This window comes from Odontesthes bonariensis, chromosome 11 (genome assembly GCF_027942865.1).
Source record: "Odontesthes bonariensis isolate fOdoBon6 chromosome 11, fOdoBon6.hap1, whole genome shotgun sequence".
NCBI classification, from domain to species: domain Eukaryota; kingdom Metazoa; phylum Chordata; class Actinopteri; order Atheriniformes; family Atherinopsidae; genus Odontesthes; species Odontesthes bonariensis.
In genome coordinates, this window is record NC_134516.1 from 30675381 (window position 1) to 30747469 (window position 72089).

The window sequence follows — 72089 nt, forward strand, 5'->3', positions numbered from 1 at the left end:
AACTTTATAAACAGCATGTCACTCACCGGCTGGTTGTAGGCTCGCGCATGTGAAAGCCCAGAAGAGTCGATGGAGGATAATCCCATATACAAAACAATTATATTCTCTAGAAAAACTGCGTTCAAGTATTTAAAACATTACAACAATACATGACCAGTAATATTGTTGTAATGTTTTAAATACTTGAACACAGTTTTTCTAGAGAATATAATTGTTTTGTATATGGGATTATCGTCCATCGACTCTTTTGGGCTTTCACATGCGCGAGCCTACAGCCAGCCGGTGAGTGACATGCTGTTTATAAAGTTGTTTTGTAACGTCCCCATGCCAGTAATGTGAGAACCATGCATATGGTTTTGATGGTAAGGCTTGTGACTTTATTGTCGGATGGGTTATAAAGTGGTGTGACGTTTCTGCAGTGTGCAAGTTGTTGTTTTACGTGGAAGGGTTAGCGCTTGCCCCTTAGCCACCACGTATTAGCCTCGCATGACATGCTGTGCGGACAGAGCAATCTCCACACAGGGAGCGCAGAAACGCACCTCTCTGTGTCCTACTATCAGTATTTGACAACCCCTAGCAATGGAAACACGCTTCAAATGCCCCGGAGTTCCCCTTTAACAGGACTTTCCACCATGTTCTCAAAAAAGTGGATAACGGTGAGCTTGCCGTTCAGCTCACACGAGGAAGATCTGCAGGTCATGAAACTACCCCAACAAGAAGAACTTACTATAATGAGGAACAGCTCAGTGTTTCTATTAGGGCACTTATCATGACAAAGTCTCGCTTCTGATAGAAAATAAGTGTCATTCTAATCGTGACCACAATATTGATCTTCTATTTGACTTGGAAAATCACATGTCATCCCTGGAAGTAATCCACAGTTTGTTTCAAAGGTTCAGATCTTGTACATTTTCACTACCAAGACAACCCCAAAGAGAAGCACTTTTGAGCACAAGAATCAGGAGTGACTCCTTTGAGGTGATCTGAGAGTGATTTGCCCTCAAAAATGAGGCTTCACATTTACGCAGTGAATGTGGTCTGTCCCAGAGCGTCGCACTCTTTCACTTCAAAGCCATGTAAATGCTCAAATTAGGTGGAAATTAAATAGAAATTCCTTGCAAATACATTTTTTATCTATTGTTAGATTCGGTTCTTTAATTGGAAGTTCAAGAATGGACCGGACTGACATTCCGTTGTCCGGTAATTACCGGACATTGGCCGGAGAAAAAAATAAATGTCCGAGAAAATGAAATCTCACCGGTCAAAGTGTCCGTTTGAAATTGACTAAATAGGGTTGCCACCCGTCCCTTGAAATACGGAATCGTCCCTTATTTGACAACAAAATGTTGCATTTGTTCCGTATTTTCACACTTGTCTGTCCCACACACATCCACACAAAGCCCCGCCTCCCCGGCTGCGCTCCTCTGTGAGTCTGCCTGGCTCCCTGCGCGCGGTGCTGTCACTCACAGTTGCTTAGAGACACACACACCAGCGCGGCACAAAACCCGCGAATTTTTAATAATGTCCTACTAATAATCCCTCTATCTAACTCAATTTGATTTTCAGAATAATACTACCATTTAGGCTAAGTCTAATGTAGTAACACAGTAGCCTATTAGAATAAAATAATTTACCCTAATACAAACACATCGAAAGGTGTATGGCGTGTGATTGGCCGAGCGTTTGCGCGTGCAGCAAAGATTCTACCGCGAAAAGTGTAAAAAGACCCCTTTGTTTATTGAATGCGGCTTCGTTTTCTGCTAACAAACAAATAGGTTACGTCGGCTATTGTTAAAATATGGCCGGTCCCAGGCAGAGTAGCCTTAAAAGTTTTTTTCTGAAAGATGTGACGACTCCAGATGCGACTCACAAGAGAGGTCCTGCTGCTGCTGCTGCTGATGACCGGTCTGTACCTGTGCCAGATGTGCCGCCTCCGCCTCCAGAGAAAAGGCAAAAGTCTCGGGTGTTTCGTTCCGATTGGGGTGAAAAGTTCACATGGCTGAGGTGTGAGGTTGTTAGCTGTAGCGTTACCGGGTATTTATATACCTATTAAATATAAGGATTTATGAGATGTTCTTACAGTCTCAAATAAACCTTACCTCGAATTCAGGGCACCACCCACCTAGGTTTTAACTTAATTTAAGTCACAGTCAGGTAGGAAAACTGTTCGAAATCTTACGATCCTGGTGTTGAATTAATCTTTCGATTAATATTCAGTCTCATATCTCGCTACTTTCGTGAAGTTCTCGTTTGGTTGGACAGACATTACGTAAAGAAAGCATACGACACAATCTGTGATTATAACATATATATAGATATATGAGCTGTTTATTACAATGATATGATCTTAGACATGAACCTTTAAACAAACAGGAGATGCATGGAATATGGGTGATTATATAAAACACTTAGTGAATATAAAATAAAATATGGGAATGGAGAGATACTGGATTTATTCAAATAGTTTGGGTTGGCTGACTATTTGAAGCTAAATACTGACATTTTGGATTAATTTATCATTCTGTGAAAGCCTCGAGACATCCATCAAACCCACTTTAAGGTGAAAACGGGTCGGTCTTACTGTGCTGAAGTTATGTTCAGTCGGTTTGGACCACGGTAGCGGCCACGCGGGGTCCGAGGGGATTTCTCTTCCGCTCTCTGGGCCTTCCTGGCTGTGGTGGCTGACTTTAGCGGACTTCTCAGTTGCTTCTTTCACCGGGAAACCGAAACGATGGTGCCGAGGACTGGGGTTAGATGGTCGAATATTCTTAGTGTCAGTGGGTCCGTTGCTTCTCTGATGAAGTGAACTTAAGTTCACAGAAGATTAATAAAAGGTTGCTTGGAGTTGGCTTCTTGGTAGGAAAAGGTGATGATGGCGTGAAACAGCGGAGGTTAGGACGTGCGACGTAGAAGGACGTGGATGGCGAGGGACGAACAAAAACACGTAAAACGTGCATCTTCAGAGCATTTCAATCTGTTTCTTTGTTCGGGTCTTTCTTTCTCGTCTCCGGGGTCTCACTGGGTTCTGGAGGGTCTCCTCCGGTCGTCCGCTGCATCGTTATCCACACGTCCTTCCGTTCTCTCCTGAGATTATGGGAAAACTCCCAAACTCTGGTGAGCTCTTCTCTTCTGCTTAAACCATCTCTAAAACTCTCTGAGCAGCTGTTCTCTGCTCAAATCTCCTTCTGAAACTCTGGGTTGGAACCCTTCTGGAACAAGAGGCAAGAAGCAAGAGAGCAGACGCCTCAAGCGAGCCAGCAAACGAGAGAACTAGAAAGAGCACTAGAGAGAGACAGAGAGCGTGTTTTCCGCGGGTTCCGGGTTTTGACTCTCGGAGGCGGGGCTTACACTACTTTTTCAGCCAATGACATGCTTGAACTGTCTGCATGTTTAACTGGGTGTCTGTGTAAGGTGATCTGTGCTAAAGGGGATTTCTGGATGAGACAAAGAAAACTCTTATTTCTCCATTACTCCCATCTCATAGAACATTTGTCTCAGTGATTGTGAAAACACCACATCTTGTTAAGATATGCAGATTAAAGATATAACATAGACTTGTAATATAAAGACATCAAAATAACACACATGATAAAGACAATTATGACTTTCAAAATTCAGATGAATATCTATGAAATCGTGACATATGAATAGTGAATTACACAATGCTAATTTCTGTGTTAACAATGGGGACACCAAACAAATACCAAATAGATACCGAAGGGACATCGTTAGAAGTTACTAGTTGCATATATTGTCCATTTTACTGAGTCCTCTGGGATTTAAATGTTCAACTAATCAACACTGCAGACCACTAGGGGGCAATGTGGTTACATCAGGCAGGTTGGGCGTTTTCCACCAAAATCAGTTCTTTGTCAATATTTAAGCCAGAATCGTACAAATTGTCTCTATATGCGTCTTGTGATCAAGCTGGAAACCTGAAAGAAATTGTACACGGTTATCAAACACATTTAATATAGTTTTAAGATTTGACTAAAAGTGAGTCTTCTCAGTTCATGTGTAGCCATCTGGTCGGTCTGATCTGTTAAAGTGTCAACTTTTGAGTTATGGTCTAGATAAGATAGTAAGTGTCCCACTTTTCCAAGAGTGAGTTCGACTCCCCAAAAGCTCTTAAGGGTGTTGTAAATTAGGCAGTTTCTGTCTCTTTTTCCTTTGTGGAAAGAAAATGAAGATCTGGTTTATATCCACATACGTAAACATCCCCCACAGGAATGTTGGTTTTGTCAAAGTTTGAAAAACTCTTAATCCACACGGCACTGTGACTGCTACATAGCAGTAAAGAAATAATGTTCTGTTCGCATTGCGAAATGGCCGGACGACGCAATGGTTTTACAAAAGGATCGACTAATTTGAGAATGTCCGCTCTAATTGAACACAGCCAAAGCAATGACCATGTCTCCGCGCTCCATTTAAAGCCACAGCAGGTTGTCATGAAAAGCCACTGCGAGAAGGCCATGGAAAGTTCAAAGAAAAAGTTGTCATCGCAGCTCAAAATTGTCTTCCATATGGCCAAACATGTCATTCCTTCAAACCAGTTTGTTGCGCAGACAGAGCTTCTGCGAGCTCTCGAGGCTCCAGACTTCGTCACTACCGATGGTATTTATCACCACAATGACTCTGTTGATGACATGGAGAAGGCATTAGAAGATGTGGTGATGAATCAGATACAGGAAAAAATAAAAAGGAGTGACTTTGTTGGACTGATCATCGACGAAACAGTAAACATCACAGTTAACAAAAAGTTGATCGTTTATCTAAAGCTGGAAATGGAAGGAAAGGTGGAGACGTGCTTTCTTGGAAATTACGATGTGGACTGCGGGACCGCAAGATGCATTTATGATCGCCTAGTCGCTGTGCTTCGGGAAATGGATGTTGAACTGTCTCGTGTCATTGGCCTGGGTTCAGATGGTGCAAGCGTAATGATGGGGAGGCATGGTGGGGTTGGTGCTTTGCTTAAGCAGGCGAATCCCTTCTCCATACAAGTGCACTGCGTGGCCCACAGAGCGGCTCTTGCTGCCCTGGACGCAGAAAAGTCCGTCAACAACATCACATCTTACAAAAACACAATCTCATCAGTGTACTCCTTCTACAAGCACTCAGCAACAAGAACAAACCGGCTGCGCCAACTTACAGCTGAACTCCACGACGAGGACATGGTCAGCCTCAAGCAGCCTTGCGCAGTGCGCTGGCTATCCCTACACAGGGCGGTGAAGGCCATGAAACACAACTGGCCAGCTGTGGTCATGGAGCTAACTGAAGAGGCCTTGAGAGGAAATGCAAAAGCGCAAGGACTGCTAGGTCAAATCCAGAGCTACAGCTTCATAGCCCTGACTCACGCATTGGCCGATATGCTACCTGTGATAACCAAGCTGAATTTAGTGTTTCAGAAAGACGACGTCAATCTCTCCAGTATCCGACCAGTAGTGCAAGCATCTGTCGCGGCATTCACACAGTTCCGAGATGCCCCGGGTCCAGAAGAGGAAAATTTCCTGGCAGGCTATGAAGACGGCAAGTACATGGATATAAAAGTGACCAACGCAAGCGAGCGCTCAATCCAGGCTTTCAGAAAAGTCAGAGAACGGTTTGTTCAACATCTGATAGATGCCTTACAAGACAGATTCCCCGAAGACTGCTTGGATCTACTTCACTGCTTCGACACACTCCTCAATCCTCGTAGATATCCTCCATCACAGAATGGTAAGAAGGAGCTATTCTATATTATATTATATTATATTATATTATATTATATTATATTATATTTATTATATTATATTATATATTATTATTTTATTTTATTATATATTTTATTACATATTATTATTATTATAATATTATCATTATTTATGTCTGTGGCATGCGCTCACTTAACATAGGCCTACCCAGTCCTACAATAACAAGATATTTACAGTTGGTTTATTAAAAATACTTTTCAGTAAAAGTTAACAACAATAACTCTCATAACAAATGATAATTTTATTAAAAATGTATTCATTCAAAATGCTTAAGTTAACAATTCCTGTAATGAATGAATAGCACAATGAAAGAAATAATGTCTCATCTTAACATTCCTCACTTAACAACAAAAGTTGTAATAACTCATCATTGTCTCCTATTTGCTTCTTATTCTTTCTTTTTTCTTTCTTTTTTTTAGCTCTTCAAGAATATGCAGAACCAGCGATCAGAACGGTTGTTTCCCATTTTACAACTGTTGAGTCTGCAGACACCACTCCTCTTATTAATACCATTGCCCTGCGACGAGATGCCCTCGCTGTGATGACAGCGCTCCGTGGCTATGGGGGATTGCAATTCGCCACAGCCTGTGAAGTCCTCATTCGGGACTTCATCGAAATCTATCCAGAGTGGGCCAAGCTCGCCAAAATAGCTTGTGTGATCCCAGTTTCCAGTGTTCCCGCAGAGAGGGGGTTTTCGCTGCAGAACCGAATCAATACCAAGCAGCGAAGTCGCCTCTCAGAGCACAAAGTTACGCGCCTTATGCGCATCGCCAGCTGCGGAGAGACATTACAAACTTTCAATTTCTTGTCGGCAGCTGATAATTTCAACATGGCCAAAAAACGTAAAAGGTAGTGATGTAAACCAATGAATAATTTGATGGCCTCATGCCTATTCATTTTAAATTTAGGCTACCTTAAACCGCACCATATCAGGTGCACGTCAAGACCGTTACTATAACTGTTATAAGTCTTAATTGTATGTGGGTAAGGGGGGTTAGTTCATTAAACCACAAAAAAGTTTATTTTTTATTTTTTTGATATATGGAAGAATGATTGGTTCATCAGATACGTCTCTTAATATTAACTGCACGGGGTCGTTTGCGCAACAGGGGTCGTAAGGCCAATAAATGTGTTGACGGAAACCCTGGGACCGGAGTAATTCAAGTGAAAATGAAGTGTTCATAGGAGGGTTTCACTTGACTTCACTTCTGTATTTTCTAAGCGCGCGAACCTAAGTGGTGGGCAACTGAAGCTGGATCCCATTGAAAACACTGTGTTTTGTCTGCCACTTTTTGCCCAAAATGCCTCAGTTTTGTGCCGTTTTTGGATGTAGCAATCGGTCTAACCGAGAGAAGGGAAAGGGTTACTATCGAGGACCTAAGGTTATCGCCCATAGAGGTGAGAAATGGAAAAAACTAATAAAACAACGCTGCAAAAAGTGGATAGCTAACCTACGTTTACAGACTGGAGGGGCTGAATCTGCAAATGCTCGTGTCTGCTAAGAAATTCTGCTTAAGTGCTAACAGGGCACATTAGCTCCCAAGTTCTTTACAACAGAATCACTCTCTCTCTCTCTCTCTGCCTTGTGCATTAGGCTAACAAAGACACATTGGCCCTCATTTATCAAGCCGTCGTAGAAAGCATCGTTGATATGAGCGGAGAACTCGTCGTACGCAGAGGCTCAAGTGAGATTTACAGAACATGCGTACCACACCAATCCCATCGTAAGACCGAGCGGCTGTTGATAAATCCGGTGGCTGAAATCCATCGTAATGATCCTAACCACGCCTTCTACAATAGGCCGCACCTCTAGAATTTGCGACATGGATAGACGAAAGGCGGCAAAGAAACGCTGTCAACGCTGTTTCTTTGCCGCCTTTGCCGCCTTTGCCGCCGGTCTGCGATGTAAATCGCAGACCGGACGAGTTATGTATTTTCCCCTACCGTGATGGTCAATAAAATGTGATAAGCTCCAGATTAAATGAAATCTAGAATTGAACAATGTTTTACTTTTTCTCCAATAAGATCAGGAAGAAGTGGTCCGATACGAAATTTGCCACCAAAGAAGGTCGCAGCTCTCCAGTGCCTTGGAGGAGAGGGTGGCTGGCCTGATCGGAGCTACGTCTTTTTTCCTTGAATAACAGAATGCTTACCAAAAGTCAGAATCGCTGAATAAGTTCCTCTCTCCTCCTGAGCGCTCTTGGCTGTGCAGGCTGGTGGGATCTCTGGGTACGGGGCTCTGGATGTACATCTGGAAATGGCACTCTGCATGCAATAATAATATTGCATACCTTTTCGGGCGTATATAGAAGGGTTCCCCCCGCAGCCGAGAGACAGATCCACCTGCCCTTTAGGAGCCCTGTACACCTCTCCACAGTGGCACGCGTACTATGCGCAGTGTTAAAGCGCCTCTCCTGTACGGCTCATGAGCCACTCATCATTTTCCCGAAAGAAATCCTGCCGGTCCCGGAACACTCTCTCGCGCCTGATCCGCGCGTTCAGGTCCTCTAACAAAGCCAGATCTGCCATCATTTCGCCATTACCGCACCGCTAGAATCACCTCTTTAATAGGCGGTTGAATAATGAGCCATCACTCTTACAATTACGGAGTTGTACTTGTTTAATTTTTTTATTTATTTAATTTGCGTTTATGTTTATATTAATGTTGAAGTAATAAAGAAATAAAACATGGGCCTTCTTTGAAGTGATAAGTCTGTAATTTTAACCTAGGGATTTGTTGTGACTCATGAGGCACGCACTAGTGACGCTGCTGTTTATGTATGCTATTGCAGTCACCGCAAGTCAAAATGGAAAAGTGCGTACACTGCCTCAGACCTGTCGTGGCGATTTCATCTTTCCTGCGCTCACGATGTATTTGATAAATGCCAACCTTTGCGCAGAAAAAAACGTACACACGACCTACGCACGTTTTTCGTCTTACGCAAGTTTGATAAATGAGGGCCAATGTCAGCATTTGGATATTTGGATCTCGGCATTTTATTAAAACATAAACATTTTTGATTGTTATTTGAGTACCAACATTCACAGCTCGGCATTCAACATGTTAAGTTCTGCTTTACTGCCCAGCCCTGCACTACACACTGCATTTTCCATTGGGATAATGCACCATAAACAACACAGAAAACAAGCTTACCCTGGCCAACACCAAAACACAATCATTCTGTAGACGTTTTACTCCGAGTTTGCTGATCCATCCGCTGTGGTAATAGTTGTATGCCTCCAAACTTTTGTAGGCCTTCATCTGTTGCTTGGTGTAGTAAGAAGTCTGAAGAACCAGGTAGCTCGTTATGTCTACAGCCTCTATATTCGGCAAATCGTTCCGGTCTTGCGAAAATTCGGACATTTTCATTAAGTATGGGTCACGCCCAATGTATTTCTCAACTAACGCCAAATACCTTTCCCAATATGCCGGCTCCAAACCACTACAATATTCATTCATCTCCATGTTGGTGCTGCTGTAGCAATTACATCAGCAAGCAAGTCTTCATTGCACAGGCATGTGGAAATAATAGAAAACAATTCTAATGCGTTAGCAAAAAACCTTCTATGTCAGGAGTATTGATCAAGATTTTAGAAATAGAGACTCTTTTCTAGTAAGTTTAAAACCTTCCTCACTCAACTGATAATAACTCCGCAAATAAGCACATTTCTTAATAGATTATATGTAGAAAATAATATTTTGCTATATGTATTGTGTGTATGTGGCCCCGAACCCATCCTCTGTGTGGACTCTTTGTTCATAATGGCCTAAAACTCTATGTGGTTCACAAGGCCTTGCTCCCCCATAAGTACCATCACAACACACAACACTGATTTATCAAAAATTATCACATAATTTCTAACCTAATCACACTCAAACATTGCATAAGGCAATTACATTACCAGCAGGCTCATCCATCGTTTGCAGCGAATAGGATCGAGAACCCGTTGGCTGAACCGGGAAAAATTCTCCTATGGCCCCAGTTCCACTTGGCGACCGACCAACTCATTACCTTTCAAAGTCTAAGGTCCCGCTCCAAACAGCCGAGTCACCTCACTGGCAATGGTCATACTAATGATTGGTTGATTTATACCCACAAAATGATTAATCAGCTTAATGATTACATGAAATACAACAGATGAACAAATACAATTTTTTATGATGTCGTGTAGTCTCTTCTGGTCCAATCCTGTCACTGCTTGGTGCTCGGTTCTCCTCTTGGCTGAACGTCTGTTCAGCATTCTGATCCGGAACTAATCTTGGAAGGAGAGGTCACCAGTACGTCAAAGCATGTCATATCCCGCAGGATGTCCGTCAGACTGCACCTCGACCTCCGGTTATCATTTGTATTTATAGCCTCATAGGTTGGACTCACACTCGACCGATGATGATTGGACATGAGTGGGTCCAACATGCTTCGTCATATTCTCTGGATCAGCCCAAAACAATGTGTACGTGTGAATCTGCCCTTGCTTTCCCAATTGTTTTGTCTCCCTACTCCTGGATCACTTTAGGTCATCATGGAAAAGTACTGAGACTATTTCACTCATAATGTCTAAGAACAAAGCCAATTTTTACACTGGACAGGCACTTTGACCAACTAAGCCACAGGGCCACATGGTTTATAAAACTGATGAAAGAGTAAAGAGCAGGAACTGGATCCATTTCAGGAAACAAGGTCCTGAGACTCTCCCAAAACTAACTGTGACTTCAAAATAATTGTTTTATCAAGTCTGACCAAAGAACAGACTCAAAATAACCATGATGCTCAATTAAAGGTCCATCATTTGATCAAGACCAACAATGCAAAGCATTCAGTAGAACCCTGATAACAACCAGTTTCTCATGCTAAGTCATAGCTAGCTCTGAAGGCCCACAGGCACTGCTGAGATTTGAACCCAGGATCTCCTGTTTACGAGACAGGCACTTTGACCAACTAAGCCACAGCACCACATGGCTCATAAAACTGATGAAAGAATAAAGAGCAGGAAATGGATCCACCTCAGGAAGTGGTTTTTGTGATTCTGTACCTCAAGAATAGTTAAAGCCATGAGTAGAAGTGCCTCCAATTGGTTCAAAACTTCATCATATTTTGCAGATATTGTTGGGTTTTCAACTCAGATCCTGCTGTTCATGAGGAAGTCACTTTCACCAGTTACAGCCAGATCTCATGAAGCGGTGTACTTATTACACGCCAAGTCATTTACTGTGTTTTTCCAAGGCTTTTTTATGCTTTTGCGTATTATTTTCCGCTACATATTTCAAGGAAATGGCGTCCTGCCCTCAGCTTTTACTCTAACTCTGACTATTTCACGGTTTGTACATTTATTTTGATGTTATGCAGTGTGACAGGAGGAGAACCTCCACCGTACTGTACCCTAACCATTTGACATGTTAAGTGAACGGAGGAAAATTACACTCTGAAAGTATAAAAAAGGCATAAATGAGACTTTAAAAGGTGTGTGCTATTTGTACACACTTTCATTAAAGCTGCCGTTGGCAGGTTTTCAAAATTCCGAGTCTAAAGTCGGAAAATTCGAACTGATACAACTTTCAGGTCCCTCCCCCAACCTCTAAAAAGCTCCGAATCGCCCCCCAAACCCCTCCCCCTCTGTGTACAAGGTTGTGCACGTGAGTTCACACCAGTGTGCGCGCACACAAGCTGGGGCAGACTCATGCTCAGCATGGAAGACGTGGTTGGTGACTGTTCTGCTCACATAATAGATAAATGATAAACCTAACGTTGGTTAAAAACAGCCGGGAGCGCTCAATTTTTGCAAGCATGATTACAGGCTTCAGAGGGAGCTACAGAATTCGGGATTTTTCCTAAACAGCCTATTTAATATTCTAAAAAAAGTTGCCGACGACAGCTTTAAAGCGGCAGTCGGCAACTTTTTTTTAGTCATATTAGCTTGAACTGTCATGGGATTCTGGAAGTAAAATATTAAATAGGCTGTTTAGGAAAAATAACGAAATCTGTAGCTCCCTCTGAAGCCTGTAATCATGCTTGCAAAAACCGAGCGCTCCCGGCTGTTTTTAACCAATCAAATTAGGGTGGAGGAATCCTACCTGTCATGCACACGCTGCTGAAGCGTGAGTCTGCCCCAGCTTGTGTGCGCTCACATTGGTGCAGGGCTCTCAAGTCTCACGCAATGAGCGTGAGACACACGCATTTCAACAAGTTCACACGCTCACACGCCACACATGCCATTTCTCACGCTGAGAAATGATCAACTTCGTCGCACAGAAATTCTAATGGCCGATACTATAAACGAGTCAATGGCAGGTTACTGTGCGCTCTACAGCTCAAGCCTGATTTATGCTTCAGGCGCAAAGCCTCTGACGCTCGGACGCAGAGCCTCTGCGAGCGTCAAAATCTTGACCACTCCCCCACGCAGAGGCTCTGCGCGCGTCAACGTGCACCTCAGAAAAATCCTGACTACACGTCGGACGGACGCAGACCACCAACGGAAGTGCGCAGACAAAACCGGCTGTGATTGGTCCTCGGTGTGCCTTTCCGGTTGTCTGTGTGGCTTCCACCTTTGCATTTTCGCCAACTCCAAAAAAAAAGCTGTTCTTCTTTGATGTCGAGCAACTCCAAATCCATATCTTGCATACACTTTTTCTTTTTTGTAAAAACAAACACTTCCGCCAGCGCCGCCGAAGTTCTCGTCACCGCCCACCAAAATTCTCGCGAGGGGAAACTGCTGTGCGTCCCGAGAAATTCCAGACCGAGGTTGCAGAACCATAACATGAAAAGTTGTTCGCGACCAGAGCAAAGCAACATGTCAAGACGATAGACGCAGAAGTATAATCCGCCCTTCAGAACTATAGCTCTGGTACAGCTGTCTTGATTTAGCAACCCATCGGCAAATCACAAAATAGAATTTCTCAGCCAATCAGAAAACAGAATTTCTTGTTGCCGGGTGTGAAATAGCTTTCAGCTGCAAGCACGCGTCCCATGAATGCACAGCGGACATAGCCTATTATGCTCTGAATGCGTGCAGAAGTTGTAGACGAGCTGGAGGTGGAAGAGAACCGTCAGGATCATCAGCAGGTCATATCTTCATTTATTTCAATCTTTTGTTAGTTACTATAGTTTTCCTACTCCTTGTAAAAGACCAATACCTGCCGGTTAAAGTGTTCGTTGGCGTGGTAGACCTAAATATTCAGCACACACCCTTTGACATGAGCAACTTAATGAAAAATGAAAAATATGTAGGAGTGTAATTAGGCTTCCGTGGTTAATTCTTTTCAAAGGTGACTGGTATGAACAGATTCCCAAAGCTATCTACAATTGCCAAACTGGTAATAGTTCTGCTACACTGAAATGCTGATGCAGAGAAGGTTTTTTCCATGGTGGGGCTCAATAAAACCAAGACCAGGAACACGTTGTCTCTGAATGGAACTCTGTCATCCATCATGACTGGGGAAATGGCTGACATTGAGCCACAGTGCTTTAAATGGGAGCCCCCAATATCAGTCATCCAGCATCAAAATCTGCCACAAACACTTACAACAACACTCATAAACAAACACATACAGAGAGGGACTGCTCAAGGGGCCCATTTGGGGTTATGTTTGTTTTTCTTAATTTAATTTGTCTGTTTTTTTTGTTTGTTAAGACTTTGCATACCTAAAACAATTTATTTTCAAATATAGCAGAATTTAGTGTAAAAGTGAAGATTTGTGATTTTGGTATAAATAAAACAATTTCTTTGTTCTTTAAGTAGCTAGTTTATGGCGATGGGATACTGCAAGGGACCCCCCCCCCAAAAAAAAAAAACCGAAAGAAACCCCCCCACGCACACGGCCCGGCCCCTGCCCCGCCCGAATCTCACTCCAAGCAAACTTGAAAACTTGAGAGCCCTGCACTGGTGTGAACTCACGTGCACAACCTCGTCCACAGAGGGGGAGGGGTTAGGGGGGCGATTCGGAGCTTGTTAGAGGTTGGGGGAGGGACCTGAAAGTTGTGTCAGTTCAAATTTTCCGACTTTATACTCGTAATTTTGAAAACTTGCCGACTGCAGCTTTAAGTGGACCAGTGAAAAGTCATAGCTTGCTCTGAAGGCCCACAGGCACTGCTGGGATATGAACCCAGGATCTCCTGTTTACTAGACAGGCACTTTGACCAACTAAGCCACAGCGCCACATGGTTCATAAAACTGATGAAGGAATAAAGAGATGGAGCTGGATAAATTTCAGGAAATGAGTTCCAGAGACTCTCCCAAAACTAACTGTGACTTCTAAAAAACATTTTTATGAAGTCTGACCAAAGAACAGACTCATAATAACAATGATGCTCATTGAAAGTCCCATCATTGGATGAAGACCAACAATGCAAAGAATTCAGTAGAACTCTGCTAACAACAGATTCTCACACTAAGGCTACGGCTACACGAAAACGAAACGAGGTTTTTTTTGAAAACGGGTACGAAAATTCTTGCGACCACACGGAAACGCGCTGCTGTCCAGACGAAAACGATGAAACGATGCAGTACACACGCCACTGTGTCACGCCACGCTGTGAGACAATAGAGAAGTGTTAAAATTGGCTCACAGCGTCAACGTGTGACTGACGCAAAAACGTTTTAGCTGTAACAATGGAAACAAAACGAGGCCGTTTTCAAACTTTCCCACTCTGGAACCCGTTTTCAAAAACTATCGTTTTGGGGTAGTGGGAACGCCGGCTCCGTGTGGCCGCGACAGCGAAACGATAAGAAAAAGTATCGTTTACAGTGAAAAACGTTTTCGTGTAGCCGCAGCCTTAGTCATAGTCAGCTCTGAAGGCCCACAGGCACTGCTGGGATTTGAACCCAGGATCTCCTGTTTACTAGACAGGCTCTTTGACCAACTAAGCCACAGCACCACATGGTTCATAAAACTGATGAAAGAATAAAGAGCAGGAACTGAAACCCAGTTCGGAAGTCTAAAAGTTTTGGAAGTCCTGAGGGGTGTTCCACGAAGCTGGATTCGCAGAAAGCCTGGCTTTTCTCGATAGTTCTGGCTAATCTAAGAGAGAGTTCCGCTCCACCAACGTGGCTCTTTTCTTTCAGTTGCTCTTTCCAGCTCTCTGCCTCTTTCAGAACTGACTGATATTCACTTTCTGCTGCTGCTGCTTTCAGAGTTTCACATAATCCTGCAGGGACTCGGTTGCACTGCTTGAGCTCCTGCTCACACTTTTGACGGAGTTGACGCTCACTCGTCAAACAGTTTTCCACCTTCTTTAGTTTTTCCTCAGTCATGGAGCAGCCGCTCTCTGCTGCCACTCTTCTGTCTTTTTCTCCTGTCAGAAAGAAATGTTTCTTCAGCAGCTTTGTCCTGAGAACATCCATCCCATGCTATAAATAGCTGATCTTGTCATTCTTCTGTCGGTAAGAGTTCTGTCATTTCTCTGATCCATAATCTCGGTCGGCAGCAGAGGCGTTAGAGGGAATCCCCTCGGTTTGTCAAACTGGAAACTTCCACTTGACTGGAGGAACTACGGAGGCCTGGAGATGATCCTGCAGGAGCTGGACATCCTCTGAGTGAGGAGTCCCAGCTGCAGCAGAGACCTGGGATTGTTCTTTTTCCAACAATTGCTGGGTTCCTCATAACTTTCCTTACTGCCAAAAGTAATGGGACACATGTAGAAACCCTCGGGCAAATCGTCGTCTGCCATGTCACACCACTGAAGTGGAGGAGAGGATTTCTTGGTTTGACTCATTTTGCTTGTTGTTTTTAAGTACTTTAAAAAAAAAAGACTTTTTAAGATAGCAAGTAAGCGTTGTTTCTAAGTGCTTGTTAAAATGATTATTTAAGATAGTATTTAAGTGTTTTTTAGGCGATGTGAAAACCGTTTGCTGTGACTTTCAAATATGCTTCAAAAACTGGACGTGTTTCTTCAGATAAACTCCTGACCAGCTGTGAAAAAGCAGTGAAAATGTCTGGCCTGTAGAAACTTTGTGATGTCATACAAGATCAGAGATGACATGGATTGTGATGTCACTACAGTGATGACATCACAGCTTTGTGAAGGCTTCTGTTCTGTCTCTTCTGGTCTGTGGTTCCAACCACAGATTCTGGATGGAAGTGAAGTCCGGATTCCAGAATGTTGATTTGTGTTCTCTGTTAATCTCTGGACGACTTCAGCTGATTACTTCCTGTCACTGTCACGTTGGAAGGTCCACTTCTGCCAGTTTTTCAGCAGCCACTATCATGTTTTCCACCAGCAGTGTTTCCCAAGACAGAATAATGTCAGTTTGTTTAAAATGTTGCCAAAATAAACTATTACAATTACAACAAATGTCATCTCAGGGCACTTCAGTAATAAAGTCCAATTCAGGCCAATTGGAGTTCAATTCATTGTAATTATAATCCAGTTCATTAAATTCAGAATGAATCCAATTCATTCATACAGAGCAATTCAAAACCATTTCCTCGCTAAGGAAACCAACAGATGGCACCGAACTTGCACTATTTCTAATTAGATAGAACTTTTTAATAGTTCTAAGATCATATCTTTCTGGTTTTATTTGCATTTTACAAAGAGTCCCGAGTAATTATGAAAGTGGGGTTTTAATTTGAAGAAAAAGCCTCAAAATAAAGTGATTTTTAGGAGTAGGCAGGGATTCATTTCCATCTAATGAACAGGTCAGTTATATTAAACAGTGGGCTGTGTGAGCAGCAATCAGGGGAGTAAGGAGTTCACAGATCATAGACAGAGGCAACCGTCCAACTATTCAAAGCTTTTAAAATGAGTAATAAAATCTGACAGGTAACCAGGGAAGGAAGTCCTTTAATCCTGGAAATATTCTCCAGGTGATAGTCGGCTGACTTCCTAACTGAGCTGATCTGGCTGCTGAAGCTCAGCTCTGAGTCCATAATAGCCGCTTTCGGACTGTAGGAACCTTTGGCAGTTCTAATAACCTTTTAATCCGCGGGGCCGTTTTCTCCCGTGTTCGGACATACAGGAACTCGGGGCTTTCTCCCTTAGTTCCTATAACTATTTAGCTCCTTCTCCGAGGTCGGGTCTTTTCATAGTTCTATAGAACTAATCTAACGAAGGTGTGTGGTGGTCGGTAGCTACGCCCCATGTCATGCTATCACAGCTGAGGTTACATGCTGCCATTCCGACATACCGACATTCCGACATTGACGTTCAATTGTCGGAATGGTGACATTTTTTTAAGAAATGAAACGTCCCGTCATTCCGAATTTCATTTTTTCTTTTGTCGGAATGGCGGTATGATTTTTTCTTTTCAACATACCACCACTCCGACATGCGATTTCAGCACCACACGCGTGGACAGCTCGCCATGCAATAATAGGGCTGCACATGCCCGAGAGAGAGACATTCCAACACGCAAGTCAAGCAAGACTGATCGCACCCACTCAGAAATTTACTGATGATGAGGGCTGACGAGGGGCTCGTTGTGTAGGCAATATTTCATTTGGCAGTGTAAAACGGATGCTATTTGTTTTTGTGACAATTGCCTCAATTTATTTTACCTTAAACCACTGAGAATGCTGTCAAAGTGAAGCGGAGATGCGCATCGCAAAGACAGCACAGCACCAGAAAACCAGCAAATGCAATGTTTAGCCTATGTTACCGTGGGAGTTAAGATGCAAAAAAAGATCAAATCTTGTGCAAGTTTTTCGATATTAGGCCTATAAAAATCAAATGTAGGCCTAATTCAACGAAAAGCTTCATGACGTATTTCAGTCATTAACAAGATCGCGGCCCACACAGAATCGAAGATGACTTCAATTAATTCATGCATGCCTTGTGCTTGTGGAGGGGACAGCAGGTTAGATAAATGCACGTGGCTGCAAAAGGAATACCAAATTTAAATGTTGGTTTCAGTTTTCAATTGGGGTGCGCAGAGTTACAATCTTCATCGCGCATTCAAGGCTGTGACAACTGTCGGAAGACACGCAACCTGTTGTTGTTAAAAATATTGCCCGTCGACATCTCCACAAAGGAAGGTGATTCCCGATCTTAAGGGATAAACTCACACAGAACTTCGTAAAAAGAGCGTAAAAAGAGCAACGGTTAAAGAAACCAGTGGGCACCTTAAAGTAGCCTGGCGACGCCATCCTATGTACTTCCGCCCAAAGATTTTGGCTCCGCACATAGTCTGGCCAAATTTCTAAACATTATGATTGGTTAAGGGAACTCTGTTACTCCAATGAATTTAAGTTGCTGGGTAAGGTCCCGCCCTCCATGGAAACGGATTCCTCTTGGGTTTTCCCAGACTGTTTGACAAAGTCAACAGTCGGCTTTCGCCCAGGCTAACCTTAAAGTGCAATCCTCATACAATCACTATGCAAACAAACAACACAACAACAAGATCCACATCAACAACAGCATTTTATTAACTTTTCATTCAAAATTAGGTGAATACAACTAAAGTTAGCAACAAAAAAACAATAATAATAATTAATTTCGCCTAAATTGTAGGCTTTCTTTTGTCCCTATATAAACACCTATTAACATCTACAAACATCAGGGACACAAAACCCAACGATTTTAAAACCAGGCCTACTATTCCAAATTTACGATGCAGCGGCAGCGCTCCAGTACTGCTCCAGCGTCCTGCCTCCCCGCCTGTACTGTCTGCGCAGCCGCTGAAGGCACTCCTCCAGCTGCCTCCACTTGCGCCGCTGTGGTGGAGGTGGGTCCCCACCGGCCGCCCTGTGGCACCGGGACTCCACCAGCCGCTGTTCGTCTTTAAGGCGGCGGATGAATACCCATAGCCGTTTTTTATTTTTATTTAATTAATTAATTAATTAATTTAATTAGATTGGAGATACTAATTATTACTGGGGAGGGGGGGGGGGAGCGATTTTTTTTTTCCCAGTCCGACCCTGATAGCTCCCAACAAGTGTCGGAATGGTGGTATCAAAGTGTCGGAATGGTGGTATCAAAGTGTCGGAATGGCGGGATGTCGGAATGCCGGTTGCATACCCACGGCTGAAATGTTTCCTCATATGACACAGACACAACCGGTGGGTGTTTAATAAGTTAACTTACACTGGTTTCATTTGTCTGCGGCGCTCTGCTCTCCTTTCTTCCTTCATGAAATGAAAAAGTATCTCCTGACTCTCTCTGTGAGCTCTTCCAGCCTCGATATTAGACGCCTGATGTGATTGTCCATGATTAATATCACCATCATGCAGACCATAAACACGGTGGCCTCCCCACTCTCCATATTAGCTTCTTGGTGGTGTTTTTTCTACTCTCCTTACTTTTACCGTTTTGTTTTGTGTTTGAATGTAGCGCTAAACGGCTAACGGCTAACACGTCACTGAAGCAGACGGCTGCGCGCGGCGCATCAGTCCCTATCAGGTCCCGACTCATGTGCGAATGCAGACTGAAACAGTTCCGCTGGGGAAGGATAGTTATCAGAACGAAATTCGAGGAGGGTAGTTCTGATAACTACTTTCTTAGAACTGTCTGTCCGAAAGCGACTAATAACACCCAGATTCCTGCTTGGTTTGTGCTTTTTAACATCACAGCCTGAAGCTGAGCTCAGATTTTTTAACAGCTGACAATGACCTCTGTTTTCTCTTTGTTTAGCTGCAGGAAGTTCTGGATCATCCGGTTGGTTATTTGTTGGAGGCTCTTTGCTGGGCCAGTTATTCCTCTGTGCCAGCAGCTGAGCACCAGTTCTGCCAAAACTAACAGGAAACATCATCCTGCACCGCTGGATTATCAACAAGGAACACTGACCAAGTCAGGAGATTAAAAAGGATGCAGAGGACAGTCAACCATCTCCTAAACACGGGACTTGTGTTTGACACCAGTCTTTGAACTGCTGTGAGACCGTTGTTTCCTTCATTCGTTTTTCACCTTTTTTTCCAAAACTACTTGGTCGAAAGGTGTAAAACATTAAAAGTACTGGGTTAAAGTTAGAAAAGCATCATGTTTAGGAAATAAAATACATTTTTGGGGGAAAAACTTGGCCAATAAGACCAGGAGCTCCTGACCTGTCTCATACATTTCAGTAAGACTTCGGGAAATTGTACCAAAAAGGGCAAAACATGTCTCCTTTAAAGCTGCAGTCTGCAACTCTTTTTCAAGCATAATGCCTGGAACTGTCCGGGGATTCTGAAAGTAGTACATTAAATACCCCAATACAAAAAAAAATGAGTTCTCTAGGTCCCCTATATTTTTCGGTTAAAAAATAAGCATTTCTTGCATTTTGCGACTACGGAGGTCACCGTTTTCAACTTCAAGCGTTCTGATAGATCATGTAAACTCTTAAAATGCCAAAAAGTAGGACTTTACGTATGACAACAACAAATCTTGCAGACTGCAGCTTTAACTAGAACTTCCAGAATTTTTCTGCCTACCTAGAAGTGCCAGAGAGGGGTCATTTGACCCGGCGCCTTTTACCGAATACACCAATCACTCATTTTGTTATGGTAATGAGGCTGTTAGGGGCCGTGTGTGGGGTGAGGGGTGAGGGGGTCACACCTTACAGTGGTAACAGCCAAGACAAACAGGGACAGACAGCTTCTTCCCAAGGGCTGTCAGCCTCCAAAATAACCACAGGTAAATAGCAACTTGCATGAAGATATCAGCAGCAAAGACAGATAGCACAGTTTGGCGGACAGTGTGTTACAGTTTTTCTCCATTGGTTTGGCTCATTTCTTGAAACTGAGATGTCATTCTCAAAACATGGACAAATCCCAAAACTAATTTGCAGTTCCTCACAACAGAATGGCATTTATCATTGCTTTCATCAAATTTCAAATGCTTTTGTACATGTCTCAATCATTTAGTACATCCTTGCAAATGGCTATGTACAAGTATCCTACAGTTAACACAATCAGCTTACATTTAGTACAATTTTCAAATGAATGTACCTGATCTATCCCAATTGGTTATCTATTGCAATTGTTAGATGGATAAATACCAGTGCATGTGGACTATTGCTTCATTTCCCTCAAGAATTTTGTGGTGAAAGAAGCTCCTCTCCAAGGAACGAAGATGCAGAGATATAGCACTCAACCCACATTTCCACAACAAAAGGAGTGTCCGCAGGGGGTCCAAAGGGTCAAATGACCCTCTTGTGGGTCTTTTGGGTAAAAAGGTCAATTGACAAGAATATTACTGGGCATGTATTGTTGTAATGTTTTAAATACTTGAACGCAGTTTTTCTAGAGAAGATAATTGTTTTGTATATGGGATTATTCTCCATCGACTCTTCTGGGCTTTCACATGCGCGAGCCTACAACCAGCCGGTGAGTGACATGCTGTTTATAAAGTTGTTTTGTAACGTCCCCATGCCAGTAATGTGAGAACCATGCATATGGTTTTGATGGTAAGGCTTGTGACTTTATTGTCGGATGGGTTATAAACTGGTGTGACGTTTCTGCAGTGTGCAAGTTGTTGTTTTACGTGGAAGGGTTAGCGCTTGCCCCTTAGCCACCACGTATTAGCCTCGCATGACATGCTGTGCGGACAGAGCGATCTTCACACAGGGAGCGCAGATTTGCACCTCTCTGTGTCCTACTATCATTATTTGACAACCTCTAGCAATGGAAACACGCTTCAAATGCCCCGGAGTTCCCCTTTAACACTAGACCAACAAGAGCTACATCTCAGACTCTACAGGCCTCAGTTAACTTGTTAAATGTGTGAGTGGGTCAGTGTGAAAACTCAACATCTAGGATGTTATTTCCAGCTTCTACGTTTAACTGAAATAGAAAATCTGAGAATTACGACAATTTGGGTAGAGCTATTTTACGACAGTAAAATATTTGGCAGTGACTAAGTGCCTTTAGCACAGACAGGAGGGTGGAGGCGAGAGGAGACAATGAGGCTGATACCAGACCAACCAGATGAGCCTCCAGCGTCCACCTGTCCTGATAGTCCCTCACAAGCAGCTGTCTGTTGTTAGCACGTTAAGCTTTGATTGGTCTGGGCTGGTCTGTGGCATTATTTATAAACCTTCACCCTTGCTGTTTCCTCTCATAGCTTGTTTTCACCATGACAGCTGCTGGGTTCTTCCTGAGGTATAAGCACAAGCTGTCTTTTACAGTTTTTGTTTGTTTGTTTGATTGGAAACATTAGTTAATATTACATTCTTACTCTTTGTTGTACATGATTTCAGGGTTTCCCTCTTTGCCTTGTTGACTGCTGCTACATGGGGTTTTCCCACTAAAGGTGTGCTATCATCTGTTGTGGTAAAACATTACATGCTTGCTTGAATCAGCTTCTGCTAAACTTGTTCTCATGCACCCAGGTTCAAAATCAGCAGGCCAGAGCAGCAGCGGCACAAGAGCTGCAGGTAATTTTGGCTCTTACCAGGGAGCAGCCGCTGGCCGCCCGGTGACCGTGCCCTACACTGCTTCCAGTGACGTTTATATGGCGACACCTGTGCTATCCTCTGGTCTAAGTCAACCTGTTCTTCAGGCAGACCCAAGACTCAGTGGCTATGGCTCATTTGTGCCAACGCAACTGGTTGTCCAAGCTCCCGGCCTTGTCCAAGCTCCCGGCCTTGTCCAAGCTCCCGGCCTTGTCCAAGCTCCCGGCCTTGTCCAAGCTCCCGGCTTTGTCCAAGGTGCTCTTCAGGGAGACCCAAGATTCAGCAGCTCTGGCTCCGTTGTGCCCGTGCAAATGGCTGTGCAAGCTTCTGGTGTCCCACAGGCTGTTCAGACGGGTCCAGCATTGAGCAGCTTGAGCTCTGGCCTGCCTGCAACAGGATACTCTACTGTCACTTATGTGCCTGTTGACGTAGGATCTGACGCTGGCGCTCTGCAACCTGGAGCTGCCCAATCTGGACCACAAGGTAAATCTTCTGCTTGGAGTGTAGATAGCCCAAAATATGTTTGGAAGCCTAAAGGTGTCTGTATGTTTTCATGTAGTCACTAGCAAATTTTGCCGAACTCTATTCTGAAGCTGAAACCTGCTGTGTTTGAATTGTAAAAAATTCAGAACATGTGTATTAAAACAAAATGATGCTCAGTGGTGTAATGGCTCCCTTCTGCTTGGAGGAAAGGCCCTTCACTATAAGCAGCCTTACTGGGGCACCAAAGAGAACCCGAGCATTGCACCTGTACTTTTCATTTGGCCTGCTCAAAATCTCTGGAGAGGGGGTTGAGCTTTTAACTTTACATCCTAGGAAACTGATGTTAACACTCTGTGCTATCAGAACTTCTGCTGTGAAAAGGACTAATTGTGAAATGTCTCCAAACAGAAACCCAGTGGGCTATTGCTCCCTCAGTCTTTGAGGATGCGTCAGCCCAAGCCCTCAGCCTCACTGACGTTCTCCCTGCAGCCCCTCTGTCACCACCTGGCCCTGTCCTCCAGTCAGGGGAGACCTCCAGTGTCACCAAGGAAGCTGAACTCGGGAATTACCAGCAGCAGACGGAGGAATTCGGCTACCCGGATGATCGCCAAGGGTCTGGACCGGGATCTGCAACCGTACTGGTACCACACTTTGGTGTGGGTGGATCTCCTGACTTTGACTACAGGCTTTTGTATGGCTTGTACCCCTCTGGAACCTACAGCACCTTCAGCCAGCAGCATGAGAAGGGCAAAGACTACTTTCAGGATGTCCACTACTTGAAGGAGCATATTACTGACAGCCATGGTTCTGGGCAGCAGAAAAAGTTCTTCCCAAGTGCCCGCTAGAGCTGAACATGATGTGCAGAGGGTATGTTGAGTGGTGCCTGCAAATGTCTTTATCTCAATGCTCTAACTAATCTGGTTCTGTTTCAGATTGGAAAGCTGAATCCCAACGGCACAAGATTCTTTTTAGTCTTTGAATAAAATCTTGTCAAATGATCTTGCTTCAGAATGATTGACTAAGGGAAACAATGGCCTGTGTACACTATCTGGGTTCAAGGCGAATGGCAGGCCTCGCCTGTCATATTTGACTCGGACATTCTGCTTTCGGTTTCAAACATGGCTTCTCAAAGCTCTGCATCTTGAGAGGAATTGCTATGGAAGTGTTAAATAGTTGCTCAATTGAATATAGCGATCAGCTACAGCATCCTTTACAGCCATTTCTCTACACCTGTACATGGCAGCCAGACACAACCCCTTCTATAGGTTGCTGAGTGCACGGTAGCCAACCGGAAGGCTTGCCAACCCAACGTTGTGCTTGAAATACTTGGCTGGATACTCCTTAAATATTCTTCTGCAGTTGAGCCACAGCCAGTGCTGTCTTCAGCAGTCTTGTCAAATGATGACCTTGCCTAGGGTTTTTTTTTTTTTTCTAAAGTTAACAGACTTAACTACTTGTATAGGTGGTTTATTCAAGTTGAAACATTTAACAATTTTTGTTTCATGTTACGCAAAGTCTATTTTCTTGAATATTTTCAAGATGTAACCTCATGTTGCTGGTGGTCGACTGATACGCTAACTGTAGCTCGTATACAACTGTCAAGGCTTCTAAATTTTTCCATCGACTGACCAAAATCTGAAGTATTTCCAGGCGGGCCTTTATATATTATTGGGGGTTAAAATCACTTTCTTTGTGTCTGCAGTCAAGTTGGGCCCTGAACTTTCTGCCATCAACTTTCAGCAGTGACGCTTTACCAGACAGTGTGACTCCTGTGACCTGACCCTGTCATGCAGTGTAACGACTCAAGGCAGATGGCGGCTGCGCAGATGTTTTTCAACATTCGAATATTATTTTTCTCTTTTTTTTTTTTTTTTTTTTATAAAAACCTATTCCAATTTAAAATATTCTTTGACCACTCTACTATTGTGCTTTAATAGGCAACTTGTTGCCTTTCCACTCTGTAATGGCAGGTTCTGCAGTTGTGCCAGAACATGCCTATTGATGTTGCATCCTCTGAATATAATAAAGAATTACAGTAGTCAAATCCTGAAGTAACAAATGTATGGAGCAGTTTTACGTGCATCATGAGACAGGACATTCCTGATTTTAACAATATTACAAAGGTGAAAGAAGGCAGTCCTAGAAACCTGTTTCATGTGCATTGAATGATAATTCTGGTAAAAAACTCCAAGGTTCCTCACTGGAACTATCTTACCATCCATTTACTTTACTCAATGTATCCAGTTTAGGGTAGTGGAAGCCTTTTGCCCAGTGATACTATTTTTTTCCACAAGAGCCACATTGGCAGAGCAAAATCACGGGAAGAGCCACTTATGACAACATACCAAGTCCCCTTTTGCAAATATGCATTTCTACATATAAAACATCCCACAAAAGAAGCAACACAGCCAATACATTTTCAATTAAGACCGCATTTACCTGAATACTGGAATCCTTAATACTCAATACTGGAAGCTGGCATGCATGTCCTTGACTTTCTTCATGTTGTATTTGTAGTTTGTTGCAATCATAGTGAGACATTCAAGATGAGCATGGTTTAGTCCTTTTTTTTAATTAAAAACCGACCCATTGTGCCTGCATCTCACTAATGGAGCTAGCGTGCACTGCGGTCAAGTGTGACGGTGGTTTAAGCGGGCTGCGTTGCCAGGTTTAACAGAGCCCCCTTTAGGAAACACCATTAAGCCTTAATAAAAATACTTCACACTGTGCAGTATTCGCTGTATGTTATTAAAAAAAAATTTGTTACCATATTGTTATAAGCTACTATGCGAGTGCGAGCCACCAATTAAAGCTTGAGGAGCCGCATAATGAGTAGCTCTGCTTTAGCCTATCCCTGCTGCCAATTGAAAGAGTCAGGGTACACCCTGGACAGCTCTCCAGTCCACTCTGCAAAAGGTCTAATAATTTCCACACTTCCATTCACTGAGACTCTGCTAGAACTGTTTGGAGACCTTTTCTAGAGGGCCGTATCGGAGAGCCTACTGTGGGAGAGTACTTTGAAAGTTTGATTGTGCCAACTATTGCTAATTTAATAGCAAGTGATCTGAATTGAAGGAGTTAAAAAATATTTTGCAAATTGATTATTGAAAAGGCATCTTCCACATGTGGTAGAATCAGGAAAATAGCAGGAGATATTTAAGTCTTGTGTAGGATGAAAACCAACATGGGAAGATGTGATGCCATGTGAAGGACTGAGTCTGTATGAAGCACAGTGTCATAGCCCTCCAGCTGGTGTCCCAGGTGAGATGAACAAAGGCCACACACAGAAGGCAAGTCGAGACAGTTGGTTAAGAGGGATGTATGGCTCTGATGAGGCACACAGAAGACACCAAGTGGTGCCAAGCAGAGGAGGGGCAAGGCTACGTAGCATAGGCTAAAGAGTCACATGCAATTAAAGCTTGGAAAAGGCCAGCGAGTGCAGATTTAACTGAAACACCTTCATGGTGCAAGGTCAAGCACGGCCACTGTACTGAGCTTCAAGTTATTTTAGTCTGGGTTTGTGTAATGCAAGTCAACCATGAGGAGAAGGAAACATGTAGTGGTGGAATTTAAAGCAGCAGTATTCAGTTTGCCCTTCAAAAGCAGAGTCAGCCTCAGTGGGTGTGGTGAAGACTCAAAGCTATGAAGTGAAAACAAACCTTGAGATCAAGTATTCAATACACAGACCTCATTTTATTGGTCAAGTTTATTTTGCCAGAGTTCAGCCACAATCTCCATGGAAGTGTTCATGAGAGTCACCTGCAGAAAACAGAAGGGGTCAGTATTGAACAGGAGTCTCAATACTTCAGACACTAGTCCAGCTTTACCTTAGTACAACTTCTGCCCTTTAGACCCAGTCTTGGCATCAGCGTGGTCAAAAGCATCCTGGGAGTATTTGGCGTACAAACTGGAGTCGCGGGCTCGTTGGTAGCCATTGCTGGACTGGACGATGTGGGATGAAGGGTATACAGTGCGCATCTCAGACGTGTCCTTAGGGACCTGGTCGGAGGTCCAGGCAGACTGTGGGAAAGAACGGTCGATCTTCAAGTTCATTAGGGCAGCAAGGAAACGAGCAAAGTCTGCGTCCTGCGCAGTAAAGCCAGCATTAGACCCAGAGGAGCCGCTGCCGTAGCCAGAGCCAGAGGAGCCGCTGCCGTAGCCAGACCCAGAGGAGGAGACGCTGCCGTAGCCAGACCCAGAGGAGGAGACGCTGCCGTAGCCAGACCCAGAGGAGGAGACGCTGCCGTAGCCAGACCCAGAGGAGGAGACGCTGCCGTAGCCAGACCCAGAGGAGACGCTGCCGTAGCCAGACCCAGAGGAGCCGCTGCCGTAGCCAGACCCAGAGGAGCCGCTGCCGTAGCCAGACGTGTTACCACCAGAGCCAGAGGATCCACTGTTTTGACCTGAGCCCAGAAATTAGTTGAAGCAAAGTATGACAGCATGGTTAGTCATGCTGTCAGTAGCCTCTGTATCACTGCCAATATGTTTAGTAACAATAAACAAAGCTAAAGGACTATTTGCAGCTCAAGTGGGTCATTAAACCTGAAGTCTAATATGTTGTAGGATTTGGTGCTGCATGATTAATATAGTTGCAGACCCTCTTCCCTCTCATTCCTGCCAACATCATGGGTTGAGCATGTCCAGACTAAACAACTTCCCATGTTGGCTGCCTTTATATAAACTGCACCTAAATGTTGATATACTTGCTTTTCTGGGGGGGATAACATGTTCCAATGCTGAAGAGCAGGACACAAAGCCAGGAAATCCTGTTTGGATTTCAAAAGAAAAGAAAGAAACTTTAGTATATAGGAGAACAAAAACCTAAACCATTAAACATGAAGACTCACCTGAAGAAAACCTTAAACAACATGTTGAACAAGACAAAACAGAAGCAACACAATTCAGATAAAACTGGTCAAAAACAGCAATCTAGTGACTGCTGTTGAGAGAAGATTTGTGCTGTAACTCATCTGAGGCTGCAGCTGACTTTATATTGGTGCTCTACCTGCTCTAATTACACTCATAAACCTCACCTGGGACCCAGTCAGATCGTGCTGCATTCAATTCAGCTCTGAAAATGAACACTTCTGACATTTAAAAAGGTTTGTTGCAACATGTGAGGAATGAACATGGGATGTTTTACAGAAGGTGAATTACGCTTGGTCAGATACGGTGTTAAACATCTGGACCAAAGTCCTGCAGATCACTGTGGGCCCCTAATCTCTGGCTGGGGAGTGTGAGGGGAGTGACAGAGATTTGGTCTGAAGGACTCCAGCTTATAACCTCGGTTCTAATACGTCACAAAGTCGTCACAGCCATGAAATTTGGGTCCAACACATGACTTGTCCACTTCACTAGTGGGAGCTGCTAGTTGGGTTTCAAGGGGAAAAAACTGAGCTCAGCGTGACATAAGACTGGAGTCTTAGTAAGTTAACCTGCTGAGTTCTGGAAATAACTCTAAAATAATGTTGACTCCTTGGCAGGAATAAGGAGCTCTGCAGCTCTCTCATCCAGAGGATCTAGAAGCATGGATGTGTTTGGAACATAGCAGAGGGTGTATTCTTCCTAAAGTCACGCTAACTGCCTTCTGCGCACTCTGAGATGTTTAAAGCTCAGATTAATATCTGAGCTGAGATGTAGAAACGTGAGACAACATGATGCAGAGCTGCTCTTTTATTAAGTGATATGGAGGAGATCTTAGATTTATTTCAGATGAACTTGATTAAACAGGACATAACGGAGGTTAAATGTTTAAAGCACCTTGTGCCATCATTTTGTTCATATCTGGAAGTGTTTCTCAAATTTGTCTTGATGATTTCTGTGGATTTCCATCATTCCTCCTGAAAACTTGTTGCCTTGTGAGAACAACCAAAGACTCCCACAGACTCCCTGTGACACAGCAAACTTCCAACATGGGAAATGTGACATTTGAGCACTTTATAGTCTGTAGGCGACTGTTTTCTGTTCTTTGTACTGTGGAGGCTTTAGCAGCCATCAGTGAGGTGGAACTGTACTGAAAATACACTGAAGTTAAAGTTACATTTTTAACTCATTTAAAAGGGAAAATGTGTCTATTTGAATAATGCTCTTTTTTAATATGGGTCTAAGTTTCTGAGAAAGTATTTTTTTTACTGTAAAATGTTGACTGTCACACCTGAACTTCATATTTATTTATGAAAATGAGAATATTTATATCCCCAGGTTGTTTTAATTCTGAAAACTAACATTTGTTACAGTAGTTCACATCATCTGTCCTCATAATTACTTTCATAAAATCCAACAAAGACCAGACTTTATCATGTTCATATTTAAACTGCAACCTGCAGGTTAGCAATGTGAGTGACTTAATGTGTGGAAACAAGTCCACAGAAGTTTTTCTTTTAATTATCTGTCAGTATATATCGACTATGTGCAAGTAGTCCCCACAGGCAGTGTCCTTGCTGTAGGGACGACCAGGTAAGACATCTGATTCTCACATATAGATGGAACATTTGATGTTGCATTATGCCCAGTATTAATCAGACATGTTTGTTCATGTTCCAGACAGGATAGTGAATGCTTTTGTGCACAGTCCACTGTGTGGTTGTACAGCTCACGACTTAACTGAATATATTCCAACACCTGGCTCGTCTTCTTGCATCCAAATGTAGAACAAAATAGATGTTTGATCTGTAAAATCTGATGTAATGAACAGAATCCACGAGAGTTGTTTGATTTATTCATTTATTTAATAAATTTATTCCAACCCTCCCCGGGCTCTGGGGAGGGTTCATCCCTCCAGACCTGCTGCCACTGATTTTCAGTCCACTTCTTGTGTCCTTTGGCACAGCTCAGCCTTTTCTCCCCGTTTCCCTCCTTAAGAACAGTTTGACAGCCACCCTTCCATGGAGACCATTTCTGATGAGGCTTCATTGCACAGCTGAAGGTCCAGATGCATCTCAGGGAATTTCTGCAGAAATACTATTTAATGCATGTTAAACTGTTATTTTATAGATGCAACCAAAGAAATGGGAACAGATGACAAATTCTTCCCATCCCTGAATTTTAGCTTGAGCAGCTACTGATGATGCAGCCCTTTTGGCCACCTGGTACCTGCTTCAGGTCAACCTCCTGAACCCAACACAAAAGGCCTTTTTCTTCAGCTTTAATGTTTCCCAACATGCTAATATTCACAAGCAGGTCCTATGCTACTGTCCTGATAGGCAATGATGACCTTCTGGCCACACCTCTGCTAGTGAGGCTCCATGACCCAACCTCAATGTATACATTTAATCAAAAAAAAAAAAACAAAAACAAAAAAACTCAGCTTTGTATTTAAGATGTCATGAACAGGGTCCTCCACTCGATGTTTGGCCCACCACCTGATCCAACTTCCTTCCAGGTAGTGAGTAAGTGACAACATTGAGCCAATAAATTTTGTTCCCAAGCCACGTCACTGAAAGTAGCTGCCACAGCTTTTCATTTGTGTCGCACAAGCGTCATTACAAGTATTCAAAGGACAAGACCTTTGCAACCCGAGAAGATAGTTATGAAGCCATCCTCGGACATGGACTTGCAGAAACTACTGTCCAGGTTTCACATGGCCCCAGCATCTGATGGGTCTGCCCTTACCCAGAGCTGTAGGGTGAGAATTGCTACAGAGTGGAAAGGTTTCCCCCTCAGCACAATATGCAGCAGTGGAATCTTCTGATAGAGCTCAAGGCCACACCTTTACCCACTGCTGCCAGAGAGCTGCAGTTGGCTTTTCAGCCAGTTTTAGTTGGGAATGCATTCCAAGCTGAAGCCGTCACAAGCTCACCTTTGAGCAGAAACTGTCCTTAAGTTAATGCCAACACCTTATTTATAGGATTAAGTCATATCAACCCATCAGGCCCTCAACTATCCCCTCCAACCCACAACTGGGTGACCCAGAGACAGCTAGGAGCCATTTGATGGAGCAACAAGGTATTCAAGTTAAAGCCATTTATTCAAGCGGCAGCAGCAGCGATGCCTCTAGAATATGCAGATCTGCAAGACAAAGAAAGTCAGTCACCTACCAGCAGCTACAGAGAGCACACATGCAGAGTAAAATGAGCCTCACCAGAAAGATCCTCAGAAGCCGCTCTGAACTGGAACCTTGTGCTGAGATGTTTTGCCGTGGTCTGGCTCAGATTCTGTTGGGCTGTAGCGGAACTGGCTGAACAGCACACGCTTCTTGTTGTAGCGGGACCGAGATTTGTAAGCGTAGACTTGATCCTCGTCGGTCACAGGAGTGAAGACTAGCTCGTCCTCGCCGCTGGTGTCAGATGAAAGGCTCCAGCTCCCATCTTCAAACTGGTAATTGCTGCCAGGAGCTCCAGACTGACCTCCCTGAGCGCCATGCTGCTGTGCTGGAGAACCACTGGTTCCAGCTGCTTTCTGATACGTTGGCTTAGATAGAGCTTGTCCATAAACTGAATACATGGGTGAAGAAACGGAGAATTAAGACCAGCCTTCCATTTACACCCAGAGTCAATTTAAACTGCTTTTAGTTGCTGAGCTTTGATTGGGATCAGCTTACCGCTTTGTGCAGGAATGCAGGTGATGCTTCCAATCAGCACACAAGAAATCCACAAAACCCTGCAGAAACAGGGACATCTCATATGAAGTTCTGAGTACATTTAGAGACCAGTGGGGTCCAACCACCACCTCCCCTTAACATGCCCAGTCCTGTTGAGCTTAACTGCATATTCATAGTGTAATGCTGAGACCAAATGAGGTTCTGCTTGCCTCAGACATTTAAGGCAGCAGAGGTTCAGTGCCACCACTTAGAAGCACTGGGATAGACTAGAAGTTACTCACCTCATTCTGGTGCAATATAATTAAAGCTTGCCTGGGACCTGCTCCTGCCAAACTGCACTAACACAAAGTTCAGAGCCCTGTGACACTAACCTGAAGCTGCAGGAGCTGCTTTCATATGATCCTCAGTGCAGAGGGAACTGATTGCTCAGCGGTAACAGCTGCTGCTGAAAGGTGCAAGGCTGCAGTTAACTGGCAACAATGGACTAACATATGCAGCATCTCAGTGTTATGTCAATAAATAGATAATAATCAGGAACTCTTGTGAGTATTATGTATTTTATTTACATGTATAAATATTATATTATAAATATAAATGATCAAATATTCTGATCTGCTGATATACGTGATAATAATAACAATAACAATGGAAGCTGCTCTCAACACGTGAAATCTCTCTCATAGTTCATTATTAGTCGGCTAATTGATGAATAAACATCCTGCTGCTGAATAAGTGTTTAAAAGATAAATAAATCAGAAGGAAACCTGCAGAAGAAAGTCTTCTAACAGCTGTCTCTCTGTGTTTATTGGCATACAGCACGGTTAGTGAGATCCAGATCCATGTGGGCACTCAGGACGGATTTAAATAGCGACTCTGAATGGACGGTAAACCCGCACTGAAGGCCCAGTGAGCCAAAGCACGGCCGCCACTGAAAAATATATTTGAAACCCGTCAATATGCTAACTTTGCGTGTTTACCTCTGTAACTGATGTTATATGTAAAACAGAGCACATGGTCAATTAGCTTTTTAAAAATCTTTATTTTAAAGAAAACGATCAAAACAAGAGTTTTTCTGGAAGATTTAAATAAGTTCTGAATATGCACTGAAGAGAGGTTACATTTGAGTCTATTTTCTTTGTACAAAACTTAAAACAAAAACCTGAAGTCTACACACTGAGGAAAACTGGTTTTGAGGATATTTATGAAATTTCCTCCTAATAACCAACTTGGGTGGGTCACCCCAGTGGAACATTTTATGTGTAGTCTGCAGGTTTCATGTTTTCAGCTGGAGATGGATGCTTTTTGTTCTGTATGTTACATATTTTTATCTTGATCAGGACATTCAGAACGCTTGCATGCACAGGTAAGTCCAGCTTCAGTTCCAGGTGGGCTCGTCCATTTAACTGGACCACCATGTTGTCCCAGCGTACATGCACGGGATAGACTGTGTAGGAAACCTTCATGACATTCTGCTGCCTCTAACTTTCTCTGTGGGACATCACGCTGCATGTAAGTGCAGCTGAAATCGCTGCCAACATGTTGTCTTTAAGTCACCTGAAGGGGGATTTTCTCACATGAGGCTGCGGTTACAAAATCAGGATTTTATTAGAGCAGAGCGACAGTCTGGACATGCTTTAAGTGACCACGAGTTGACACGTAGTCTTAATGGGCTGATTTTCAGTTTAGCCGTCTGACAAAAGAAACAGAAAAATATGTGGATGAGAGCAGCTTTATTGGGAATTTGGCTGGAAATATACACTCATTCTTTCCTGTTTTTACTAAAAGATGCAGAAATATTAAACTCTGTAACATGTGTTTAGTGCACCAACCCATGCCAACTCAGTTAGCATACATACAGTTATAGGAATAGTTTACTGAATGTCCCATCTTGTAGACGGCCTCAGTGTTGCATTTCCAGTCCAGTCTGCTGTCCAGGTGAACCCTCAGGTATCTGTAATCCTCAACCACCTCTTCACCGAGGATGGAGACGGTGTTCAGCTGACTGCTGCTCCTCCTAAAATCCACAATCATCTCTTTTGTTTGTATTCAGATGAGGTCACAGCTTTTGGACTCAGGAAGTGTTTCAGATGTCAGCTGTCACTCAGACACACTCTCATAGGGCCTGGATAGCTCAGTTGGTAGAGCATCAGACTTTTAATCTGAGGGTCCAGGGTTCAAGTCCCTGTTCAGGTGTAGAAATGTAATCTCCCACTTAACCTGTACTTCCCTCTATGCCTGCACTCTGTTTCTACACTGTCACCTCTGACAGAGCCTGGCTGATGCTTTCCTCCTATGTAGCTTATTGTTAGCTTTGCTGTTAGCTGCATCGTGATATCCTCATTTGTAACTTATATAAACTATAGAATAATTCTATATAAACTATAGAAATCACCTTAAATACACCAGCTGCAGAGTGTTGATCACATTCACTGAAACTACAACAGGTTAAGAGCATTTATCATGAATAGTTCTGCTTTATATCAGGGCTTCTTTTCACTTAGATTTCACTATTTGGACAATCTGTAATGAATGGAACAGAACACAAGACATTACAGAGATAAATCAACGCTGGTGCAGTTTAAACAACAAGGGCATTGTTTGCTTCATTTAAGTGGCAATAAAACAAAGCACTTCATCAGAAAAATCAGTGGCAGAAGTATATTTTGTAAAGGCCTCAAGAGACATAGATGTTGGAGGAAGCTGCGTAAACTGTGATGATGTCACAAGTTCAGTCGCAGTGGTGCTTCCAGCTTCTCTGGAGTTTGGTGTGTTCCACATAAGGAGCAGTATTCTTTAGTATTTCAGCTTTAGACTGACAACATTTGCTGCTCAGTTTTCCTCTGAGCCACAGAGATGCTCAGCTTTCATTGTGTCCAATAACTGCAGCTTCTAAAGTGGATTTCATAGCACTGCTGCATCTCTGACAGTTATCAGATCATTTGGGTGGAAACACATACATCACAACCCTCTGAATCTGCTTTCAGTCCCACTTGAACAGTCTCTCACAGTTTCAGACACAAAATGTGTCTTTTAGTTTGAATCTCAGCTGATATCTCCAACAACTGTAGAGGGACTCATATCATTTCACCAGCTGGTGTGATAAACTTACAGAAACACCTGTTATGGTAAATTCGATGTCTGCTAACCTTTTGTCTCTTAGATGACACCTTGTTGTAAATCCAATATCTGCAGACCATTCGTCTCTTGATTAACACATAGACAATAATCATTTAAATTACCATTGTCTCCGGATTCTGCATCTCCCCAAAGTGCGAGACTTTCCCCCAGGGGGTGTGGCAAGGAGACAGTTTGAATAATACACACCTGAAAGAACAAAGCCCCTTCCTCCTGTATAAATGCTTTTGATTCCCCTTGTTCTGGTTCTTTTCTCACCATGAACGCTGACTGGTGAGGACTGATCTCTTTTGCAGAAGAAAATAAACACGTGGCCGGCCGGCAGAAACATTGAAAGTCTCTATTTCACTTCTCATCAGATGCAATAGGAAGATAAGCAAAATCTTAATAGGGAGTTAAGACAAAATTTCCACGACAGTTTTGGCGTTGTCTCGGCAGGACTCACGCGCAATCGTTCGGGGCAAGACACGGGAAGCGATTGGCCGTCCTGGATTATATAATTCAGCCTCCGAACGTCTGTTTAGTTTTTAAAACGGGAGGGCTAACCGTGTAGTGTCCTAAATCCTTGCCGCTGAGATTGCATGAATATAGTTCAGCGAAAAACCATCTGGTGAGTACTGAAATATGGACTTCTAAATTATTATTTCAAATTTGGGTTTTAGCATTTCCATTTCTCATGATCTTAGCAGGTGGCAAAGTTTTTTGCTGCTTGTGAACTTAAGACAAACGAAGCAGAAGGGTGAATGTGTTTGTAAGCAGAAGGGTGAATGTGTTTGTAAGCAGAAGGGTGCATGTGTTTGTAAGCAGAAGGGTGAATTTGTTTGTTTGTAGTTTTTTGCTGCTTGTAAACTTTAAGAAAAACGAAGCAGGCGGGTCAGTCGTACGACGCTTCCTATTTGGAATGGGGGGCAGGGTCCCCGTTGAGGGAGCGCGGCCTCCGGGGAGGGCCACTTGTTGACGTTATGAGAAAGAAATGTGGGGGAAAAAGGTTAAAATATCTAAATGTTTGGGTTCCCAATAGGAGGTCCCTTAGTTTAAAAGACATATCAAAGTTAGAAGAAAAACTGAAGAAAAGTGAACGGGAAATAATAAGACAGAACAAAATTCAAAGAGATTGTTTACAAAGGTGGAGGGCAGAGACACGAGGTGAGAGATATACACAGATACCGATTCCATTTACAGAAGGAGTTGAAACCAATGGCGGCTGGATTCTAATCTCAACGCACCAACTCCTTCACACACCTCGTCTACCACACCCTGAACATGACTTTTGCTAACCAATGGAAATTGCAAACTTTAACATGCTTCTGAGTTTTGTTTCAGCCAAGAAAAGCAAACGACTTTAGGACACCAGAGGACCGGGAATGCATTCTTTATGTGCCACCTGATGAATCATATGAGGAAGGCTGGTTAAAGGAGAGGTTTGACAAACTCACATTGAAACACATTTATTGGACACAACAAAAATGTGCAGCACTAGTCTCATTCAGGCCCACACATCCCACTAGAAGAACACACATCAGATAGTTGGGAAGATTTAAGCCCCGTTATGAAATCATGTAAGCGTGCAGCCGATTAGCAAGCAAATCTGATCAATCTGGTTTATTTTTCTCACCTACACTGCAGTGGTACAAGACAAAAAAAAAAAAAAAAAGAAAAAGTGATATCTATGTGCATACCCAAAGGAAAATCCAGCTGGTAACTAAAAGCACTTCTAAAAAACTTTTGTCGTTTGTCCAAAGAAAACACTGTACTCAAACAGCCTTACAGGAGGTCTCCAAGTCACTGTGGACTGTCGGTAAGTATGATGTTTTTCAGAGTTTGTGAAAATGTTGTCATCACTCCAAAATCAGACTTTAAACTTTGTAATTCAGTTAAACAAGAAGTCATGGATTCTTTGAGTCTCTTACGACAGCAGGAGGCGTGTTGTTCAGGGTCTGCAAACAGCACACGAGTGCAAATGATTCATTTAATCACAAGAGGGGAGTGTTATGGTAAATTCCATGTTCATTTTTTTTTTATTCTTTTTTTTTTTCCTTTAAGGTTGTTTTGTTTTCTATTAGTGATTAGGTCTACTCAATTGAAAGAAAGTGGTTGATTTCTAATTTTTATCTTTTTAAAATTCTATTTCAATATTGTTTTACATTATTTCATTTTATTCTTTTTTTTATGGTTGTCTCCTATTAGTGATTAATTAATAATCAAAAGGGACAAGTGTTATGGTAAATTCGATGTCTGCTAACCCTTTTGTGTCTTAGATGACACCTTGTTGTAAATCCAATATCTGCAGACCATTCGTCTCTTGATTAACACATAGACAATAATCATTTAAATGACCATTGTCTCCGGATTCTGCATCTCCCCAAAGTGCGAGACTTTCCCCCTGGGGGTGTGGCAAGGAGACAGTTGAAGAAATACACACCTGAAAGAACAAAGCCCCTTCCTCCTGTATAAATGCTTTTGATTCCCTTTGTGCTGGGTCTTTCTTCACCATGAACGCTGACTGGTGAGGACTGATCTCTTTTGCAGAAGAAAATAAACACGTGGCCGGCCGGCAGAAACATTGAAAGTCTCTATTTCACTTCTCATCAGATGCAATAGGAAGGTAAGCAAAATCTTAATAGGGAGTTAAGACAAAATTTCCACGACAATGGCAACAAGTGAAGTATCTCAGCGCTGGTCTCGGTATGACAGAACTCTCGCAGGAATACGTCAGACAGAGCCCTGATTTCCGGTTGTAATTTGTATTTATAGCCTCATAGGTTGGACTCACACTCGACATGAGAATGTTCAACATGCTTCGTCATATTCTCTGGATCAGCCCAAAACAATGTGTGTGTGTTAAATCTGTCCTTGCTTTCCCAGGCATTCCCAATTGTTTTGTCTTTCTACTCCTTGATCACTTTAGGTCATCATGGAAAAGTACTAAGACTTACTTTATTCATAATGTCTAAGAACAAAGCCAATTTTTACAATTTGATGAAACAAAACAGAGGGCAGACGTCTTGTTGATCACATGAACTTCTGCACAGATTGATCTCTGAAGATACAGCTCCTTCCTCTGACCCATTTTGAAAGATTGACCATTTCTAACAAACAAACAAAAAAGCTTTTTCTTGATCGCCATGACTTAGGTCAGTCTCAGGAGTTGAAGTACTTCATGAAAATGATGATTTGTAACCGTTGAATGTCAAAGATGAACATACATGTATGTCGTTGTCGTGGCCGAGAGGGTAAGGCGATGGATTAGAAATCCAATGGGGTCTCCCCGCGCAGGTTGAAATCCTGCCGACAACGATAACATTATTGACTCAGGGTTGCTGAAAGTTAACCTGGAAAGAAGCACAAGTTCCTTGGACCATTTGATTAAACAAAACAAAGGCCAGATAACATGTTGATCACATGAACTTCTGCACAGATTGATCTCTGAAGACACAGCTTCTTCCTCTGACCCATTTTGAAAGATTGACCATTTCTAACAAACAAACAAAAAAGATTTTTATTGATCGCCATAACTTAGGTTTGTCTCAGGAGTTGAAGTCCTTCATGAAAATAATGATTTGTAACCGATGAATGTCAAAGGTGAACACTAGTGTATGTCGTTGTCGTGGCCGAGAGGTTAAGGCGATGGATTAGAAATCCATTGGGGTCTCCCCGTGCAGGTTCAAATTCTGCCGACAACGATAACATTATTGACTCAGGTTGCGAAAAGTTAACCTGGAAAGAAGCACAAGTTCATTAGACCATTTGATGAAACAAAACAGAGGGCAGACGTGTCGTTGATCACATGAACTCTTGCACAGATTGATCTCTGAAGACACAACTCCTTCCTCTCACATATTTCGAAGACTGACCATTTCTAACAAACAAAAAATAATCTTTTTCTTGATCGCCATAACTTAGGTCTATCTCAGGAGTTGAATTCCTTCATGAAAATGATGATTTGTAACCGTTGCATGTCAAAGGTGAACACGAGTGTATGTCGTTGTCGTGGCCGAGAGGTTAAGGCGATGGATTAGAAATCCATTGGGGTCTCCCCGCGCAGGTTCGAGTCCTGCGGACAAAGATAACATTATTGACTCAGGGTTGCTTAAAGTTAACCTGGAAAGAAGCACAAGTTCGTTAGACCATTTGATGAAACAAAACAAAGGGCAGACGTGTCGTTGATCACATGAACTCCTGGGGCCCGTTGCACAAAAGTAGGATAAGGGATTAAGCGGGGATATGTTGGCTATCCCGGATCAACTTATCCGCGATCCGGTTGCACAAAAGTGGGATAAGGGAAGTGGGATATGTTCAGACCTAAGTTACCATGGAGATTTATTCTGTGAAGCTAGCCTGCTCCAGACCAGGCTAAGTTCCAGGATATATATAATCTCATTCCTTATCTCAGTCAGCGGTCGCCACAATTGGAAACCAATATTTATTCCACTGCCTAGAACATATTGTTAAAACATTTAACTATACCTACTATCATTATTGAAACATTTGTGATCATTAATTGAAATCATTTTAGATAACTGATGAGTTTAGATGAACCACTAGATAATTTAGTTTGCCACAGACTACACATAAAGTACATCACCATATAAATATAAATACACAGAGAGTACCATGATGTTCCTTTATTGAACAAGGATGAATCAAAGCAAGTAAACCATCAGCTCCTTTCAAAACTGAAGTCACACAGTGCTCTACAAGACAAAAAGCACAGAATCAAAGCATGCAGTTTGAGACAAACTGTTTGTAAAAATGGTAATACAAATAAAATTGCCTTGCCTATACAGCACAAAAACCTAACAAAAATTCCTCTGCCATTGCAGGCCCAACTTAAATCAACATGCATATTAATTAAAATAATTTAACACATACTGGTCTCTGACCAGCCGACCACAGTCGCCATCCGGGAAGATGGCAGGAATGTCCCGGTCTATGAGAGCTGGCACTCTGGGGTCCCTCTCCTTTCTCAGGCAGGCCACATTGTGGAGGACAGCACAGGCCACAATGATATCACATGCCCTGTCTGGGCTGACTCTCAGGTGGTTCAGACACTGAAAGCGTGCCTTCAGTAGGCCAAATGTCATTTCTATCCGGCCCTTGTTCTGGCATGGGCATGGTTGTGTGCCAGTTGTGCCTCCAAGTGACACCATTAAAAACCTTGAAACTTATAGTTTTCAAATATATATATTTTAAAAATAAATTATATAGCTGGCCCTTTTTAAAGAGAGTGAACAGAAATCTTTGGATTTTCTGTAGTCGCAGACTGCAGCAGCTTCCTCTGCCACACCTATCGCTATTCACATGTAAAGTACCAGGTGATTGAGTGGCTACTCACAGGTGAGAACACGCCCCATTCAGCCAGCATGTGGGGGAAGGCAGCAATGTCCTGCCAGTGACAGACAATTATCACATGGAGAGTGACAGGGGGGTGGGGGGAATCAGGGGTGTTACATACCCATCTAATTAGTATTCAACTCTCAGAGACACTGCCTGGAGTTACAAAAACTTTTTTAGAGTTTGTGTGAAAACAACAAAACATTTCTGACTGCACTTTTTACTTTTATGCAGCCAACACTTTTGTTTACAAGGTTCAACCTTCAAAAGTCTTGGCTAGATTTATTTATAGTGCGTTTTCTTGCACTGTTTGAAGACCTCTAAAACTTGTTTTTTGTACAGTTGTGTTTCCCCTCAATTTAAATAAAACTTGTTTGTATTACATTCACTTCACTCTCATACTGTTTTTTGTTAGGCTTTTCAGAATACAACCATATGTGTCACTTTTGCATAGATGTTTACAGTTAGTTGAAATACTTGAAAATGTCAAGGTGGTGACAACTGCCTCAAAGTCTCTGAAAAGGCCTTAGACACAAGGGGGTTAAGGATCAAAAAACAAAAGTAGATTTAAATTTGTTGATAATAGTATTATTTATTTAAAAAAAAACAAAAACTTCTCAACCACTGATGTAACCGGGCCGGTTGTGATGTCCATTCGGGCCGGTTCCAGCCCGCGGGCCGTTACCATGGCATCAGTGCCATAGACCAATTCTAACTTGTTTAAAGAGGTAAAATATGTCTCCTTTAATACTCATAAAAGCTGCCATTTTCGCTCAGCAGCTAGGGATTCGCCAAAGTCCGTTTCACACCATAGCATCAGAAAATCTTTTCAAAACCTGCAAAAATTGACTTTACATGTCAAGAATAGCAGATGAGGCTCCCCTCCTATCCATAATTATGAATATGTTGATGTTGCTATCATTAACGTGCATTCATACATCTTCACACAAGGATGAAATAAATAAAGGAGGAGCAAGTAATGTTTCCGCCCAGTTTCAAACTGAGGACCTTTTGCGTGTTAGGCGAACGTGATAACCACTACACTACGGAAACTGATGCCATGCCTGTTCACTAGTGTTCCAGAAGCCAAAGAATGAGGTAAGTTTTCCCAAATTTTGTTGCTAGCGGAAAGAGATTGTGGAGTCGCAACAAATTGAGTCAGAAGTGGGATTGTAACACACTCCTCTGGGAGAGCATGGATAAATAGAAGCATCGTAAATGAACATGCAAGAGGAAACCAAAAAAGATTCAACTAGCAACACAGAGGTGTGATGTCACATACCACAGATCCTCTCAGCTGGAATTGATCAAGCGTTCAATCTGGTGTCCTTTCACAACTGACTAGCCTACTCAACTCATCTTCTTTCCAGAACACAACCATGACAGCACACACCTGAAGGTTCCACCGAGATTTGATCTCGGATCACTGGATTCAGAGTCCAGAGTGCTGACCTTTACACCATGGAACCCCTTCCACAGTCAATTTACGCTCTCAGTCATGCAAATGCTTGACAATTTGCTGGTCAAAGGTTAGAATCCGCCTGTCAAGCGGAGGAACAGGGTTCGATTCCTTGTTGGAAGGTTGCCATGTGATTGCTGCTGCTTGTGCTTTTTTGTTTGTGTGTTTGTTCTCTGCTTGTCTGCTTACAGGTGCTCCTGGTGCCTCTAAGGCTGGATTCCCCACAAAAGCCTTGGATTGTCTTCAGTTTTGTTTTTACAGGTGTAGCAGCTGGTTGTCTGATTTTTCATTGTTTTCTATGTTTGTTTCTTCATATTTCTGTTCCTTTTTTTCCCTTCTTCGCTCTCCCTCTCTCTCTGTCCCCCGGTCCGGTTCGGCACTATCACACTATCACATCATGTTAAGTATTGTAACAAAAATAAATAAATAAGGAGCTGATGGGCATCAAGGGGAGCTTTACATTCATAAAGCTTCCCTTGGTATAGCAAATGTGTTTGGCATAAACGGTATACAGATTACAATTCTGCTGCCATAATGCTGGACAGGACAAGGGGTTTAAAAAAAAAAAAAGAAGTGAGTGCTCATCAAACACAGCTCCAAAGCAGTCCCCAGGTCAGAGCCAGCCTTCTTTAGCAGTTTGCTCAGTTTCTTTGAGTCGCTGGCTCTGATGCTGCTGCCACAGCAGATGGTGCTGAAGAAAGATGCACTCTGCACCACAGACTTATAAGAGATATGCAACAGGTAACCTCCCAGGTGTTCCTCAGCCACCTCTTCTCCTGGGATGGAGACGCTGTTTGGCTTATTGGTGCTCCTCCTAAAATCAGCAGCTGAGGTGATTATTCCCACACCAGGCCACACAGTGGCTGCCCACCTCCCTGCCTCTTGTCCTTCCTTCCCTGGTTACCTGTCAGATTTTAAAAAATAACTGACATTATTCTGTCTTGGGAAACACTGCTGGTGGAAAACATGATACTGGCTGCTGAAAAACTGGCAGAAGTGGACCTTCCAACGTGACAGTGACAGGAAGTAATCAGCTGAAGTCGTCCAGAGATTAACAGAGAACACAAATCAACATTCTGGAATCCGGACTTCACTTCCATCCAGAATCTGTGGTTGGAACCACAGACCAGAAGAGACAGAACAGAAGCCTTCACAAAGCTGTGATGTCATCACTGTAGTGACATCACAATCGATGTCATCTCTGATCTTGTATGACATCACAAAGTTTCTACAGGCCAGACATTTTCACTGCTTTTTCACAGTTGGTCAGGAGTTTATCTGAAGAAACACGTCCAGTTTTTGAAGGATATTTGAAAGTCACAGCAAACGGTTTTCACATCGCCTAAAAAACAATAATTACTATCTTAAATAATCATTTTAACAAGCACTTAGAAACAACGCTTACCTGCTATCTTAAAAAAATGTGATTTGAAGTACTCATAAACAACAAGCAAAATGAGTCAAAGCAAGAAACCATCTCCTCCACTTCAGTCGTGTGACATGGCAGACGACAATTTGCCCGAGGGTTTCTACACGTGTCCCATTACTTTTGGCAGTAAGGAAAGTTATGAGGAACCCAGCAACTGTTGGAAAAAGAACAATCCCAGGTCTCTGCTGCAGCTGGGACTCCTCACTCAGAGGATGTCCAGCTCCTGCAGGATCATCTCCAGGCCTCCGTAGTTCCTCCAGTCAAGTGGAAGTTTCCAGTTTGACAAATCGAGGGGATTCCCTCTAACGCCTCTGCTGCCGACCGAGATTATGGATCAGAGAAATGACAGAACTCTTACCGACAGAAGAATGACAAGATCAGCTATTTATAGCATGGGATGGATATTCTGAGGACAAAGCTGCTGAAGAAACATTTCTTTCTGACAGGAGAAAAAGACAGAAGAGTGGCAGCAGAGAGCGGCTGCTCCATGACTGAGGAAAAACTAAAGAAGGTGGAAAACTGTTTGACGTGTGAGCGGCATCTCCGTCAAAAGTGTGAGCAGGAGCTCAAGCAGTGCAACCGAGTCACTGCAGGATTGTGTGAAACTCTGAAAGCATTAGCAGCAGTAACTGAATATCAGTCAGTTCTGAAAGAGGTAGAGAGCTGGAAAGAGCAACTGAAAGAAAAGAGCCACGTTGGTGGAGCGGAACTCTCTCTTAGATTAGCCAGAACTATCGAGAAAAGCCAGGCTTTCTGCGAATACAGCTTTGTGGAGCACCCCTAAGGACTTCCAAAACTTCCAGACTTCCGAACAGGGTTCCAGTTCCTGCTCTTTATTCTTTCATCAGTTTTATGAACCATGTGGCGCTGTGGCTTAGTTGGTCACAGTGCCTGTCTTGTAAACAGGAGATCCTGGGTTCAAATCCCAGCAGTGCCTTTGGGCCTTCAGAGCAAGCCATGACTTAGCATATAAAACAGCTTATTATCAGCTTTCTACTAAATCCTTTTCACTGGTCCACTTAATGAAAGTGCGTATAAACAGCACACAGCTTTTAAAGTCTCATTTATGCCATTTTTATACTTTCAGAGTGTAATTTTCCTCCGTTCACATAACACGTCAAATGGTTAGGGTACAGTACGGTGGAGGTTCTCCTCCTGTCACACTGCATAACATCAAAATGAACGTACAAACCGTGAAATAGTCAGAGTTAGAGTAAAAGCTGAGGGCAGGACGTCATTTCCTTGAAATATGTAGCGGAAAATAATACGCAAAAGCATAAAAAAGCCTTGTAAAAACACAGTAAATGACTTGGCGTGTAATAAGTACACCGCTTCATGAGATCTGGCTGTAACTGTTGAAAGTGACTTTCACATGCTTTGCATTGTTGGTCTTGATCAAATGATGGACCTTTAAATGAGCATCATGGTTATTTTGAGTCTGTTCTTTGGTCAGACTTAATAAAAAAAAAATTTGAAGTCACAGTTAGTTTTGGGAGAGTCTCAGGACCTTGTTTCCTGAAATGGATCCAGTTCCTGCTCTTTATTCTTTCATCAGTTTTATGAACCATGTGGCGCTGTGGCTTAGTTGGTCAAAGTGCTGTCTAGTGTAAAAATTGGCTTTGTTCTTAGACATTATGAATGAAATAGTCTCAGTACTTTTCCATGATGACCTAAAGTGATCCAGGAGTACGGAGACAAAACAATTGGGAAAGCAAGGGCAGATTCACACGTACACATTGTTTTGGGCTGATCCAGAGAATATGACGAAGCATATTGGACCTACTCATGTCCAATCATACTCGGTCGAGTGTGAGTCCAACCCATGAGGCTATAAATACAAATGATAACCGGAAGTCGAGGTGCAGTCTGACGGACATCCTGGGGGATATGATATGCTTTGACGTACTGGTGACCTCTCCTTCCAAGATTAGTTCCGGATCAGAATGCTGAACAGACGTTCGGCCAAGAGGAGAACCGAGCACCAAGCAGTGACAGGATTGGTCCAGAAGAGACTACACAACCTCATAAAAATTTGTATTTGTTCATCTGTTGTATTTCATGTAATCATTAAGCTGATTAATCATTTTGTGGGTATAAATCAACCAATCATTAGTATGACCATTGCCAGTGGGGTGACTCGGCTGTTTGGAGCGGGACCTTAGACTTTGAAAGGTAATGAGTTGGTCGGTCGCCAAGTGGAACTGGGGCCATAGGAGAATTTTTCCCGGTTCAGCCATCGGGTTCTCGCTCCTATTCGCTGCAAACGGTGGACGAGCCTGCTGGTAATGTAATTGCCTTATGCAATGTTTGAGTGTCATTAGGTTAGAAATTATGTGATAATTTTTGATAAATCAGTGTTGTGTGTTGTGATGGTACTTATGGGGGAGCAAGGCCTTGTGAACCACATAGAGTTTTAGGCCATTATGAACAAAGAGTCCACACAGAGGATGGGTTCGGGGCCACATACACACAATACATATAGCAAAATATTATTTTCTACATATAATCTATTAAGAAATGTGCTCATTTGCGGAGTTAGTATCAGTTGAGTGAGGAAGGTTTTAAACTTACTAGAAAAGAGTCTATTTCTAGAATCTTGATCAATACTCCTGATATAGATGGTTTTTTGCTAACGCATTAGAATTGTTTTCTATTATTTCCACATGCCTGTGCAATGAAGACTTGCTTGCTGCTGTAATTGCTACAGCAGCACCAACATGGAGATGAATGAATATTGTAGTGGTTTGGAGCCGGCATATTGGGAAAGGTATTTGGCGTTAGTTGAGAAATACATTGGGCGTGACCCATACTTAATGAAAATGTCAAAATTTTCACAAGACCGGAACGATTTGCCGAATATACAGGCTGTGGATATAACGAGCTACCTGGTTCTTCAGACTTCTTACTACACCAAGCAACAGATGAAGGCCCACAAAAGTTTGGAGGCATACAACTATTACCACAGCGGATGGATCAGCAAACTCGGAGTAAAACGTCTACAGAATGATTGTGTTTTGGTGTTCGCCAGGGTCAGCTTGTTTTCTGTGTTGTTTATGGTGCATTATCCCAATGGAAAATGTAGTGTATAGTGCAGGGCTGGACAGTAAAGCAGAACTTAACATGTTGAATGCCGAGCTGTGAATGTTGGCACTCAAATAACAATCAAAAATGTTTATGTTTTAATAAAATGCCGAGATCCAAATATCCAAATGCTGACATTGGCCCTCATTTATCAAACTTGCGTAAGACGAAAAACGTGCGTAGGTCGTGTGTACGTTCTTTTCTGCGGAAAGGTTGGCATTTATCAAATACATCGTGAGCGCAGGAAAGATGAAATCGCCACGACAGGTCTGAGGGCGTGTACGCACTTTTCCATTTTGACTTGCGGTGACTGCAATAGCATACATAAACAGCAGCGTCACTAGTGCGTGCCTCATGAGTCACAACAAATCCCTAGGTTAAAATTACAGACTTATCACTTCAAAGAAGGCCCATGTTTTATTTCTTTATTACTTCAACATTAATATAAACATAAACGCAAATGAAATAAATAAAAAAATTAAACAAGTACAACTCCGTAATTGGAAGAGTGATGGCTCATGATTCAACCGCCTATTTATGAGGTGATTCTAGCGGCGCGGTAATGGCGAAACGGTGGCAGATCTGGCTTTGTTAGAGGACCTGAACGCGCGCATCAGGCACGAGAGAGTGTTCCGGGACTGGCAGGATTTCTTTCGGGAAAATGATGAGTGGCTTATGAGCCGTACAGGAGAGGCGCTTTAACACTGCGCATAGTACGCTTGACACTGTGGAGAGGCGTACAGGGCTCCTAAAGGGCAGGTGGATCTGTCTCTCGGCTGCGGGGGGAACCCTTCTATATACGCCCGAAAAGGTATGCAATATTATTATTGCATTTGGAGTGCCATTTCCAGATGTACATCCAGAGGACCCCGTACCCAGAGATCCCACCAGCCTGCACAGCCAAGAGCACTCAGGAGGAGAGAGGAACTTATTCAGCGATTCTGACTTTTGGTAAGCATTCTGTTATTCAAGGAAAAAAGACGTAGCTACGATCAGGCCAGCCACTTCTCCTCCAAGGCACTGGAGACCTGCGACCTTCTTTGGTGGCAAGTTTCATATCGGACCACTTCTTCCTGATCTTATTGGAGAAAAAGTAAAACATTGTTCAATTCTAGATTTCATTTAATCTGGAGCTTATCACATTTTATTGACCATCACAGTAGGGGAAAATACATAACTCGTCCGGTCTGCGATGTAAATCGCAGACCGGCGGCAAAGGCGGCAAAGGCGGCAAAGAAACAGCGTTGACAGCGTTTCTTTGCCGCCTTTCGTCTATCCATGTCGCAAATTCTAGAGGTGCAGCCTATTGTAGAAGGCGTGGTTAGGATTATTACGATGGATTTCAGCCACCGGATTTATCAACAGCCGCTCGGTCTTACGATGGGATTGGTGTGGTACGCATGTTCTGTAAATCTCACTTGAGCCTTTGCGTACGACGAGTTCTCCGCTCATATCAACGATGCTTTCTACGACGGCTTGATAAATGAGGGCCAATGTGTCTTTGTTAGCCTAATGCACAAGGCAGAGAGAGAGAGAGAGTGATTCTGTTGTAAAGAACTTGGGAGCTAATGTGCCCTGTTAGCACTTAAGCACTTTGTGGATACTACTGAAGCGTGAAGATTGTGACGACATGACAAATTTGTTTTGTTTAGATCAATCACTCTCAGAGATCGCATGAAACACCGATGGCTGTGTCTTGGCTCTGTGTTTTGGTAACCCAGCTTGACCGTCGGAGCCCAGTCCACTGACTCAGTAGCTAACAACGCGCTGGGGCAGCCTTCAAAACAAAGCCCAAACGTAGCCCGTATTACATTAGTGTTGATTGGCATTTAACAACATAATACTTTACTGCACTACTACTAAACAGTTAGATTTCGCACATACCTTTGACAAAGTGGTCACCGCAGACACGAGCATTTGCAGATTCAGCCCTTCCAGTCTGTAAATGTAGGTTAGCTATCCACTTTTTGCGGCGTTGTTTTATTAGTTTTTTACATTTCTCACCTCTATGGGCGATAACCTTAGTCCTCGATAGTAACCCTTTCCCTTCTCTCGGTTAGACCGATTGCTACATCCAAAAACGGCACAAAACTGAGGTATTTTGGGCAAAAAAGTGGCAGACAAAACACAGTGTTTTCAATGGGATCCAGCTTCAGTTGCCCACCACTTAGGTTCGCGCGCTTAGAAAATACAGAAGTGAAGTCAAGTGAAACCCTCCCATGAACACTTCATTTTCACTTGAATTACTCCGGTCCATTCTTGAGCTTCCAATAAAAGAACCAAATCTAACAATAGATAAAAAATATATTTGCAAGGAATTTCTATTTAATTTCTACCTAATTTGAGCATTTACATGGCTTTGGAGTGAAAGGGTGCGACACTCTGGGACAGACCACATTCACTGGGTAAAAGTGAAGCCTCATTTTTGAGGGCAAATCACTCTCAGATCACCTCAAAGGAGTCACTCCTGATTCTTGTGCTCAAAAGTGCTTCTCTTTGGGGTTGTCTTGGTAGTGAAAATGTACAAGATCTGAACCTTTGAGACAAACTGGATTACTTCTGGGGATGACATGTGATTTTCCAAGTCAAATAGAAGATCAATATTGTGGCCACGATTAGAATGACACTTATTTTCTATCAGAAGCAAGACTTTGGCAAGATAAGTGCCCTGATAAAAACACTGAGCTGTTCCTCATTATAGTAAGTGCTTCTTGTTGGGGTAGTTTCATGACCTGCAGATCTTCCTCGTGAGCTGAACGGCAAGCTCACCGCTATCCACTTTTTTTTTGAGAACATGGTGGAAAGTCGTGTTAAGTTTGGGTGTTATTCTGAACAGACTCCTTCAGCGATTGAAGACATTTCCTGGACTGTCTTCCAAAGAATAAGAAATGATCTCAAATAGTCGTGTGGATACCTCAGTAGGACATGCACTTCAACTTTATGCACATTCTTTGGCGAAAATGGTGGAAAGTGCTTTGAAGTTGGGGTGTGATTCTTAACTGACTGCTTCAATTATTGGACAAGTTTCCAGGACTGTAAACCAAATAGTAGGAAACTCTTGAAAATGCATGTGGATTCCTCAGTGGGACATGCACTTCAACTTTATGCACATTCTTTGGAGAAAATGGTGGAAAGTGCATGAGGTTGGGGTGGGATTCTTGCCTCACTGTATGATGAATCCAGACTCTTAAATCTTTCCACAGTGTGGGGAGCCAATTTACAATCCACCCACTTTTTCTGTCTCTTACACTTGATTCCAGACTGTACATTTGGTTTTGTCTTGTTTTGAAGTACATGTGATTGAACTCCAACTGGAAGATTCCTTTGTCAAACAAGTTTCATGGAGCAAACCTGCAGAAAGCTGATTGAGCACTCATCAACACCTAACTGCCCTCGTGTCTGCATTCATTCCAAAACGATTCTTCTTTGAATGGTTGTTTAATGGCCCATTGCCTGGACCATAGAAACCTTGTGGAAAAGGAAGGTGGAGTTTGTTGGAACCACAAACACTGAGCATATAAACTGGGCAACTCTGTTCAACACACTCACCCAGTTGGAAACGCAATGTGGAGGACACAAGAAAGCATCAACTGGAGTGAGGAGAAATTCATGTAAGAAATAAATCTGATTCATTGTCTGTGCTGACTTGTGTTTGAGTTCAGGAAGTGCTTCTGGTTGGGGCGATTGTACACGACAAATGCTATTGACTGTAACTGAAGTAGCAGATGAGTGTATCACATGGAGACCACCTCAAACAGACACACTGATGGTTCTTGATTTCATAAGTGCTTCTCTTTTGGGGTTGTTTGGCTTGTGAGATTTTCTTCAATAAGACATGACTGTTCTTTCCTGAATTTGTCCCCAACATTACCTTAACACAGGCACTGACTACATTTCTTCAAAAAGTAAGTGCTACTTGTTGGGGTATTCTTGTAGACGGCTCTCAATCAAAGATCCTCCTACAAAATATGAACTATAGATAAAAATGTATTTGCAAGGAATTTCTATTTAATTTCTACCTAATTTGAGCATTTACATGGCTTTGAAGTGAAAGAGTGCGACACTCTGGGACAGACCACATCCACTGGGTAAAAGTGAAGCCTCATTTTTGAGGGCAAATCACTCTCAGATCACCTCAAAGGAGTCACTCCTGATTCTTGTGCTCAAAAGTGCTTCTCTTTGGGGTTGTCTTGGTAGTGAAAATGTACAAGATCTGAACCTTTGATACAAACTGTGGATTACTTCCAGGGATGACATGTGATTTTCCAAGTCAAATAGAAGACCAATATTGTGGTCATGATTAGAATGACACTTATTTTCTATCAGAAGCGAGACTTTGTCATGATAAGTGCCCTAACAGAAACACTGAGCTGTTCCTCATTATAGTAAGTGCTTCTTGTTGGGGTAGTTTCATGACCTGCAGATCTTCCTCTTGTGAGCTGAACGGCAAGCTCACCGTTATCCACTTTTTTTGAAAACATTGTGGATAGTCGTGTTAAGTTTGGGTGTGATTCTGAACAGACTCCTTCAGCGATTGAAGACATTTCCTGGACTGTCTTCCAAAGAATAAGAAATGATCTCAAATAGTGGTGTGGATACCTCAGTAGGACATGCACTTCAACTTTATGCACATTCTTTGGCGAAAATGGTGGAAAGTGCTTTGAAGTTGGGGTGTGATTCTTAACTGACTGCTTCAGCGATTGAAGAAATTTCCTGGACTGTCTTCTTAATAGTAGGAAACTCTTGAAGATCCATGTGGATTCCTCAGTAAGACATGCACTTCAACTTTATGCACATTCTTTGGAGAAAATGGTGGAAAGTGCATGAGGTTGGGGTGGGATTCTTGCCTCACTGTATGATGAATCCAGACTCTTAAATCTTTCCACAGTGTGGGGAGCCAATTTACAATCCACCCACTTTTTCTGTCTCTTACACTTGATTCCAGACTGTACATTTGGTTTTGTCTTGTTTTAAAGTACATGTGATGGAACTCCAACTGGAGGCTTCCTTTGTCAAACAAGTTTCATGGAACAAACTTGCAGAAAGCTGATTGATCACTCATCAACACCTAACTGTCCTCATGTCTGCATTCATTCCAAAACGATTCTTCTTTGAATGGTTGTTTAATGGCCCATTGCCTGGACCATAGAAACCTTGTGGAAAAGGAAGGTGGAGTTTGTTGGAACCACAAACACTGAGCATATAAACTGTGCAACTCTGTTCAACACACTCACCCAGTTGGAAACGCAATGTGGAGGACACAAGTAAGCATCAACTGGACTGAGGAGAAATTCATGTAAGAAATAAATCTGATTCAATGGGCCTCATGCAAGAACATTTTCGTATTTTTATTCTAAATTTCTCTCACTTTTTTCGTAAGAAGGTCTCGTACGAACACGCCACGTCTGATTCAACAAACGCTCTTAACTTCGGAAAAAGTGTGTAAACGACCTGCGTAAATGATGAATCCCACTCGTGCGTATCTAAGTTCACGTGCACGAGGATAGTAGATTTGCATACTCCACGCCCAAAATGATACCATATAAGGCTGTGCTTCCTCTCTCCTGTGACAGGAAGTGTTGAGTGTTGAGTCATGAGAATTGACATCAAGGCGCAAAAAGAACAACTTTACGGGCTCTGAGACTGAAGTTTTGCTTCCAGAGATCCAAAAAGGAAAATCTGTCATTTTTTAGCAGTGCCAGCAGTGGAATTATGGGACCTGCTAAAGCTAAGAAATGGGAAGCAATTAGGAGTGATGTTAATACCATGTCACCGAAATAAAAAAATAATTGGTTTGATATGAAAATGGCTTAAAAAAACGTCTCTCCATGGCCAGGCGCTTGATGACTGCAACTAAAGCCGTGCAATCAGTTGTTGCCTCATCATGATGGCACTTTGATGGGGTGGTCCATGAGGGGGGTCTTCTGGCACCACAGCTTCTTGTCTGCCTGGGCTGGTTCAGGTAGTAGGAGACCCTCGTTCATCATGGCAATATTGCGCAAATCTGGCACCCACATGGCCTTCAGCTCAGTGCGCTCCCGACAGCACGGGTGCTTTGATGGTATATGTGTCTCGTGCTCCAATTATGATTGGCAGTCCAGCCACGGCATGAAAGTCCCTCTTAATTTGTACTTGTTGGACAGAGGTGTATGGGAATTTGATGTACCATGGATGATAAACTGATGAGAGCTTTGATGACCAAGGGGAGCGCACGACTCACAGAGGACTGGGACACACCGGATCTGTCTCCAATCTCCCTCTGAAAGGTTCCAGTGGCCAAAAATCCAAAGATGGTAAGGATGGTGGGCGTGTGTGGAATTGGGTTTGATCGGCGTGTTTCTCTCTGGAGTTGTGGCTCTATGAAGCTGCATATTTGTAGCAGCACAGTCCTTGGGAATCTTAATCGCGATGTCAGCCATTCGTCTGTCTCCACATGGGTATCTACACGGTCTCTTCCAAGAGCCTGACGCACTAAGGCATCCAAAAGTAGCAAGACAGCCGCTGCGCTTCCCGTTACAGATTCAAATGAACCTTCAATAGTGCACAATTTAAGTCAAACAAAATAATGTCAGCATAATTATGGGGTATAATGTATATTTATTTATGTTTTCTTGAAAGTAATTAAATATACGATCCATTAGTCAAGCAAACTTGATTTGAATAACAGCGGACTATTTTACGAAACTCCTACGACAGCTCTGGATCACTCGTAAATTCTGTTCGTACCTGAAAGAAAACGTAAAATACGAAAAGATTGGTGAATGCACAAATTCTCTTAAATCACTCGTACGGACGATTTAAGAACAAATCTGTGCGTACGAACGGTTCTTGCATGAGGCCCATTGTCTGTGCTGACTTGTGTTTGAGTTCAGGAAGTGCTTCTGGTTGGGGCGATTGTACACGACAAATGCTATTGACTGTAACTGAAGCTAGCAGATGAGTGTATCACATGGAGACCACCTCAAACAGACACACTGATGGTTCTTGATTTCATAAGTGCTTCTCTTTTGGGGTTGTTTGGCTTGTGAGATTTTCTTCAATAAGACATGACTGTTCTTTCCTGAATTTGTCCCCAACATTACCTTAACACAGGCACTGACTACATTTCTTCAAAAAGTAAGTGCTACTTGTTGGGGTATTCTTGTAGACGGCTCTCAATCAAAGATCCTCCTACAAAATATGAACTATAGATAAAAATGTATTTGCAAGGAATTTCTATTTAATTTCTACCTAATTTGAGCATTTACATGGCTTTGAAGTGAAAGAGTGCGACACTCTGGGACAGACCACATCCACTGGGTAAAAGTGAAGCCTCATTTTTGAGGGCAAATCACTCTCAGATCACCTCAAAGGAGTCACTCCTGATTCTTGTGCTCAAAAGTGCTTCTCTTTGGGGTTGTCTTGGTAGTGAAAATGTACAAGATCTGAACCTTTGAAACAAACTGGATTACTTCTAGGGATGACATGTGATTTTCCAAGTCAAATAGAAGATCAATATTGTGGTCACGATTAGAATGAAACTTATTTTCTATCAGAAGCGAGACTTTGTCATGATAAGTGCCCTAACAGAAACACTGAGCTGTTCCTCATTATAGTAAGTGCTTCTTGTTGGGGTAGTTTCATGACCTGCAGATCTTCCTCGTGTGAGCTGAACGGCAAGCTCACCATTATCCACTTTTTTTTGAGAACATGGTGGAAAGTCGTGTTAAGTTTGGGGGTGATTCTGAACAGACTCCTTCAGCGATTGAAGACATTTCCTGAACTATCTTCCAAAGAATAAGAAATTATCTCAAATCGTGGTGTGGATACCTCAGTAGGACATGCACTTCAACTTTATGCACATTCTTTGGCGAAAATGGTGGAAAGTGCTTTGAAGTTGGGGTGTGATTCTTAACTGACTGCTTCAGCAATTGAAGACATTTCCAGGACTGTCTTCTAAATTGTAGGAAACTCTTGAAAATTCATGTGGATTCCTCAGTAGGACATGCACTTCAACTTTATGCACATTCTTTGGAGAAAATGGTGGAAAGTGCATGAGGTTGGGGTGGGATTCTTGCCTCACTGTATGATGAATCCAGACTCTTAAATCTTTCCACAGTGTGGGGAGCCAATTTACAATCCACCCACTTTGTCTGTCTCTTACACTTGATACCAGACTATACATTTGGTTTTGTCTTGTTTGAAGTACATTTGATGGAACTCCAACTGGAGGCTTCCTTTGTCAAACAAGTTTCATGGAGCAAACTTGCAGAAAGCTGATTGATCACTCATCAACACCTAACTGCCCTCATGTCTGCATTCATTCCAAAACTATTCTTCTTTGAATGGTTGTTTAATGGCCCATTGCCTGGACCATAGAAACCTTGTGGAAAAGGAAGGTGGAGTTTTTTTAACCACAAGCACTGAGCATATAGAATGGGCAACTCTGTTCAACACACTCACCCAGTTGGAAACGCAATGTGGAGGACACAAGAAAGAATCAACTGGAGTGAGGAGAAATTCATGTAAGAAAAAAATCGGATTCATTATCTGTGCTGACTTGTGTTTAGGTTCAGGAAGTGCTTCTGGTTGGGGCGATTGTACACGACAAATGCTATTGACTGTAACTGAAGCTAGCAGATGAGTGTATCACATGGAGACCACCTCAAACAGACACACTGATGGTTCTTGATTTCATAAGTGCTTCTCTTTTGGGGTTGTTTCGCTTGTGAGATTTTCTTCAATAAGACATGACTGTTCTTTCCTGAATTTGTCCCCAACATTACCTTAACACAGGCACTGACTACATTTCTTCAAAAAGTAAGTGCTACTTGTTGGGGTAATCTTGTAGACGGCTCTCAATCAAAGATCCTCCTACAAAATATGAACTATTGATAAAAATGTATTTGCAAGGAATTTCTATTTAATTTCTACCTAATTTGAGCATTTACATGGCTTTGAAGTGAAAGAGTGCGACACTCTGGGACAGACCACATTCACTGCGTAAAAGTGAAGCCTCATTTTTGAGGGCAAATCACTCTCAGATCACCTCAAAGGAGTCACTCCTGATTCTTGTGCTCAAAAGTGCTTCTCTTTGGGGTTGTCTTGGTAGTGAAAATGTACAAGATCTGAATCTTTTAAAAAAACTATTACTTCTAGGGATGACATGTGATTTTCCAAGTCAAATAGAAGACCAATATTGTGGCCACGATTAGAATGACACTTGTTTTCTATCAGAAGCAAGACTTTGTCATGATAAGTGCCCTAATAGAAACACTGAGCTGTTCCTCATTATAGTAAGTGCTTCTTTTAGGGGTAGTTTCATGACCTGCAGATCTTCCTCGTGTGAGCTGAACGGCAAGCTCACCGTTATCCACTTTTTTTGAGAACATTGTGGATAGTCGTGTTAAGTTTGGGTGTGATTCTGAAAAGACTCCTTCAGCGATTGAAGACATTTCCTGGACTGTCTTCCAAAGAATAAGAAATGATCTCAAATAGTCGTGTGGATACCTCAGTAGGACATGCACTTCAACTTTATGCACATTCTTTGGCGAAAATGGTGGAAAGTGCTTTGAAGTTGGGGTGTGATTCTTAACTGACTGCTTCAGCGATTGAAGAAATTTCCTGGACTGTCTTCTTAATAGTAGGAAACTCTTGAAGATCCATGTGGATTCCTCAGTAGGACATGCACTTCAACTTTATGCACATTCTTTGGAGAAAATGGTGGAAAGTGCATGAGGTTGGGGTGGGATTCTTGCCTCACTGTATGATGAATCCAGACTCTTAAATTTTTCCACAGTGTGGGGAGCCAATTTACAATCCACCCACTTTTTCTGTCTCTTACACTTGATACCAGACTATACATTTGGTTTTGTCTTGTTTTGAAGTACGTGTGATGGAACTCCAACTGGAGGCTTCCTTTGTCAAACAAGTTTCATGGAGCAAACCTGCAGAAAGCTGATTGATCACTCATCAACACCTAACTGTCCTCATGTCTACATTCATTCCAAAACGATTCTTCTTTGAATGGATGTTTAATGGCCCATTGCCTGGACCATAGAGACCTTGTGGAAAAGGAAGGTGGAGTTTGTTGGAACCACAAACACTGAGCATATAAACTGTGCAACTCTGTTCAACACACTCACCCAGTTGGAAACGCAATGTGGAGGACACAAGAAAGCATCAACTGGAGTGAGGAGAAATTCATGTAAGAAATAAATCTGATTCATTGTCTGTGCTGACTTGTGTTTGAGTTCAGGAAGTGCTTCTGGTTGGGGCGATTGTACACGACAAATGCTATTGACTGTAACTGAAGCTAGTGTATCACATGGAGACCACCTCAAACAGACACACTGATGGTTCTTGATTTCATAAGTGCTTCTCTTTTGGGGTTGTTTCGCTTGTGAGATTTTCTTCAATAAGACATGACTGTTCTTTCCTGAATTTGTCCCCAACATTACCTTAACACAGGCACTGACTACATTTCTTCAAAAAGTAAGTGCTACTTGTTGGGGTATTCTTGTAGACGGCTCTCAATCAAAGATCCTCCTACAAAATATGAACTATAGATAAAAATGTATTTGCAAGGAATTTCTATTTAATTTCTACCTAATTTGAGCATTTACATGGCTTTGAAGTGAAAGAGTGCGACACTCTGGGACAGACCACATCCACTGGGTAAAAGTGAAGCCTCATTTTTGAGGGAAAATCACTCTCAGATCACCTCAAAGGAGTCACTCCTGATTCTTGTGCTCAAAAGTGCTTCTCTTTGGGGTTGTCTTGGTAGTGAAAATGTACAAGATCTGAACCTTTGAAACAAACTGGATTACTTCTAGGGATGACATGTGATTTTCCAAGTCAAATAGAAGATCAATATTGTGGTCACGATTAGAATGAAACTTATTTTCTATCAGAAGCGAGACTTTGTCATGATAAGTGCCCTAACAGAAACACTGAGCTGTTCCTCATTATAGTAAGTGCTTCTTGTTGGGGTAGTTTCATGACCTGCAGATCTTCCTCGTGTGAGCTGAACGGCAAGCTCACCGTTATCCACTTTTTTTTGAGAACATGGTGGAAAGTCGTGTTAAGTTTGGGTGTGATTCTGAACAGACTCCTTCAGCGATTGAAGACATTTCCTGAACTATCTTCCAAAGAATAAGAAATTATCTCAAATCGTGGTGTGGATACCTCAGTAGGACATGCACTTCAACTTTATGCACATTCTTTGGCGAAAATGGTGGAAAGTGCTTTGAAGTTGGGGTGTGATTCTTAACTGACTGCTTCAGCAATTGAAGACATTTCCAGGACTGTCTTCTAAATTGTAGGAAACTCTTGAAAATGCATGTGGATTCCTCAGTGGGACATGCACTTCAACTTTATGCACATTCTTTGGAGAAAATGGTGGAAAGTGCATGAGGTTGGGGTGGGATTCTTGCCTCACTGTATGATGAATCCAGACTCTTAAATCTTTCCACAGTGTGGGGAGCCAATTTACAATCCACCCACTTTTTCTGTCTCTTACACTTGATTCCAGACTGTACATTTGGTTTTGTCTTGTTTTGAAGTACATGTGATTGAACTCCAACTGGAAGATTCCTTTGTCAAACAAGTTTCATGGAGCAAACCTGCAGAAAGCTGATTGAGCACTCATCAACACCTAACTGCCCTCGTGTCTGCATTCATTCCAAAACGATTCTTCTTTGAATGGTTGTTTAATGGCCCATTGCCTGGACCATAGAAACCTTGTGGAAAAGGAAGGTGGAGTTTGTTGGAACCACAAACACTGAGCATATAAACTGGGCAACTCTGTTCAACACACTCACCCAGTTGGAAACGCAATGTGGAGGACACAAGAAAGCATCAACTGGAGTGAGGAGAAATTCATGTAAGAAATAAATCTGATTCATTGTCTGTGCTGACTTGTGTTTGAGTTCAGGAAGTGCTTCTGGTTGGGGCGATTGTACACGACAAATGCTATTGACTGTAACTGAAGTAGCAGATGAGTGTATCACATGGAGACCACCTCAAACAGACACACTGATGGTTCTTGATTTCATAAGTGCTTCTCTTTTGGGGTTGTTTGGCTTGTGAGATTTTCTTCAATAAGACATGACTGTTCTTTCCTGAATTTGTCCCCAACATTACCTTAACACAGGCACTGACTACATTTCTTCAAAAAGTAAGTGCTACTTGTTGGGGTATTCTTGTAGACGGCTCTCAATCAAAGATCCTCCTACAAAATATGAACTATAGATAAAAATGTATTTGCAAGGAATTTCTATTTAATTTCTACCTAATTTGAGCATTTACATGGCTTTGAAGTGAAAGAGTGCGACACTCTGGGACAGACCACATCCACTGGGTAAAAGTGAAGCCTCATTTTTGAGGGCAAATCACTCTCAGATCACCTCAAAGGAGTCACTCCTGATTCTTGTGCTCAAAAGTGCTTCTCTTTGGGGTTGTCTTGGTAGTGAAAATGTACAAGATCTGAACCTTTGATACAAACTGTGGATTACTTCCAGGGATGACATGTGATTTTCCAAGTCAAATAGAAGACCAATATTGTGGTCATGATTAGAATGACACTTATTTTCTATCAGAAGCGAGACTTTGTCATGATAAGTGCCCTAACAGAAACACTGAGCTGTTCCTCATTATAGTAAGTGCTTCTTGTTGGGGTAGTTTCATGACCTGCAGATCTTCCTCTTGTGAGCTGAACGGCAAGCTCACCGTTATCCACTTTTTTTGAGAACATTGTGGATAGTCGTGTTATGTTTGGGTGTGATTCTGAACAGACTCCTTCAGCGATTGAAGACATTTCCTGGACTGTCTTCCAAAGAATAAGAAATGATCTCAAATAGTGGTGTGGATACCTCAGTAGGACATGCACTTCAACTTTATGCACATTCTTTGGCGAAAATGGTGGAAAGTGCTTTGAAGTTGGGGTGTGATTCTTAACTGACTGCTTCAGCGATTGAAGAAATTTCCTGGACTGTCTTCTTAATAGTAGGAAACTCTTGAAGATCCATGTGGATTCCTCAGTAAGACATGCACTTCAACTTTATGCACATTCTTTGGAGAAAATGGTGGAAAGTGCATGAGGTTGGGGTGGGATTCTTGCCTCACTGTATGATGAATCCAGACTCTTAAATCTTTCCACAGTGTGGGGAGCCAATTTACAATCCACCCACTTTTTCTGTCTCTTACACTTGATTCCAGACTGTACATTTGGTTTTGTCTTGTTTTAAAGTACATGTGATGGAACTCCAACTGGAGGCTTCCTTTGTCAAACAAGTTTCATGGAACAAACTTGCAGAAAGCTGATTGATCACTCATCAACACCTAACTGTCCTCATGTCTGCATTCATTCCAAAACGATTCTTCTTTGAATGGTTGTTTAATGGCCCATTGCCTGGACCATAGAAACCTTGTGGAAAAGGAAGGTGGAGTTTGTTGGAACCACAAACACTGAGCATATAAACTGTGCAACTCTGTTCAACACACTCACCCAGTTGGAAACGCAATGTGGAGGACACAAGTAAGCATCAACTGGACTGAGGAGAAATTCATGTAAGAAATAAATCTGATTCAATGGGCCTCATGCAAGAACATTTTCGTATTTTTATTCTAAATTTCTCTCACTTTTTTCGTAAGAAGGTCTCGTACGAACACGCCACGTCTGATTCAACAAACGCTCTTAACTTCGGAAAAAGTGTGTAAACGACCTGCGTAAATGATGAATCCCACTCGTGCGTATCTAAGTTCACGTGCACGAGGATAGTAGATTTGCATACTCCACGCCCAAAATGATACCATATAAGGCTGTGCTTCCTCTCTCCTGTGACAGGAAGTGTTGAGTGTTGAGTCATGAGAATTGACATCAAGGCGCAAAAAGAACAACTTTACGGGCTCTGAGACTGAAGTTTTGCTTCCAGAGATCCAAAAAGGAAAATCTGTCATTTTTTAGCAGTGCCAGCAGTGGAATTATGGGACCTGCTAAAGCTAAGAAATGGGAAGCAATTAGGAGTGATGTTAATACCATGTCACCGAAATAAAAAAATAATTGGTTTGATATGAAAATGGCTTAAAAAAACGTCTCTCCATGGCCAGGCGCTTGATGACTGCAACTAAAGCCGTGCAATCAGTTGTTGCCTCATCATGATGGCACTTTGATGGGGTGGTCCATGAGGGGGGTCTTCTGGCACCACAGCTTCTTGTCTGCCTGGGCTGGTTCAGGTAGTAGGAGACCCTCGTTCATCATGGCAATATTGCGCAAATCTGGCACCCACATGGCCTTCAGCTCAGTGCGCTCCCGACAGCACGGGTGCTTTGATGGTATATGTGTCTCGTGCTCCAATTATGATTGGCAGTCCAGCCACGGCATGAAAGTCCCTCTTAATTTGTACTTGTTGGACAGAGGTGTATGGGAATTTGATGTACCATGGATGATAAACTGATGAGAGCTTTGATGACCAAGGGGAGCGCACGACTCACAGAGGACTGGGACACACCGGATCTGTCTCCAATCTCCCTCTGAAAGGTTCCAGTGGCCAAAAATCCAAAGATGGTAAGGATGGTGGGCGTGTGTGGAATTGGGTTTGATCGGCGTGTTTCTCTCTGGAGTTGTGGCTCTATGAAGCTGCATATTTGTAGCAGCACAGTCCTTGGGAATCTTAATCGCGATGTCAGCCATTCGTCTGTCTCCACATGGGTATCTACACGGTCTCTTCCAAGAGCCTGACGCACTAAGGCATCCAAAAGTAGCAAGACAGCCGCTGCGCTTCCCGTTACAGATTCAAATGAACCTTCAATAGTGCACAATTTAAGTCAAACAAAATAATGTCAGCATAATTATGGGGTATAATGTATATTTATTTATGTTTTCTTGAAAGTAATTAAATATACGATCCATTAGTCAAGCAAACTTGATTTGAATAACAGCGGACTATTTTACGAAACTCCTACGACAGCTCTGGATCACTCGTAAATTCTGTTCGTACCTGAAAGAAAACGTAAAATACGAAAAGATTGGTGAATGCACAAATTCTCTTAAATCACTCGTACGGACGATTTAAGAACAAATCTGTGCGTACGAACGGTTCTTGCATGAGGCCCATTGTCTGTGCTGACTTGTGTTTGAGTTCAGGAAGTGCTTCTGGTTGGGGCGATTGTACACGACAAATGCTATTGACTGTAACTGAAGCTAGCAGATGAGTGTATCACATGGAGACCACCTCAAACAGACACACTGATGGTTCTTGATTTCATAAGTGCTTCTCTTTTGGGGTTGTTTGGCTTGTGAGATTTTCTTCAATAAGACATGACTGTTCTTTCCTGAATTTGTCCCCAACATTACCTTAACACAGGCACTGACTACATTTCTTCAAAAAGTAAGTGCTACTTGTTGGGGTATTCTTGTAGACGGCTCTCAATCAAAGATCCTCCTACAAAATATGAACTATAGATAAAAATGTATTTGCAAGGAATTTCTATTTAATTTCTACCTAATTTGAGCATTTACATGGCTTTGAAGTGAAAGAGTGCGACACTCTGGGACAGACCACATCCACTGGGTAAAAGTGAAGCCTCATTTTTGAGGGCAAATCACTCTCAGATCACCTCAAAGGAGTCACTCCTGATTCTTGTGCTCAAAAGTGCTTCTCTTTGGGGTTGTCTTGGTAGTGAAAATGTACAAGATCTGAACCTTTGAAACAAACTGGATTACTTCTAGGGATGACATGTGATTTTCCAAGTCAAATAGAAGATCAATATTGTGGTCACGATTAGAATGAAACTTATTTTCTATCAGAAGCGAGACTTTGTCATGATAAGTGCCCTAACAGAAACACTGAGCTGTTCCTCATTATAGTAAGTGCTTCTTGTTGGGGTAGTTTCATGACCTGCAGATCTTCCTCGTGTGAGCTGAACGGCAAGCTCACCGTTATCCACTTTTTTTTGAGAACATGGTGGAAAGTCGTGTTAAGTTTGGGGGTGATTCTGAACAGACTCCTTCAGCGATTGAAGACATTTCCTGGACTGTCTTCCAAAGAATAAGAAATGATCTCAAATAGTGGTGTGGATACCTCAGTAGGACATGCACTTCAACTTTATGCACATTCTTTGGCGAAAATGGTGGAAAGTGCTTTGAAGTTGGGGTGTGATTCTTAACTGACTGCTTCAGCGATTGAAGAAATTTCCTGGACTGTCTTCTTAATAGTAGGAAACTCTTGAAGATCCATGTGGATTCCTCAGTAAGACATGCACTTCAACTTTATGCACATTCTTTGGAGAAAATGGTGGAAAGTGCATGAGGTTGGGGTGGGATTCTTGCCTCACTGTATGATGAATCCAGACTCTTAAATCTTTCCACAGTGTGGGGAGCCAATTTACAATCCACCCACTTTTTCTGTCTCTTACACTTGATTCCAGACTGTACATTTGGTTTTGTCTTGTTTTAAAGTACATGTGATGGAACTCCAACTGGAGGCTTCCTTTGTCAAACAAGTTTCATGGAACAAACTTGCAGAAAGCTGATTGATCACTCATCAACACCTAACTGTCCTCATGTCTGCATTCATTCCAAAACGATTCTTCTTTGAATGGTTGTTTAATGGCCCATTGCCTGGACCATAGAAACCTTGTGGAAAAGGAAGGTGGAGTTTGTTGGAACCACAAACACTGAGCATATAAACTGTGCAACTCTGTTCAACACACTCACCCAGTTGGAAACGCAATGTGGAGGACACAAGTAAGCATCAACTGGACTGAGGAGAAATTCATGTAAGAAATAAATCTGATTCAATGGGCCTCATGCAAGAACATTTTCGTATTTTTATTCTAAATTTCTCTCACTTTTTTCGTAAGAAGGTCTCGTACGAACACGCCACGTCTGATTCAACAAACGCTCTTAACTTCGGAAAAAGTGTGTAAACGACCTGCGTAAATGATGAATCCCACTCGTGCGTATCTAAGTTCACGTGCACGAGGATAGTAGATTTGCATACTCCACGCCCAAAATGATACCATATAAGGCTGTGCTTCCTCTCTCCTGTGACAGGAAGTGTTGAGTGTTGAGTCATGAGAATTGACATCAAGGCGCAAAAAGAACAACTTTACGGGCTCTGAGACTGAAGTTTTGCTTCCAGAGATCCAAAAAGGAAAATCTGTCATTTTTTAGCAGTGCCAGCAGTGGAATTATGGGACCTGCTAAAGCTAAGAAATGGGAAGCAATTAGGAGTGATGTTAATACCATGTCACCGAAATAAAAAAATAATTGGTTTGATATGAAAATGGCTTAAAAAAACGTCTCTCCATGGCCAGGCGCTTGATGACTGCAACTAAAGCCGTGCAATCAGTTGTTGCCTCATCATGATGGCACTTTGATGGGGTGGTCCATGAGGGGGGTCTTCTGGCACCACAGCTTCTTGTCTGCCTGGGCTGGTTCAGGTAGTAGGAGACCCTCGTTCATCATGGCAATATTGCGCAAATCTGGCACCCACATGGCCTTCAGCTCAGTGCGCTCCCGACAGCACGGGTGCTTTGATGGTATATGTGTCTCGTGCTCCAATTATGATTGGCAGTCCAGCCACGGCATGAAAGTCCCTCTTAATTTGTACTTGTTGGACAGAGGTGTATGGGAATTTGATGTACCATGGATGATAAACTGATGAGAGCTTTGATGACCAAGGGGAGCGCACGACTCACAGAGGACTGGGACACACCGGATCTGTCTCCAATCTCCCTCTGAAAGGTTCCAGTGGCCAAAAATCCAAAGATGGTAAGGATGGTGGGCGTGTGTGGAATTGGGTTTGATCGGCGTGTTTCTCTCTGGAGTTGTGGCTCTATGAAGCTGCATATTTGTAGCAGCACAGTCCTTGGGAATCTTAATCGCGATGTCAGCCATTCGTCTGTCTCCACATGGGTATCTACACGGTCTCTTCCAAGAGCCTGACGCACTAAGGCATCCAAAAGTAGCAAGACAGCCGCTGCGCTTCCCGTTACAGATTCAAATGAACCTTCAATAGTGCACAATTTAAGTCAAACAAAATAATGTCAGCATAATTATGGGGTATAATGTATATTTATTTATGTTTTCTTGAAAGTAATTAAATATACGATCCATTAGTCAAGCAAACTTGATTTGAATAACAGCGGACTATTTTACGAAACTCCTACGACAGCTCTGGATCACTCGTAAATTCTGTTCGTACCTGAAAGAAAACGTAAAATACGAAAAGATTGGTGAATGCACAAATTCTCTTAAATCACTCGTACGGACGATTTAAGAACAAATCTGTGCGTACGAACGGTTCTTGCATGAGGCCCATTGTCTGTGCTGACTTGTGTTTGAGTTCAGGAAGTGCTTCTGGTTGGGGCGATTGTACACGACAAATGCTATTGACTGTAACTGAAGCTAGCAGATGAGTGTATCACATGGAGACCACCTCAAACAGACACACTGATGGTTCTTGATTTCATAAGTGCTTCTCTTTTGGGGTTGTTTGGCTTGTGAGATTTTCTTCAATAAGACATGACTGTTCTTTCCTGAATTTGTCCCCAACATTACCTTAACACAGGCACTGACTACATTTCTTCAAAAAGTAAGTGCTACTTGTTGGGGTATTCTTGTAGACGGCTCTCAATCAAAGATCCTCCTACAAAATATGAACTATAGATAAAAATGTATTTGCAAGGAATTTCTATTTAATTTCTACCTAATTTGAGCATTTACATGGCTTTGAAGTGAAAGAGTGCGACACTCTGGGACAGACCACATCCACTGGGTAAAAGTGAAGCCTCATTTTTGAGGGCAAATCACTCTCAGATCACCTCAAAGGAGTCACTCCTGATTCTTGTGCTCAAAAGTGCTTCTCTTTGGGGTTGTCTTGGTAGTGAAAATGTACAAGATCTGAACCTTTGAAACAAACTGGATTACTTCTAGGGATGACATGTGATTTTCCAAGTCAAATAGAAGATCAATATTGTGGTCACGATTAGAATGAAACTTATTTTCTATCAGAAGCGAGACTTTGTCATGATAAGTGCCCTAACAGAAACACTGAGCTGTTCCTCATTATAGTAAGTGCTTCTTGTTGGGGTAGTTTCATGACCTGCAGATCTTCCTCGTGTGAGCTGAACGGCAAGCTCACCATTATCCACTTTTTTTTGAGAACATGGTGGAAAGTCCTGTTAAGTTTGGGGGTGATTCTGAACAGACTCCTTCAGCGATTGAAGACATTTCCTGAACTATCTTCCAAAGAATAAGAAATTATCTCAAATCGTGGTGTGGATACCTCAGTAGGACATGCACTTCAACTTTATGCACATTCTTTGGCGAAAATGGTGGAAAGTGCTTTGAAGTTGGGGTGTGATTCTTAACTGACTGCTTCAGCAATTGAAGACATTTCCAGGACTGTCTTCTAAATTGTAGGAAACTCTTGAAAATTCATGTGGATTCCTCAGTAGGACATGCACTTCAACTTTATGCACATTCTTTGGAGAAAATGGTGGAAAGTGCATGAGGTTGGGGTGGGATTCTTGCCTCACTGTATGATGAATCCAGACTCTTAAATCTTTCCACAGTGTGGGGAGCCAATTTACAATCCACCCACTTTGTCTGTCTCTTACACTTGATACCAGACTATACATTTGGTTTTGTCTTGTTTGAAGTACATTTGATGGAACTCCAACTGGAGGCTTCCTTTGTCAAACAAGTTTCATGGAGCAAACTTGCAGAAAGCTGATTGATCACTCATCAACACCTAACTGCCCTCATGTCTGCATTCATTCCAAAACTATTCTTCTTTGAATGGTTGTTTAATGGCCCATTGCCTGGACCATAGAAACCTTGTGGAAAAGGAAGGTGGAGTTTTTTTAACCACAAGCACTGAGCATATAGAATGGGCAACTCTGTTCAACACACTCACCCAGTTGGAAACGCAATGTGGAGGACACAAGAAAGAATCAACTGGAGTGAGGAGAAATTCATGTAAGAAAAAAATCGGATTCATTATCTGTGCTGACTTGTGTTTAGGTTCAGGAAGTGCTTCTGGTTGGGGCGATTGTACACGACAAATGCTATTGACTGTAACTGAAGCTAGCAGATGAGTGTATCACATGGAGACCACCTCAAACAGACACACTGATGGTTCTTGATTTCATAAGTGCTTCTCTTTTGGGGTTGTTTCGCTTGTGAGATTTTCTTCAATAAGACATGACTGTTCTTTCCTGAATTTGTCCCCAACATTACCTTAACACAGGCACTGACTACATTTCTTCAAAAAGTAAGTGCTACTTGTTGGGGTAATCTTGTAGACGGCTCTCAATCAAAGATCCTCCTACAAAATATGAACTATTGATAAAAATGTATTTGCAAGGAATTTCTATTTAATTTCTACCTAATTTGAGCATTTACATGGCTTTGAAGTGAAAGAGTGCGACACTCTGGGACAGACCACATTCACTGCCTAAATTTGAAGCCTCATTTTTGTGGGCAAATCACTCTCAGATCACCTCAAAGGAGTCACTCCTGATTCTTGTGCTCAAAAGTGCTTCTCTTTGGGGTTGTCTTGGTAGTGAAAATGTACAAGATCTGAATCTTTTAAAAAAACTATTACTTCTAGGGATGACATGTGATTTTCCAAGTCAAATAGAAGACCAATATTGTGGCCACGATTAGAATGACACTTGTTTTCTATCAGAAGCAAGACTTTGTCATGATAAGTGCCCTAATAGAAACACTGAGCTGTTCCTCATTATAGTAAGTGCTTCTTTTAGGGGTAGTTTCATGACCTGCAGATCTTCCTCGTGTGAGCTGAACGGCAAGCTCACCGTTATCCACTTTTTTTGAGAACATTGTGGATAGTCGTGTTAAGTTTGGGTGTGATTCTGAAAAGACTCCTTCAGCGATTGAAGACATTTCCTGGACTGTCTTCCAAAGAATAAGAAATGATCTCAAATAGTCGTGTGGATACCTCAGTAGGACATGCACTTCAACTTTATGCACATTCTTTGGCGAAAATGGTGGAAAGTGCTTTGAAGTTGGGGTGTGATTCTTAACTGACTGCTTCAGCGATTGAAGAAATTTCCTGGACTGTCTTCTTAATAGTAGGAAACTCTTGAAGATCCATGTGGATTCCTCAGTAGGACATGCACTTCAACTTTATGCACATTCTTTGGAGAAAATGGTGGAAAGTGCATGAGGTTGGGGTGGGATTCTTGCCTCACTGTATGATGAATCCAGACTCTTAAATTTTTCCACAGTGTGGGGAGCCAATTTACAATCCACCCACTTTTTCTGTCTCTTACACTTGATACCAGACTATACATTTGGTTTTGTCTTGTTTTGAAGTACGTGTGATGGAACTCCAACTGGAGGCTTCCTTTGTCAAACAAGTTTCATGGAGCAAACCTGCAGAAAGCTGATTGATCACTCATCAACACCTAACTGTCCTCATGTCTACATTCATTCCAAAACGATTCTTCTTTGAATGGATGTTTAATGGCCCATTGCCTGGACCATAGAGACCTTGTGGAAAAGGAAGGTGGAGTTTGTTGGAACCACAAACACTGAGCATATAAACTGTGCAACTCTGTTCAACACACTCACCCAGTTGGAAACGCAATGTGGAGGACACAAGAAAGCATCAACTGGAGTGAGGAGAAATTCATGTAAGAAATAAATCTGATTCATTGTCTGTGCTGACTTGTGTTTGAGTTCAGGAAGTGCTTCTGGTTGGGGCGATTGTACACGACAAATGCTATTGACTGTAACTGAAGCTAGTGTATCACATGGAGACCACCTCAAACAGACACACTGATGGTTCTTGATTTCATAAGTGCTTCTCTTTTGGTGTTGTTTCGCTTGTGAGATTTTCTTCAATAAGACATGACTGTTCTTTCCTGAATTTGTCCCCAACATTACCTTAACACAGGCACTGACTACATTTCTTCAAAAAGTAAGTGCTACTTGTTGGGGTATTCTTGTAGACGGCTCTCAATCAAAGATCCTCCTACAAAATATGAACTATAGATAAAAATGTATTTGCAAGGAATTTCTATTTAATTTCTACCTAATTTGAGCATTTACATGGCTTTGAAGTGAAAGAGTGCGACACTCTGGGACAGACCACATCCACTGGGTAAAAGTGAAGCCTCATTTTTGAGGGAAAATCACTCTCAGATCACCTCAAAGGAGTCACTCCTGATTCTTGTGCTCAAAAGTGCTTCTCTTTGGGGTTGTCTTGGTAGTGAAAATGTACAAGATCTGAACCTTTGAAACAAACTGGATTACTTCTAGGGATGACATGTGATTTTCCAAGTCAAATAGAAGATCAATATTGTGGTCACGATTAGAATGAAACTTATTTTCTATCAGAAGCGAGACTTTGTCATGATAAGTGCCCTAACAGAAACACTGAGCTGTTCCTCATTATAGTAAGTGCTTCTTGTTGGGGTAGTTTCATGACCTGCAGATCTTCCTCGTGTGAGCTGAACGGCAAGCTCACCGTTATCCACTTTTTTTTGAGAACATGGTGGAAAGTCGTGTTAAGTTTGGGTGTGATTCTGAACAGACTCCTTCAGCGATTGAAGACATTTCCTGAACTATCTTCCAAAGAATAAGAAATTATCTCAAATCGTGGTGTGGATACCTCAGTAGGACATGCACTTCAACTTTATGCACATTCTTTGGCGAAAATGGTGGAAAGTGCTTTGAAGTTGGGGTGTGATTCTTAACTGACTGCTTCAGCAATTGAAGACATTTCCAGGACTGTCTTCTAAATTGTAGGAAACTCTTGAAAATTCATGTGGATTCCTCAGTAGGACATGCACTTCAACTTTATGCACATTCTTTGGAGAAAATGGTGGAAAGTGCATGAGGTTGGGGTGGGATTCTTGCCTCACTGTATGATGAATCCAGACTCTTAAATCTTTCCACAGTGTGGGGAGCCAATTTACAATCCACCCACTTTGTCTGTCTCTTACACTTGATACCAGACTATACATTTGGTTTTGTCTTGTTTGAAGTACATTTGATGGAACTCCAACTGGAGGCTTCCTTTGTCAAACAAGTTCCATGGAGCAAACTTGCAGAAAGCTGATTGATCACTCATCAACACCTAACTGCCCTCATGTCTGCATTCATTCCAAAACTATTCTTCTTTGAATGGTTGTTTAATGGCCCATTGCCTGGACCATAGAAACCTTGTGGAAAAGGAAGGTGGAGTTTTTTTAACCACAAGCACTGAGCATATAGAATGGGCAACTCTGTTCAACACACTCACCCAGTTGGAAACGCAATGTGGAGGACACAAGAAAGAATCAACTGGAGTGAGGAGAAATTCATGTAAGAAAAAAATCGGATTCATTATCTGTGCTGACTTGTGTTTAGGTTCAGGAAGTGCTTCTGGTTGGGGCGATTGTACACGACAAATGCTATTGACTGTAACTGAAGCTAGCAGATGAGTGTATCACATGGAGACCACCTCAAACAGACACACTGATGGTTCTTGATTTCATAAGTGCTTCTCTTTTGGGGTTGTTTCGCTTGTGAGATTTTCTTCAATAAGACATGACTGTTCTTTCCTGAATTTGTCCCCAACATTACCTTAACACAGGCACTGACTACATTTCTTCAAAAAGTAAGTGCTACTTGTTGGGGTATTCTTGTAGACGGCTCTCAATCAAAGATCCTCCTACAAAATATGAACTATAGATAAAAATGTATTTGCAAGGAATTTCTATTTAATTTCTACCTAATTTGAGCATTTACATGGCTTTGAAGTGAAAGAGTGCGACACTCTGGGACAGACCACATCCACTGGGTAAAAGTGAAGCCTCATTTTTGTGGGCAAATCACTCTCAGATCACCTCAAAGGAGTCACTCCTGATTCTTGTGCTCAAAAGTGCTTCTCTTTGGGGTTGTCTTGGTAGTGAAAATGTACAAGATCTGAACCTTTGAAACAAACTGGATTACTTCTAGGGATGACATGTGATTTTCCAAGTCAAATAGAAGATCAATATTGTGGTCACGATTAGAATGAAACTTATTTTCTATCAGAAGCGAGACTTTGTCATGATAAGTGCCCTAACAGAAACACTGAGCTGTTCCTCATTATAGTAAGTGCTTCTTGTTGGGGTAGTTTCATGACCTGCAGATCTTCCTCGTGTGAGCTGAACGGCAAGCTCACCGTTATCCACTTTTTTTTGAGAACATGGTGGAAAGTCGTGTTAAGTTTGGGTGTGATTCTGAACAGACTCCTTCAGCGATTGAAGACATTTCCTGAACTATCTTCCAAAGAATAAGAAATTATCTCAAATCGTGGTGTGGATACCTCAGTAGGACATGCACTTCAACTTTATGCACATTCTTTGGCGAAAATGGTGGAAAGTGCTTTGAAGTTGGGGTGTGATTCTTAACTGACTGCTTCAGCAATTGAAGACATTTCCAGGACTGTCTTCTAAATTGTAGGAAACTCTTGAAAATTCATGTGGATTCCTCAGTAGGACATGCACTTCAACTTTATGCACATTCTTTGGAGAAAATGGTGGAAAGTGCATGAGGTTGGGGTGGGATTCTTGCCTCACTGTATGATGAATCCAGACTCTTAAATCTTTCCACAGTGTGGGGAGCCAATTTACAATCCACCTACTTTGTCTGTCTCTTACACTTGATACCAGACTATACATTTGGTTTTGTCTTGTTTGAAGTACATTTGATGGAACTCCAACTGGAGGCTTCCTTTGTCAAACAAGTTCCATGGAGCAAACTTGCAGAAAGCTGATTGATCACTCATCAACACCTAACTGCCCTCATGTCTGCATTCATTCCAAAACGATTCTTCTTTGAATGGTTGTTTAATGGCCCATTGCCTGGACCATAGAAACCTTGTGGAAAAGGAAGGTGGAGTTTTTTTAACCACAAGCACTGAGCATATAGAATGGGCAACTCTGTTCAACACACTCACCCAGTTGGAAACGCAATGTGGAGGACACAAGAAAGCATCAACTGGAGTGAGGAGAAATTCATGTAAGAAATAAATCTGATTCATTGTCTGTGCTGACTTGTGTTTGAGTTCAGGAAGTGCTTCTGGTTGGGGCGATTGTACACGACAAATGCTATTGACTGTAACTGAAGCTAGTGTATCACATGGAGACCACCTCAAACAGACACACTGATGGTTCTTGATTTCATAAGTGCTTCTCTTTTGGTGTTGTTTCGCTTGTGAGATTTTCTTCAATAAGACATGACTGTTCTTTCCTGAATTTGTCCCCAACATTACCTTAACACAGGCACTGACTACATTTCTTCAAAAAGTAAGTGCTACTTGTTGGGGTATTCTTGTAGACGGCTCTCAATCAAAGATCCTCCTACAAAATATGAACTATTGATAAAAATGTATTTGCAAGGAATTTCTATTTAATTTCTGACTAATTTGAGCATTTACACGGCTTTGAAGTGAAAGAGTGCGACACTCTGGGACAGACCACATTCACTGCCTAAATGTGAAGCCTCATTTTTGAGGGCAAATCACTCTCAGATCACCTCAAAGGAGTCACTCCTGATTCTTGTGCTCACAAGTGCTTCTCTTTGGGGTTGTCTTGGTAGTGAAAATGTACAAGATCTGAACCTTTTAAAAAAACTATTACTTCTAGGGATGACATGTGATTTTCCAAGTCAAATAGAAGACCAATATTGTGGCCACGATTAGAATCACACTTATTTTCTAGCAGAAGCAAGACTTTGTCATGATAAGTGCCCTAATAGAAACACTGAGCTGTTCCTCATTATAGTAAGTGCTTCTTGTAGGGGTAGTTTCATGACCTGCAGATCTTCCTCGTGTGAGCTGAACGGCAAGCTCACCGTTATCCACTTTTTTTGAGAACATGGTGGATAGTCGTGTTAAGTTTGGGTGAGATTCTGAACAGACTCCTTCAGCGATTGAAGACATTTCCTGGACTGTCTTCCAAAGAATAAGAAATGATCTCAAATAGTGGTGTGGATACCTCAGTAGGACATGCACTTCAACTTTATGCACATTCTTTGGGGAAAATGGTGGAAAGTGCTTTGAAGTTGGGGTGTGATTCTTAACTGACTGCTTCAGCGATTGAAGACATTTCCAGGACTGTCTTCTAAATAGTAGGAAACTCTTGAAGATTCATGTGGATTCCTCAGTGGGACATGCACTTCAACTTTATGCACATTCTTTGGAGAAAATGGTGGAAAGTGCATGAGGTTGGGGTGGGATTCTTGCCTCACTGTATGATGAATCCAGACTCTTAAATCTTTCCACAGTGTGGGGAGCCAATTTACAATCCACCCACTTTTTCTGTCTCTTACACTTGATTCCAGACTGTACATTTGGTTTTGTCTTGTTTTGAAGTACGTGTGATGGAACTCTAACTTGAGTCTTCCTTTGTCAAACAAGTTTCATGGAGCAAACCTGCAGAAAGCTGATTGATCACTCATCAACACCTAACTGCCCTCATGTCTTCATTCATTCCAAAACGATTCTTCTTTGAATGGTTGTTTAATGGCCCATTGCCTGGACCTCAGAAACCTTGTGGAAAAGGAAGGTGGAGTTTGTTGGAACCACAAACAAT

The 72089-nt window shown here is 42.4% G+C and overlaps 6 non-coding genes across 6 annotated transcripts; 3 read left to right on the plus strand and 3 right to left on the minus strand.

Annotated features, from left to right (window-relative positions):
* Nucleotides 1-10628: 10628 nt before the first annotated feature.
* trnat-cgu (transfer RNA threonine (anticodon CGU)) lies at nt 10629-10702 on the minus strand. Its single transcript has one exon. It is a non-coding gene; the product is annotated as a tRNA-Thr (tRNA).
* Nucleotides 10703-13827: 3125 nt separating this feature from the next.
* trnat-agu (transfer RNA threonine (anticodon AGU)) lies at nt 13828-13901 on the minus strand. The gene has a single exon. It is a non-coding gene; the product is annotated as a tRNA-Thr (tRNA).
* A 645-nt stretch (nt 13902-14546) lies between these two features.
* On the minus strand, nt 14547-14620 carry trnat-agu (transfer RNA threonine (anticodon AGU)). Its single transcript has one exon. It is a non-coding gene; the product is annotated as a tRNA-Thr (tRNA).
* Nucleotides 14621-33191: 18571 nt separating this feature from the next.
* trnak-uuu (transfer RNA lysine (anticodon UUU)) lies at nt 33192-33264 on the plus strand. The gene has a single exon. It is a non-coding gene; the product is annotated as a tRNA-Lys (tRNA).
* Nucleotides 33265-37807: 4543 nt separating this feature from the next.
* Nucleotides 37808-37889, plus strand: trnas-aga (transfer RNA serine (anticodon AGA)). The gene has a single exon. It is a non-coding gene; the product is annotated as a tRNA-Ser (tRNA).
* Nucleotides 37890-43291: 5402 nt separating this feature from the next.
* Nucleotides 43292-43365, plus strand: trnat-ugu (transfer RNA threonine (anticodon UGU)). Its single transcript has one exon. It is a non-coding gene; the product is annotated as a tRNA-Thr (tRNA).
* Nucleotides 43366-72089: the final 28724 nt, after the last annotated feature.